The 60,948-nt window shown below is 42.9% G+C and overlaps 1 protein-coding gene across 1 annotated transcript; it reads left to right on the forward strand.

The window, feature by feature from the left end:
- Positions 1–31,548: 31,548 nt before the first annotated feature.
- On the forward strand, positions 31,549–60,436 carry fyna (FYN proto-oncogene, Src family tyrosine kinase a). Its single transcript, XM_036541741.1, has 13 exons — positions 31,549–31,679; positions 44,313–44,380; positions 48,645–48,900; positions 49,660–49,756; positions 51,220–51,318; positions 53,950–54,053; positions 54,673–54,822; positions 55,895–56,059; positions 57,751–57,930; positions 58,570–58,646; positions 58,862–59,015; positions 59,566–59,697; positions 59,966–60,436. Exons 3-13 carry the CDS (start codon positions 48,654–48,656, stop codon positions 60,172–60,174), a joined length of 1,614 nt encoding a protein of 537 aa, XP_036397634.1. The 5' UTR covers positions 31,549–31,679; positions 44,313–44,380; positions 48,645–48,653; the 3' UTR covers positions 60,175–60,436.
- The last annotated feature ends 512 nt before the right edge of the window (positions 60,437–60,948 follow it).

Here is a 60,948-nt window from a genome sequence, read left to right on the forward strand (position 1 = left end):
AGTCTAGTGAGCTGTTTGAAAAATGATGCCATGGTTTGAGCAAATACTTGTTTCTGATCGTTTGAACAGATGGGGTTTACTGTCTCATGAATACCTTGCTGAAAAGTAGGTCCTCCAAATGTGCCTCGTCACATTCCAGAACGTGGCACTCTGCTCTGTTGACATCTGTTTTTGTTGTTTTACACCTACAGCTGCAACTAGCTGGATTATCAGTTGGAAAGTGAGGTTTTTTTTTCCAGTCAGTTATAAAATTCATTCTTTCATTACTTCATCACATTAGCTTATCAGATCCTCTTACTGAGTGTGACTTTAATATAGCTTACCCTTTCTACATGTTGTGTATTTATACAGCTGCATATTTGCAGAGGCTATTTAGGTGGAGCACCTTTCTCAATGGTACAACAACAGTGCCCAGCGATGCGGAATCAAACCAGCAATCTGGTGGTTATGAGCCCTGGTCCGTACCCCCATATACATTCTGCTGCCCATCATTGAGCGCAGGGAAACACAGGGAGGCAAAGTCATAAAAATCAAAATCGGAGCTTAGATAGTGATGGCAGAGTGAGGCTTCATATACCCCTATTCCACTATAGTGCCATGGCGTACCCAGAGTGTGTGTGAACTAGGAAAAGCACCACTGTGTAGGCGTGCGAGCATCTCCATCATAAGACCTGGGACTCAGGACCTGGGAGGAGTTAGTGCTTACAAAAAAAAAAAAAAATTATATGGAAATGCCCTCTTTCAGTACCTCACCAGAAAACAAGCAAGAGCGTGCAAACATGGAGGGCTTGGAAGCCTTTCCTTATATTCACACTTTGCAGAAACAAAAAAACATGACTGCTTCTGCACATTTGCTTTATGGAATTATCACAGAGTTGCATAGAGAAATTGGGAAATAGTCTACTGCGCATTCAGCTTCCACTCACAAAAAGTAAATGTTATTTGTTGTAGTGTGGAAAGGAAATTAGAGAAGTCATCTTTTGGAAGCAGGAATATGGACCCCCCTAATTCCCTACAATTTACAAAGTTAGGAAGTAACTTTGTAAGGAAGTAGCTACAGTTTCTTCAACAAATGTCTGAATGCAGGGTTTGGTTTCTTTCAGTAGTTACACATCTCCATATTGGAGGGAGAAACTGGAGGCTACAATGTCCATCTGAAGACTGCAGGTGATGGACCTGCTTCACCACCTCTGCCCACACAGTCTCAACCTCAGTATAACGATACCACACCAAGCTACTGAATCAGCACTTGCAGAACAATAATAGTCATCCCTTGGGGTTTTTCAGATCAGAACAGTTGTCTTAAGTACATGCTGAGCCCTATGACCCACGTTCAAAACCGGCCATGCCATCAGCTAACAGTGATTGGGAGTCCACAGAGATGGTACAAACTGGCTTTGTGGCCAGTTCTGGCTTTCTGCCAGGGATAGGGGTGGGTAGGTTGGCTAGGATGTCCTCGTCTCAGTTATCTCAGACACCATGTGTGCCTGTGAGTTGTTTGGATAATGTCAGTGGAGCAGCACCTATCCTCATATTGGCGCCCACCTCACTGTACTTCTCTGGTGGCTGGCCATTGGATGTCAGAGGATTGCATTCCTCTTGACTCAGTGCTCCACCATGACTGTAGAGGTTGCTGTTGGGGGAAGAGCCTAATATAAACTTGGCAATTCTTCTGCAACATGGTTGCATAAAAGCATAAAAAAATTGGTATTCAGCTCTTAAATTGCATCTGGGCCTCTGGTCTTTCCATTCCACAGGGAGTGGAGAGAAAATAAGAAGCAAGTGAGTCGACTGCAAACGAAAACAGCTTCAAACCCATGTCTTTCCAGTGCTGCTTCTGAGTGTGAAAGTCCCTATGGGTGTGGAGCTTTGGGTCTTTTGAGAGTGTTTCTCAGCCGTTTGTCCCTGGGATTTGTGCCAGCTGTTATGCAGCATCTGAATACTAGTTAGCATCAGATTCTGCTTCAGCATTACACCAAATGCATGCATCAGCTTTCCCCATCTCTTCTCTCTTCAGAGTAAAAGGCTGCTGGGAAAAGTGTGAGGGTTTGCCAGCCACCACTGTGTGACCCCTGCATGGACACCTACATATCTGTCCTGCATGACCTTCGCCTCTGGGAGGTGACCACATTCTCAGCAGCTGAAGGGGGTGATGGGTGGTTTTTGAGGGTCAGGGCTTCAGGAAATAGAATTTTGAAGAGGAGGGGTGAGATGTCAGGTTGGTATCATCCCCTCAGAGTGTAGAAAGGCAGGCTCGATACAGGCCAAAAGCATTTGCTGTTGTATTGTCACCAAAGGGTCTACCCCCCACCTGTATCCCCCCCCACCCCACCCCACCCCACCACCTGTTTGGTGGGCAAAGCTGCATTGCACCTTAAATTGGGGGAGAGGTTACAGGTCTTGTTTGTGATTCCACAGTTTCATATTTTGCACGTATATATGACGCACTTGTTTTGCGCACAAAATTCATTAATTGTTGATTTAAACCACTGATGCTCTATCCCCATCATTATAGTAAATCACGGTTATTGCTCTTCACCTCAATCCTGTCTTTGTCGGTGTTTCAGACACCAAGAAAGTCATACAGCATTTACATTGCCAATATCCATACAGTACCTCCCTTCAGTTTTGCTCAAACATTTATCTAGGGTCACAGCTGCATACTGAACTCACAGCCAAAAACTCAACGTCTTCAAATTGCAAACACATGCAGTTTGAACCTCTACATTTCAAACAAAATTGTGTCAAGATCCATATCCCAAGTCCTCTGATTTGTTGAGTGGCTGAAGGCATACTATTTGTCTTCCAGAGTGAAAGGACTAATTCAAAGATATACACTCTTTTTAGTGATTTTTGTAATTGAACCTAATTATTAACGTCTTTAAGTCAGATTTCTACACTGCCTAAATACAGCCACTGTAACCTCAATAATGTGGCCTGATAAGTCATATTAATGGATTATATGGGTTCCCAAACTGGGACTTGGAGGCCCTCAGGGGCCCCCGTCCCATTTCACGAGGGTCACGAGAGAACATCCCAAATTATTTTTCTGTGAAAAAATAGGTATGAATAACAAAGCTAAGAAGGTTCAGGAATCTTCTAGCATCCTTTTACTTTTTTCACCACTCACACTGGTCTGCTGCACGTTATTTGTTTGACGATACCTTAAATGAACAAATGTATTGCACCAGCCTGCAACTGTGGCTCTAAAGGAACTAGAAGTCAGGTGTCTGACTGATGTTCCATTGTGTGATGTCATACACTGTAATGTACTGCTGAATATTTCCGTAAATGTGGAACATTGATATCTTTTCAATGTTACGTGCAAGTGCAAGTCACACTGTAGCTTCAGTAAACAAATGTGCACTCTTAACATTTCAGTAAGCTTTACTGCAAAAATATTTATAAAGCATTTTGCAAATATTTACAAAAATTTCTTAATACAGTACAACTGAATGATATCATGCACGTTTCACTTCAGCAAAATACATCATCTTTGTTAATGATATTCTTGATTGCCAAGGATACAAAACTGTAAAATTGGCCAAATTGGCAATGAAGATAAATGTCAAATGAATCAAAACCATGATCTCTGTAACACTGGATCTCAATATTTGTTGTGGATCTGACATAAAACAGACGATAAGGAACACATGGGCCCCCGACCGGAGCACGTGTGGGGTACCGTAGTCTGATGTGTCCGCCGTTTGTCAAAGCTTCCTGATTAATGGTGCGTTTCCACAATTTCTGCTCCTCGTATCAATTACAGCGGCCGGCTTTCGTTGCTTGTGCGTCACAGCCTGATTTATGGGCAAAAAGGAAACAATACGAACGATTTGCTTAATTGCCCTGACCGCTGATCTATGTGTGTGTTGGTTTCTTTCAATTTTTCAGGACTGAAACAGCAGTGGCTTGTCAGGGATCATTGATCACAGGGCCAGATGGCGACCCTGTACTGGATTAACATTTTTGGTCCATTATATTGTTATACCACTTTAAAGAACAGTAAGGCATTGAATTCCTTAAAATGGCAAATTGTTTTCTGTTTACTGTAAGGCCTAGTCTTTCTGTAGTTGATCTCCTCCTCTGATATTAATTCCTTGCAATTTCCCAGTTTTTTATATTCCTTGTCTTGCTGAATGAAATGCTGAATGAAAGTTTTGGGTAAATTATATATTCAGAAAGATCCATTACTGATTTTTGGGTACCACCACAAAACCATAGTAATATATTAAACTTTTCTAAGTACACCCTAAGGATTGGACTGGAAATTTGATGGATGAAATATTTGACCAGAATATTAGTAATCAATCACCTGGATCAGTAATGTGTTCTATTGATCAAAAATCAACCATGGTTACTGATCAATTATTTGTATGAACACTATAGTCTAATAGATCAACCAAAAATGAGGAAAATTTCAGAGGTGTATTCTTTCTCCTCAATATTCTTGAAAGAAAGCCCAAAAAACCTAGAAAATAAAAGGTAATTCATTGGTACTGCTCATTTTCCTGCTTGAAAGTGTTAGTGAATGCATACCTCTTTGCAGGTTCATGGTATTTGTAAAAAAAAATGGGGCTTGAATTATTTGAATACTCTATCTTGAGAACCATAGGATATCAAAATATTAAACAAATCTAAATGCACAACCCAATCTTTAGTGCTTTAGTCCACATGAACCTCTGCCATGACTGAGGTTCTTCCATGGCCTTATCTGTACGTAAGCACAGAATTACACAGTTTCACTCACACATTAATACCATAACCCATTCCATTTTCCACTTTTTAATATTTGATTGTCCCTCCATACACAAAGGAGAGGCATTTATGGGTCCCCAAAGTGGGATTTTTTTTTTGTGTTGCTTAGGAATTAGGATGAAATGCTCAGACAGCGAACCACCCTCGCCGTGTTATTAAATTTTGATAAATAATACATAGCACAGACATAAAGACTGCCAAGTTGTATACACTTACTGAGCCCAAAGGGACGCATGAGACCCAGTAAGAGACTTTTATGGATTAATGCACATGTCATAAACTATAGTAGAATGGGGGTCATTAGAAGCTGAACCAAACTGGTATCAAAGAAATACTGATAGCAGTTCTGTTTCTCAACTGGCACTTAAAACACAGCAAGGGTATTTCTGTGATAAAAATAAGGGCCCTCAGGAGTATTTGGCTTGACTTTTGAAGCATTTGGTTGGATGCTAAATCAGTCGTGTTAGAGCCATTGGCTTGACATGTTCTTGGTATGTCCAACTAAATGCCTTTCCCTGGTGTTCCTTATCAAAGATTTATTGACTTTTTTCAGAGCATCAAATTCAAATAGTTACAATCGAATAGCAAAAGGAAATTTGCGGTATCAGTAGAAATGGAAAATGAACTACCAGCAGCTCTATATGTATTTTACGATAGCTATCAGGAGGACCTGTGACTCAGTGAACCTGATTTAAAGCATGTTCTCAGAGAAATCTCTGTGGAAGATGTTTGATTCACCCGTCAATAAAAGCAACATCAACCTGGAAGACAGGAAAGCTGCTTAAGGCCTGAGGAACAGGAACAGCCACTGACTACAGCCATGGAAGGACACGCCCTTTCCACCCCAGGGGACATTTCTCAGCAGTGCGGTCTGGCAACCCACCCACCTTCGCCACACCTCTTCCTTGTTGCCGCCCCGCCCCCCCCCAACACGGTGCAGACCCAGGCGCCCTCTGCACAGGAGAATCCCACTGACCTAGATTCCGCTCTCCCAGTTTACCGCAGGCTTGCACGCCCGGGCGCCATTCCCTCCGCTGCCAGCCAGGAATCCGCAGGGTGCAGCCCTGACCCACATCTCCATGGCAACCGCTCCGCCATGCCCCAGTGATGCGCCGGCCGCGGGGGCCGCGGGTGTTGCCATGAAACAGAGAGCTGCGGCGAACGGTGCGCCGATCCCCTCTCACGCTTTTGCCCCCCCCCCCAACACTCTCTCTGTTTGTCTCTCTCTCTCTTCCTCCATTTTGTCTGCGAAGAACTGAAAGCCAGTTTGCCTTGCCTCTGCCAGTGGTAAGCTTTGGTCTGGCTGATCCCTGACCTCTGATCTCTTCAGCTGTGGACATTCAGAGTGGATAATGACTGTGAGTGGGCCTTCTGTCCAGACATTTCATTTCCCTTTTCAGACAGACAAAACCCCTCCTAAACTTTGTACCTCATGCCCTCCCAAACAACATGTGCTTAATCCCTAATGCTGGCCAAGATTGCCACTGCCCCCCCCCCCCCTCCCATCCAATAATTTTGTGTTTGCTGAATCACTTTCAATAAGACAGACATATGTGACACATTGCTTACATTAACAGTGAGTAAAGTAATAACACATTAAAAAATAATGAGGAGGAGGATGACTTATCTCTGCCTTTTATCTTATCTCTGAATTATCATTATACCACATGGAATGGGCCAAGCAAATTCCCAAGGTGGGGGATAATAAAGCTTATGATTTAATGAATGTGGCTTATGGGGAATCGCCCTTTCCTGCTCTACCACACAAACAGCTGCCGAAACCTCATTCTAACCCCCAGATTTTTGTGTTCCTGTCAGTTACAACCTCCATGACAACTTTTGTGGTTTTCCATCTGGGATTTGAACCAATAACCATCTGATCTAATGCCCCAGTGTTTAACCCCTATCCCTGCTTTGCTGGGTCTGTACAGAGTGCCTTGGTAAGGAGCATTCAATGTAAGGCTATTTTCACCCTGGTTCATTCATTATTTCTATGCCCTGCTGCATTTCACAGAAATTGTCATCAAGACATCGCGAAGACATCATGTGGAGCACACTCTCTCTGAAGAGTTGAACGAGTATACCACTGGTCTATGACTGTACCGTATAATAGCATTTCAGTCATCATTGCTTGTCTTCGTGTGACAAACTTGTTAAGATGAGTTAATTACTGAGATGCTTCTCTGTCCAGGTAAGCCAACAATCAACTAGCATAGCGCAGAGCTCTGAGGCAGGACAAAAGCCATTGCTCCTCATGTTCCCTTTACTGCTTTGTGGCACAGAAAAACTACACAGTTGCTCAAGCAATAGTTACTTTTCCACTGCAAATGCACCTGTTTTCACTTATTTTGTTATCGCTGAACTCCCTGAACTGTGTTCTTTTTTGAAGAAAATCAGGAATGCTTGTATTTAATTGTTTGTCAGAGATAAGAATGAATGTTGATTGAATCCAGGCCTCAGTGTTTTTGAGACTCGCTCCATTCACCGATTTGTGATTGATTTTGAGAATTGGCCCCCTTCGCCCCATAATCACATATACATATTAATCACTTCATATTGCATTATTTTTCATTCTTTTTTTTATTTGTGTTGGGATCAAACCCCCCTTTTCAAATTGCATTGGTTTTGCAGAAAGCCTTTAGTATTGGCAAAGTACAGCATAGCACAGCATTCAAGGCTTACCCCATTAGCAGGAATTTCTGGATAATTATCCTTCGCAAATGGTGAGAGTCACCTGCATAAAGTACATTTCAGAGATCAGCCGCACAGATTTACTACTACATCAGCTAATTCGCACCACAGAAATAGAGAGAAGGTCTAATGACACACCCATCTCTTATCACTATGGATAACATGCACCAAGACGTAACCGTAGACATCAGCCTCCCAGACTCCAACTCTTAGCATGCCATGTAGATCTGTATGCCAAGTAACCACTTCTGCGCTGTTGTTTGTAACTTTGAACAAGGCATTCAGCCTGATTTGCCTCGGTGAGTTTCCAGCTGTTAAAAATGTAACAATATGTAAAGCAAGAGCAATGTCTGCTACCCCAGGTGTCAGTAATGAGTGTTACACTGAGAAAATAAATGATACAATGTAACGCAGCGTTGACCCGTTCGCAGTCACAGACATTCTACATCTCTCAACCCGGGTTTTGGCGTACGCCGTGAACCCGCGGTCAGAGCATGCCGAATCGGTATCCACCTTTAAGTTGCTTTTACTTCCCACTGCATTCCAGAAATCCCCACAGAAAACACACACATCCTGTGGCAGGGTGGATGGACCGGCTCAGCGGAGAGAAAGTCAGGATTCGTGGGCCGGCCGGTAAAGCGCGGAGTAGAGGAAACAGCTGCTGTCCCAGCCTCATGTTCCCCCCTCCGTCCTTCCATCTGAGAATATTTCTGCTGCAGCCTGAGGAACGGCTCTGTTGTTGTGCACCTTTGAGCAGCGTACTTAACCTGAACTCATCCAGTAAAATATCCAAACGGCTAATGTGTGAAACCGTAGGCCCTTCAAGTCTAAGCTGCCTTCATTAAGTAAATACATACTAATGCATACAAAATAACAGTGATAATAATAATAATAATAATAACATGGGGCTGGACAGAATACAGTAGGACGCAGCTAGTGTCTGTTTTCCACAGTACAAGTTCCACAGTGCAGCACAGCAGAGCAAATGGTGATTGGAGGATAGGCACATCTCCACTTGTTACATTACATTATTGGCATTTAGCAGATGCTCTTGTCCAGATCTTCTCCATATCTCCCATTTTTCATACAGCTGGATATTTACTGAGGCAATTCTGGGTTAAGCACCTTGCCCAAGGGTACAGCAGTAGTGCCCCAGCGGGGAATCTAAACGGCAACCTTTCGGTTACAAGTCCTGCTCCTTACCACTGTGCTACACTGCCGCCCCTTAAGACTTATTAGATTAGCCTTGTGTTATCCAGGTGCCTCACTGGAGGATGCTAAAGCAGCTGGTTGAGGGGACCCTGCATGATGAAACCCACCCAAATCCTGGCCTTTTCGAGGAAGTGTTTGATTCATTTCCATGGGACATTCCTCTGCATGAACGTCCCTGATCTAAGGACAGCTTTTACTCTCAGGGGTGATTTTTCTCACTCTCATCTGCCCTCTAGGTCATTGTTTCCACTTCCTGTCTTTGTGTGACGGACACGTGTGACTGGCGTTGAACTAATGTTCTAGTTAATTTGCGCATTTGCAAGCGTGAACCATTGTTTTCTGGGAAATGGAGCTGGAAGCATTTCTCAGATACATTTAGGAGAACTGAAACATCACTCTGAGACTCCACAACATCTGAGATAGCATTAGCAGGTCATTTATAGTATGTAGCGGGTCTACTCAATCACTGCTGTATTTCTGCAAGAAATTTTTAATCAGAGCAAGTATTGCACACTGGCCTTATCCAGCACCTCCTTCCCCATGTGGTGACAATATTTTAAAAACCCTCAGAAGGGCTTTGTCATGTCATTGCGATTTTGTCACTATCTGAGCGTAATTTTTTAGCCGGGTGTGTGCTGCATCGAAGAGAGGGGAGAACAGCACACATGTGAGAAATAACTTACACAAAGGAAGAATACTCAGCAGGACCTTGCAGAATTTTCTGAGCCGATCCATGAACAGTGTCTCTTTTTCCAATCAGGAGTGGGACAGTGTCTCACAAATGCCAGGAAGACGCTGATCGCGAGACGGCAACGCAGGAAGCTTTGCAGAAGTGCAGAAAGGGACGATGCCGCAGACACGCTCGTCCGTCTCGGCTCTTGGGGCGGGGGGCGTGGAGACACAGATGTGAGGTGACCTCATGCAGGCAGAATTCAAAACCTTGCTGAAATACAGTATGTCTTGGCAGCGGACTGTGTGACCTTTGACATCCTCCTCCTCTGTGTCTCATTCATTCTACTGACTTTGGACTAGGTCCCAGACTGCCTTTCTTTGTTTGAAAGAGCAGATATAAAGTTTGTTTAAAACCTGATGTCTTGCCAAATTTCACCTGGCGAGAGTGCTGCGGTATTCACAGGTAATGGCGCTGTATGTGAGTTATTTCACGTTTCAGAGTGAACAAAAACAGGAAATACGTGATACAAAAACAACTGAGTTCAAAGCCAAATTTAAAGCCACTTTTACTGTTCATTGCTTAGTGGACACTCACCTCATCGCTTACCTCAGACTGCACTTGGGGCTATCCAACACAGATCTCCCCTAACTAGAAGCACAGCTGTTTTTAGCTACAATTATGTAATTTTCATTAATATTGGAGTTAACCTTAAAGATTTGTCTTTCGATTTAGTGAGATTTTCCTTTGTTGCCTATACGTGGTTATATTATGCAGGTTGTATTGTACTGACAGTATTATATTCCTTGTTTTTATCCTGCACTGTAATTTTGAATGCTCTGTAAGTTGTCCCACTGGAGGGCATTTCTGATTATTAATCCAATAAATGATGAAGAGCAGCCAGCCGAGCAACTCGTGAGGGCTTCCTCCACTGAGGAACCCAAGCCCACATGGAATGAACAGGTTGGAAAAGTCCTCCCTGTTTCCACCTTGTTAACCGTAGCCACGGAGAGAGGAAATGTTAATATTCAGATTTACAGTCCCTCTCCAGCGTTCCTGATTCGAATCGCATTTTTCCAGGTTCACAGCAGCTGCAGCTCTTTCAGGCTAGGCTGGCTTGCAGCTTATCATTTACATTTACATTTATTTATTTAGCAGACGCTTTTATCCAAAGCGACTTACAAAAGTGCATACAGCAAGTGTAGCGACAGTACGGGGACAGGATGTGTACAGTTCCACAATGAGACAGTTCTCAGCTGAGAGTAGCGTCTGTTTGAGGACACAGTACTATTAGATTTGTACAATTACAGCCTATAGGGCAACTAATACGATGCACTTTCAAACGGCGGACTTCGACAACTTCAAACGGCGAAATGAGCGTCAGGGTAAAGGCGGCAACAAGAGACAAATTTAAAAGCACAATTTAAAAAGCACAGCAATTTACGACAGCACTGATAGGCGTGGGGGGGCAGCAATTGTGTGCTGGGTCAGTCCAGGTAGAGTCTGAAGAGGTGCGTCTTCAGGCCCCGTCTGAAGGACTGGGGTGAAGAAGCTGTCCGTAGCGAGACCGGGAGTTCGTTCCACCACTGGCGTGCGATGTAGGTGAAATGCCGATGTCTGGCAGAACGAGCACCTCCTGCCTTGACCATGCAAGGAGCGAGGCGTCCAGTTGCTGCTGAGCGCAGGGGTCAGGCTGGTGTGTAGGGCTGGATGAGTTCTTGGAGGTAGGCAGGGGCTGTCCTGTTAACTGCAGAGAAGGCGAGGGTCAGGGTCTTGAATCTGATCCTGGCAGCGACAGGAAGCCAGTGGAGGGATTTCAGCAGGGAAGTAACATGGGAGAATTTGGGGAGGTTGAAGATCAGTCAGGCAGCTGCATTCTGGATGAGCTGGAGAGGCTGGGTGGTGCATGCTGGGAGGCCTGCAAGGAGAGCGTTGCAGTAGTCCAGTCGAGGGAGAACTGTGGATCAGAGTAGAGGCACATACATACCCTTAAATTTTATATGCAACATACTTCATGTTTCCATGAGGGGTACCAGAGACTGTTCTGGAAAAACACTGCGAGAAACTGAATGGAAACAGGTGTAGTTTGCATTTAAAGTGTCGACTTCCTGCAATTCAACTCACTGAGATAGGCTAGAGACAACATCACAGAATGCAAGCACACTTGTGCATGAGAAGTTAAACACATTGATAATACAATGCAGCACATTAATGACAATTCGCATCCCACCATACCAATTTTCTGTTACGCGAATAATCTGTATTATGTATGACACAGGTCTCCTTTGTGTCAAAGAGGAAGCATGCAACTTTACAACATCTATCACTGGATTCCTCTGATTCCACAGTACTTTGCAAGCTGACATTTCCCATTGTTAGCATTTTCTTTCAGTAAAAATCTGTTGTCGCATTCATTAGTCGTTAAGTAACAAGTACTCTTTTCATGGGCAAGCTGAGATAGGATAGATCGTCGAAAGTCTTTGAAACTAAGCACTTTTGATTTACTAGACTTTAATTACTGCAACATTTTAACCAATTCAAGTCCCTCTCCAAGCTCCCTTTTTGCAATATCGTTATCGATTCAGTGTGTGTCACTTCCATTTTTTTCTGTTGCTAGGATACTTACGCTCAAGGTCACCAAATGCGAAGAAAAAAATGAGGCGGGCATTGTTTATAATTCTGAGCAATATTCCTCCAGTTCTAGAGCCTCTTGGGTGTGTATAACCGGAATAGTTATTATACATACAACTATGTTCTGCTAGCACAGGAAGGACAGGACATACAAGGATTTGTTGTAATGACATGGTTGTTATCTTTCTACTTGGAGATTTCACTTGTTTTGTAGCAAAACACAATACTGTATGCAGTCTTATCAATGATATTTTTGAATTTCCCATAATGCTCACCTTGTAGACATTGTGCACAAAGTCATAAAGCTACCATGTGCAACTCCTGCCACACCACAAACATCGTACTGTATGTCATACATAGAGGTGTGTTTCACCCCTGATACTCACGGTTAGAGGTAACGGACATGAAATGCACATTGAATTGAGTCTGGCAGAGGCGAGATGTAAGTGGCTTTCTGACATTTGTTTATTCACAAGCTCTGTAAGTCCTTGTAAAATATGAACAAACACACAATTATGTGTAGAAAAAGTATTTCTGGCACATTTTGGTCCCTGTTACACCAGGATTTATTAAACGAGGTTTAAAAGCAAAGGCAAATACTGACCGAATATCAGTGTTCAGCAGGGGGAGAGCCATATATGACCTGTGGAATACTGATCTGAGGTCAGTAGAATGTGAAGGAGTAGTTTAGGCGGTTGTCAGACGGATGTCATAGAGCAGGGCAGGGCTTTCCTTTGAGGAGAGTGCATTGCTCGGCCCTTCCTCAAGGGGTCACCCTAGCCCTTGGTGCACTGCCAGCATGCTTCCTTCTGCTGAGCCACACATGTTCTCCTAGGGGAAATTAAGACCAGACACATCTGAGTGTGGAAGAACTTGCCAGTGGGGGTGAGGTCAGAGATTTATTGTAGGCACTGCTTTGGCCCCCTTGAGGGAACCCCCTCCCCAATCACACCCCCAGTATCCCCCTCAGGAGATGAGACACACAGGCTGGGAGAGTCGGGGTGGGGCAAGGATACCACAAACTGTAAGTGAGCAGATACGTTCAAAAGCACAGGACTACAGTCAAGCCACAAAGCAGGGTTTTAAGAAGGCTGGTAAAATGGAAGACTTCATCACCCATCATCCATACCATGTGTACCCATGAAGATGGGATTTGTCATTAAGACATTGTGTAACAGTCAAATGATATTTACTATCACTGATGCTGTCAGTGTATATTTAGCTTTTATTTTGACTATATTAACCTACACTTGGGGAGCGTAGCTAAGAAAATAATTTTCATAATTATTCAGTAGAAATCCGCTGATATGATCTAAGATTTAATCCTGTTCGTGGCACATATAATCTTGTATGAGGGACATTTTTGTGAATGTAAATATTAAAACATGCTAAATTTATATCAGTAGATGGGCAGTTTGCACAACTCAACTTTGTATATATTATAAGTACACATTTTCTGTTTGAAAAGAAAGACGTTTATTGTAATGGGAGAAGTGCCTTGCTGAAGGGAGCAGGCACAGTTGCCCAGACAGGGATTGGAAACCAAACTTTGAAGTGTCTTTCCTACACCACACTGCAGCCCTGGCAACACCTTTAGATTAGTGTGGACAGTGACCAAATGGCGATCTGAACTACCGCGTGCCTCTTAGCTCCTTGAAGATCTGCGGTCTCTGAAGCATGGCATAAATGAATGTTCCAATTAAGTCTGATTAGACTAATTAGTGTCACCCTGCTCTCTGACCACTCAGCGTGATCCCAGCCCAACCGTTCACATTTGCATAAATCTCATCTGCCGCGGGCACTCGTCATAATTATTTGTCTGGCCTTAGATGAGTTACGTTGATGAACACTGTTCAGTTAAGATGATCAAGTTATCGCCAAGCCCCACTAACCCTTCCACACTTTATGTTTTTTTTTTTCTTCAAGCGCAATTAAAAGGTTTTAATTATCTCATTTTAATTATGTGATGGTATCCCCCACCATCTTCATTGCACTCGGGTGCCAGACCTGATGTGGTTAGAAATTAATAGCAACAGGTCCTTTGGTGTGTTTCATTGAAGCTAGATGGCTGTGTCCAGACAGCAGGACTTCGCTTCAATGGGACTGAAACGACCTCCAGCTGGCTTTGAGAAATGAGAAAATTAGCGTTTCTCCAAGCCTTAGCGGGGTGTGTTCAGAATTGTTAGATAATGCGGGCGAGTGCCAAAGCAATCAAAGCGAGCAGGAACTGAACTGAACATGTTACTTATTTCAAAGCTTTGTGTTCATCAGTGTACCAGTCGAGTGACAGGTTGTTTGCATGGGATTTCTTTTTGTGACGATGTGTGTGTGTGTGTGTGTGTGTGTGTGTGTGTGTGTATGTGTGCGTGTGTGTACATGCATGTGTGTGTGTTTCTGTTGTATTTCTGTTTTGGATGTGTTTATTCTTCATTTTTTTAATTTATTTCTCTCTCTTTCAACTTTGAATTTAGGTAAGACTAACTGGAATGACCACACAGGTATACTGCATTACAAAAGCAATATACACTAGACTACTAAAACTGAAACTCCTAAACTAAAGTCCTAAAAATGAATGCTAAAACATGAAAGCAATGTGTATAAAAGAACAGTAAGACATATAAATGCTTCGTATCTGCTGTCTCTCTCGCTTTCACAGCTGGGAGCAGTTCCTCATCCACTCCGATCAGCTGGCCCCAGTTTGGCCACATTCCACTGCCCCGCTGAATCCGCCAGTAATTCATCATCCAGCCCAAACATCATTATTCAGAGGGAATCCGCTTCATAAATATCCCAAATCTGATCCATCCACAGCCAAACAAGAGCCGGGTGTGTCAGGATTCCTTGGAATCAAACTCTTCTAAAAAATATGCATGGAGATGCAAAGGGGGGACATCTGTAGGCATAAAATTTCAGCAGAGGAAGATTGGTTTTAAATCATGCAGGGGAAAGAACACAGACTACACGGCACCATGGATACCATAGTTAAGATTTAGTTTTTCATTCATCATCTTGAGATGTCTACATTCAAGATTTAGCTGATGATGTTTAAGGAGAATATTAAAAATGCTCATTTTTGTTGCTTTCCAAATATTGTGGCTATTCACTGTGCTTCCTTTGGTCAACAGCCAACACAAATACAAATTTTGGGACAGTCACATGATCAAATTAGCTCATCCGACCAATCACAATGCCATACTATTAAACAAGAACATTTTTCTCTCCCCATATAAATTTGAGCTGTCCTTCACTCTGGATGTGGAGGTTGACAGTAAATATATAAATCCCCAAACATGAATAATGGGAAACACGCCCAAGGATGCATCTGGTTCTATTTGGACCATAGAAGCCAGATGCAGACACAGGGGCTTTCGTCTCCATTGGTCCGATAATCTGCTATTCTGGATTCCTGGCTAATCATATTGGGCTCACAGCTAAACAAAAATGACCAAAATATGTGTTGGAAATACCATTCTATCATCAGATCCAGAGACAATTGGAACAATCATATTATTTGTATCCAGAAGTTGATAGATTTAATTTTGTTTCTTTTTTCTTTCTTCTTTTTACCAAGGTTTAAAAAAACAATAAGTATTTTATGTGTTTGTTATACCAGATTGCCTGTTAATGCTGGCAACATGCACAGTTTAAGTTGATATGTCATACTGATATACGGCGCACAATCTTGCATTAATCTCATGTAGTGATGTCAGTGCTGAGATTGTTAAAATTGTGTGATCTTGTATAACTTTCCATTGGGCTGGTGGTTTATGATTCTCCTGGGGTGTATGATTCTCCCCCCCCTCCCCCAGCCCCACACCCAGCTGCTCCAGCCCCCCCAACCCCCGGCTGTAGGTGTCCCGCACTGTAAACCCCAACCCCCAACCCCCCCACACCCCTCCCCCACCCCCTCGCCCCACAGGAAGTCCATTCCCTCAGCCCCAACATTCCTCTAACAGATGTTTGACAGAGCAAATGTTTTCACAGCTGGGAGACTAGAAAAGAAATACATTCATATAATATAATATAATGTAATGTTATTTAATATTGATATCATAACAAAATATCTCAGGATACCTCTAACTGAAAGCTGTGTGAAGCTTTACATTGAATTTACCGCTCTTTCGTTGTTCCCATGAACATCCTACAGTTAGGCTTTCCTTTTCCATACTTCCCTGCACACTTTCCTGCAAATGTTGTGCCACATCACAATCATAATATAAAACACCAGCCTCAATATCAAAGGCTTCAGAATGAACTCATTTTCTATGATGTAGCAATAGCTGTAACGGTTTGATCAGGAAGGTATCACACCAAGATTAGAGGCCAATGAGGGGGCTTTTAATATAAAGATACGTATAAAAAGTTTAGTGTTTTCGTTTTAAATGGTATGCTTTTGTGTGCTATTTCTTTTGGAAATCTGCTCATGCAGGGAGCTGTTTTGCTGTTTTTGTTTTCCTGTGAGGAAGAATAAGATGGCATCTGGTAAAGATCTCATCCCAGTCTTTTGCCTTGTCACTTGGTTACTGTTACCATGGAGACAGAGGCCCGGAGGCTGCGGAGATGCTGCGTGAACGTCTTCTTCGAGAAAGGGGGTGGGGGGGGGGGTGGTGGGGGTGGGGGGGGGGTGGTGGGGGTGGGGGGACGCAACTTAAAAATTCGATTTGACACAAAATCCTCACAGGAGGTCAAAATTAAGATGAAAAACAAAAATGTCATAGTTTCACACAGTCGTTCCTTCCTGCCGCCAGTTCGATCAGCCACGGTAAAAAAGAGGCTCAGTCAGGATTCTCTCTCTGACAGACATCGCCCATTCAGAGAGCTGCTTTTCAACAGCTCCGTCTACCCACATGGCTGCCATGGCAACTGCGGGCTGCCTAGCACTGTGGTCCCCAACCTGAACCAGCCAGGTCCCCCATAATAGATTATTAATAATTAGATTTATTAATCAGACCACAGCTCTGATGCGAACAGTCATGTAGCAACATTCTTGTTCCCATGCCTTCTCTAAACGAATGTAATTAGTTGAATACATATGACGTAGATGCAGTTGATGCGGCCACACATATCTCAGGATGTGTTATTAGGATGTGAACAGGAGAATGAGTGAAAGGAGGCTACATTAAGATGGCACAATGCCTTAGACCACAGTTAAAATACTCTGTCCAGGTTTTGGTCACCACACCATATAGATGCTGTGTAAAAAGTGCAGAGAAGGGCAATAAGAGTCATCCCAGGTTTTCAATGGGTGACTTACAAAGTGAGCCTGAAAGTACTTAATTTGTTTCAGTTCATTAAAAGGAGGCTCAAAGGGGATTTGGTTAAGGCCTTTATTTAAAAAAAAAATCTTAGTTTAATCAATCTTTGATTAATAAGGTGGAATGTGCACGCTGCTTAAAGTGGCACACAGGGAATGCAAAGGTCAATTTCACTCTGAGACTAGAAGCATTTGTTCAAACCCAGTTAGAAATGCATGGAGTAGCTGCAAGAAACTGAAACAAAAGACTCTTGGATCTTTCAAGATTGAACTTTACATAGTGGCAGTCACTCTACATGAGACATTATAAGTTATCGTCTTACCTGTAGTCTAGTGTAGTGTTTCAAGGGTTTCACCTATGCCCCCGTTCACTGCTGGCAAAGACAGAAGTAACTTCTGTAGTCAAATTTGTCAGTTCCTTGAATGGCTTGTTGTCATCATCATACTCAAAATGTGTCTATCAGAAAGCCATTGTCATAATCCACCTCTTTCCTTGCCAAACAGTGTGGCTGGATACCGTTCTTACTGTCTTTGACATGATTTGGACAATTACTGAACCAACAACCTTCTGGGAACACACGCTGTGTAGTAAGCATAGGTAAGGGACAGGTATGTTCTTTGAACATCACCACCCACTGATGTGGTCTGGTCTTTTTTCCTGAGATATCATTCTCTAATTTGGTTCAACAGACTTTCTGGCAGCTCTTCATTGGCAAACAGGTTCAAGATGCCTCCTGCTTTATGCTACACAAAACCATGACCTGCTTTTTCTCACGGTCAGATGAATGGATGAATGGTATATGGTAATTAGTGGTATAAACCCTGTAATTACCCCGCTAATATAATCTAATTGACTCTCTAATCTATTATAATTACCTTTTGCGCAGGATCAGAGGGATCTGGTTGCAGATCTTGGGGGTATGTTTGGAAGAAGGAAGGTCTCAATAGAAACATCATAACTGGAAGAAAAAGAACAGAGAAGGACAAAAGATGAAGGGAACATCTGGAGAAAACTATATGGAAAAAAAAACAGGGAGACTGACACATTATACGTCTACACACCCCTATCCAGGGCCATTTATATCTTTGCATATCATCCTTTTATAAGGTGGATTTTTACTGTAGAAATTTAAAGAAAAGACCTTGTCACAAGGGTACAACAAGCTGTGTTGGATTTGAATCTGTAACCCCCAAATAATCAGGCCAGTTCTCCAACCACATTGCAAAATCCGACATTGTTGGTCACGGCCCAAATCTGAGATTTGTGAATAACTGTAACCACCAAATTCTTGAAAGGAACATGGTACCTAATTGGTATCAGGTTTCAGGCGGGGCAGTCTTGTGTCAGTGGAGGGCAGGGAAATTCACATCCAGCTAAAGGGCTTGCCCACCTGGAGTGGCAAGGTTCCCTATAATGTTTTTGAGGTCAGTACAGCCCCCGTAACTTAAACAAGGGCCACCTCCCCACCTCTGAAAAGAAAGTGACTCTCGTTCCACAAAACCTGCTGCAGTTTCTTGCACTGTTGCTCTTCATATTGCCATGGAAACCTTGCCAAAGGCTGCCTTTTTGAGTACCCATGCTTTCATATGAAGGAAATTCATTGAAACAGAGGCATAAAGGGGGGTGGGGGTGGGGAGGCGGACTTTCCTCTATGTCTTTGATGACTTCAGAAATGCGACTGATGATTGGTATTAAAGGGAGATTTTAATTCGGCGTCCAAATGTGGTCGTACAAAAAAAAAAAAAAACATTTACTGACAAAAGACTTTAGAATGATGCTTTATCCGTTCAGTGGTTCTATAACTGGGAGAGCTAATGCTTAGCAATAAATTTGCATGTTATTCATGTGAGGCGAACAATTCACTTAAAATCCAATTACCTAAATTTGCCAGCCATCGTGAATCATCTCTTTTCAGGGCTCTGAATCAGGCTAAATATAACATCATTATTATGCCTGTGATCCGCAATTACTCAGGTACACGCATTTATATATATATACGGTACATCTTTAAGAATCATCAGCTTTTTATGTTATTCAAATATTTTTGGACTTAAATATGTCTGAGCATGTGTCTTAGTTTACTCTTAGCCGGGAGAACATGCTTCATTGCATGTACACCTTGGAACTTGTGGCAGGACAGGATAATGACACCTGAAATAGTTCTGACATAGTTACCATTTTTAAGCACCACATACACAAATCTGAACTGTAGTACTTTCTGTAGCATGTTATAATTCTTTGGGAATCTGCTGTAAAATGTCAGCAGATGTCAGAAAGACACAAGTGCTTAATCAATAATATCACCATTGGCAAATGCCAAAAAGTCCCCTGACAAAGTGTTTTGTAAATTACGGTTGTGGGCGATTATCTGGTAGTTGTGCTCCCTGACTAGATTTCAACCAATCCTATCCTACCACATTAAGAGGAAGGACAGAAGTGGGCTGGCTGCGGGGGTAGAGACATGAAAAAAAATCGGCTGTAATTTTGGTGTATTTATATGCTGTGCCAGTAGCAGAGCAACAGGTCCCCATGGCAACAGGGTCCTTGTGTTTCTTAAGCGGCACGTGACCTTCATTAACAAGGATATTGGCAGGCTTTTATTAAGGATAAAGATAACTGCGAAGGGAAGGTGACCCGTGTACGAGCATACGATGGTGAACAGTCCAGTCCTCTGCAGTCATCCATTTTAAGGGAGAGCTCCCGAGGGAGCAATGGCATTTGTCGTGTCAACGTTTCAGTAATGGGCCTTAATGGGCAAACATTATCGCGCTGCCCAAGATGAGAGAGCAACCTGGGGGTTAGAGGGAAGACCACAGACACACACCGCCTGTCTTCAGGGCTTGGGTGCGAGACGAAGCCAGCTGAAGACGGTGGCATTTTTCACACTTTTAAGTAACAGCCTGTTTTGTTTTGGTGGAAATTGGCTACAGGAAGAAGTCAATAAGGCAGAGACTGCCTGGCGCTTTTTTTTTTTTCACATCACAGGGAACGGACTGTGGACACTGTAATGAATCCACAGCAGATCAGTGACCGGCACTGCTACCTAGAGGGTCTGCCAGGGAACTACACCATGGTGGGAACATGGGCCAGACATGTTCTGTTTGTGTCCATTGTTGAGGGGTAAAACAGACCTGCTGGGCAGAAAGTCTGGCAATGCAAGCTGGCATGGCTTTTTGACTGTTCTGTCTTTTTTAAGGTCACAGAAAGATCTGGTCAGTTTCATTTATTTGATGTTCACACAGATTAAAGAGGAATTTTAGCTTATATGCAGGGTAAAAACCAAGACGCCACAACATCATATTTTATTAAAGAGCTTCCAGAGAGGTTTTTAAAACATCAGTAGGTTCCCTAAATTGATTTTCTGAGAGGGTCAATAAAAATGTTAAAATTGTACATTTGGAAAATATGCTATATTGAACCTATCAATCACACTCTGAATCAATATCCCCGACATTGATTCATGAAGAAATTATTCTAACAAAATAAGTTCCATGGGATTTATTATCTCATCAAACCACACTTGATGTTTTTTGGCCTGTGATTTTTTTTAAGTGTTCAGGGGAAAATGCATGTTCTAAACTGTAAAAAAACTTTTTTGATCTTAATTATTATAAGTAAGAAGTAAAGCAAACTGCCAACACTCTGTCATGTGCATTTTTAGTGTTGGAAGCGTTAGGGCTTGATTTGCAGGCTTACTCTGCCATCAGTGCCCTGTGTGCAATGGGCCCTAACAGAGCATGAAAGTTTAATGTCACCCCATGTGCTCGTAAGCCATTTTCCATGTTTCCCATTTTATTGACAGCTCATATAGAGCACATAGCAATTCCTAAAATTCAAAGCATGAATCCTCAGTTTTACTGAGCTAAGGACTGCACATTCAAAATGTAAAGAATGAAACTCACATACATGCGCCTGCTCCGCACTAATCTGACAGACCCGCGTAGGGTTGAAACTTTAACGACCGGAACTGATATATGTTTATGACATAAACCAGATGAGCGTGGAGCAGCAGATCGTGAGCCAGTTTCATTCTTTGTGGTCTGTTTTACAGAGCCATTTCAGTTTCAATTTAGCTCACGTGTGTTATGTTCATACTGTATGCTGTAGGGAATTACAAGTTCTTAAAATTTGACTTTAATATCCCACATATTGTCACAACAAGAAGTTCTCTGTCTAAGGCTTGGATTAGCCTATTTCTGAAATGGTAACAACATATTCAAATTGGAAAGTGTATTTGGACATTTGGATAAATATCCTAATAAAACACATATTTTGATAGCTGGAATTATGTCTTTATCATGGTTGAAGCACATTTCATGGGGAATATCATTTTTAAAACATATTCAGATTTGTATACAGCTTCTTTTCAGTCGTAGCCATTCAGTCCATCTGCCTTTTTGTTCCCTTGGCAGTTATTACGAACAGAACAGCTCTTAAGCATTTACGTAACCATTAAAGAACACATTTTGCTTGAATTATGGTAATTGTACTTGAATATTTTCATGTCCCGATAAGACTCCTTTTGTAAGGCATGGGTTCCCACAAAAGGCACATTTTCATCCTCCTGAATTAAAAACATGGCTAATGGATTGTGTCATGCTTCAACCACTTAGCACCCCCTAGTGGTGCACTATCACAGTCTCCTCACTGATCAGCTACTCTCCGTCGCAGGTTCAGGACTGTGGGTGTGTAGCTTATTCTAGTCAGGTTTAGAAAGTTTTTCGGCCAGTCAGGTTGATTACATTACATTATTGGCATCTAGCAAACACTCTTATCCAGAGCGACTTACATAGGTAAAAATTTTTACATGTTGTCCATTTATACAGCTGGATATTTATTGAGGCAATTCCAAGTGAAGTACTTTGCCCAAGAGTACAGCTGCGGTGGGGAATCAAACCAGCAACCTTTCAGTTATGAGCCCCTGCTCCTTACCACTATGCTACACTGATACCCCTAAAGGATAATGAGGGCACCTAATGAGGGGGTGGAACTCCGGGGTGCACAAAAATGTTTATGGTCCACACAGGCATCATCATCATTGTCATCACTATCAACGTCACCATCATCATTAACCTTATCATTATCATCCTCATTATCACCATCCTTATACCCAGGACTGTCATCATCATCTTCATTATCATCACCATAAAATAACACACTGTAAAACACCAGTACTTAAAGCACTGCCTCGGCACTATAGAGCAGGGAGTTGACAGAGAGAGGGAGAGTCACTCATAGTCACAGTCTCAACTCTTCTTCTTATCCAAAGGAGAGCAACCTTAAAACATAATAAAATAAGAACGTTTTCATGACCAGGGAATTCAGCCCATTGAAGAGCCTCGTTTTGCCCCTTTCTATAATACTAATGATATCTCAATTTGCATGCCCCATCTCTTCTAGAAAATAATAAAAAACAGCACTTCTGCATTTAAGAGATTATTCATTGACAATAGGGATCCCAAGTGGCTGAGACAGCCAAGGCATTCGTCCAAAGAGCTGGCTGAGTTCTACAGCCCATGTTCAATTCCACCAGTGGGGTAGGGACACATTGGCGGGCCAGGACAGGCCCACGGGTTGTTCAGATAATGGCAGACTATACATCTTTGGGACCTATTTTTAGAAGGTGTGCATGTTGGTCAGAGGATTGCATTAACCTTCCCCATACTAATGTCCAATTTGCAATTACAAAACGCCAGATGAAAAACAACAGAAAATGAAAACATATAAATAAAAAAAAAATGCTAACAATATAAGAATCATAATAGAAATAGTAAAATGTGTAATTTTAGGAGAGAGAATTTTGAGACCCTCATATGAAACACTATATAAATGGATTAAGGTGACCACGTATCTACATTAGTATTCTGCCCACTCGGGTAGCAACAGTGCAGACTCACCCACAGTCTGGGAGTTACAGAAAGGGTAGAATTGCATGTTCTGGCCAGTGTGGGCTGTGTAGCTGCATGTTCACCCTCCACCTCCAGCACCAGTCAAAAGTTTGGACACACCTACTTATAAAAGGGCTTTTTTTATTTTTACTATTTTGCCACATTTTAAAATAATAATAAAGACATAAAAAATAAAAAACATCAGAGCTATGAAATAATACAAATGGAATTATGCAGTAACCAAAAAAGTATTAAACAAATCAAAATAATCTTATATTTTAGATTCTTTGAAGTAGCCAAAAAACATGTTTAAAATTAAAATTTCTTTTTTTTTGGAAAGAAATTCATGCATAGGCGGCAACTACTTTATTTATATTTGTTTAAGAAACACATTTCAAGCATTTAAGCATAAGCCTTTAGATCAAAATGTCTTTGAATGCATGTTTCGCATTATCTTAATCAGGTGTGTCCAAACTTTTGACTGGTACTGTATGTCCTACATACACCCGTGAATGATGTGAGGAGCAACTGGGCACAGTTCTGTGACACGAGACCTCAGCCACAGGGGATCAGAGCCAACGACTGTCCTCGGACATTTCAGCTCGGCCATGTTGTTCTTAGGGCCGGTGAGCGGCTACGCCCAGCGGAGCCCTGTAACAGATGGGCTGCCTTTCCTGCCAAGAGGCCCAGTTGGGATCTAATATGGATACGTGTGACTCTATCCATAACGCACCAGAGCGCACGCCTTTTGGCAGTCAGAAGCTCTCAGACAAAAGGAGCAATTTATCGAGTGACATGAGCTGTCTTACAAGTCACATACACTGCATATTTCCTTTTGTTTCTGGGGATCCAAAACGCCTTGACACCAGGAAGATGAAGACTTTTCATTAGCCCTCTAAGTGTTTGGACATTAATAAGTCAATCAAATACTTTTATTCATTTGTTTGTTTGTTTGAGTAGGGATACAGAGAGTAAAGGGTCTCGGCCTGGTTGTTGAGTCTTTGTTCAAATTCTGTTATACACGGTGCACACGTGTGAAGTTTTCAATTGTTATTCTTCTGTCTGTTGGGACTTTTACAGGACCTTGTGGTGTGAAACTTTGAAACTAAACACCAACACTAACAAAATCTGTGCAACAGTGTTTTTGGAATGAATTTTGCATATATGACTTTTCTGCTGCTAACATTTTCCTGTAATCCACCCAGATATTTGTTATCATCACATAATTTAGATGGAGACAAACACAGGAAACAGACTGATGGATCCAGAAACCTCTTAAATTAGGAAACTTGGACCCAATGTCCACGTGGATCCTGTCCAGATGGCCCCTGACTACACCCAACAGCTACAGAGTCAGACAGCCTGGACAGCTCTCTGTTAGCTCTGTAAATCATGATTAACATCTAAGATTGGATCACAGCTAAAGCCCTGCAACCCGACCCAAACCCAGTGGGACCCGATGAAACATGGCTGGTTCAGGCCAGCTGGGGCCTCTAATTGTGTGTTCTGGTTCTGTTTGGTCTCAGCAATTCTGGATGTTAAGGTTTGAATTCACTGCTTAAAATCTGGACTAAAATCTTATTTTGAATGAATGACATATTCGCAAAGGGAATTAACATTTTTTATGGCTACTGACCAGACCAGACCAGACCTTGGATATATGATTAATTTATTTACATGCTTATTTACACAGAAATAACTTATTTTCGCTTAAGCAACCTCCCAAAAATGCTTGTTTGTTTTGATGAATTGTTCAGTTGAATTTTTCCATTTTTATTTGTTTGCTCATACAGACTTTATTCACCATATAGTGCACTGTTTCCCCAACAAGGAAATTGTGTTTATTTGCTAAACTGCTGAACATTATATACTGTGCCATTTATTTATTTCTTGCAAGAATCTTTGTTCACTGAATGCACTGTGTTTTGCCAAAAAGAAGAGGTTTTGGTAAGATATATGTAAGATTCTGAATGTGATTTTGATTTCATTTCATTATTACCAGTAGTGGGTTGGTAACGATTATGAAAATGTTATTCTATACTTTTTGATAATTTATATATCGCTTTTACTAGAACCGGCTTCGATTAGGGTATTAAAGTGTACAGGTCAGGTTGGCTTTGGGTTTCAGTTTCAGGTGCTTGCATGCCTTCAATCACAGCACACATAAATGAGAAGATCACTCCCTTACCAAAGATGTAGGTGGTCTAAAAAACATCAACACAGAAAGGACCACATAGGGGCAGCAGTGTGGAGCAAGAGTTAAAGAATGGACCTATAATCTCGACTTGCATTGCAACCAGAACGTTGAGGGTTTGAATCCCAAGGAAGAAATTGCTGCGGCATGCCTAACAAGATACATTAATCTCCACTACTTCAGTATGAGTAGCCATGTAGCTGTGGAGAAGAGTGTCTGCTAAGGAATTAGATGAAATTCAACCCATGTTGTTGGCCATCTTGACAATAAATCATTAGTTCAGCTCATCATGAATATTCTAAGTGAGATGGGAAAACGGCCACCTTCACAGAGAACTTACAGTATTCTTCAGGAGTTGTTAACAAGCATTTGATTAAGGTAAATGTTTCATGAATCCATGCACCAATCCCACAATCCCCTGGACAGACACTGCCCCCCAGGCTAGAACAGCACAGCACTCCTCTATAAGCAGAATTTCAATCTGAAAAATAACATCTGTCTGTTTGATGTAAAGCTGCTAAATGTTTCTTGGCCTGAGCGTTTACGCCTGTGTCGCCTTTTGCATGCAGTGACTGGAGAAGAACCAAACCCTCTGGATTTGGAACCGTTCCACCTTCTGATGTCTTCGCCAGTCTTCTGACAGAGCTGTCTGCCCACATACTGAAAGAACCTGTCGAGAAAATGCCTCATGTACACATCTCTGGTTTGGCAGGTCTACATACTACATACATTCCAAAAGTATGTTAGTGCCACACATGCAGTTTTAACTGTATGTTAATGACAGTTTAACACACATTTGAATGGCCCCTGTGGTCCTTCAATAATAATACAACAACAATAACAATAACTGTGATAATGATTACATTTATATTTTGTCACCTGGCAGATACTTTCATCCACAGCAACTTGTGAAACAAGAATAAATGAATTCATCTCATTCAATGAATTCATCTCATAAAGTCACAAAGTCAACTGCACATATAGGGCATAACAGACTGTATCTGAAATTCATCTGACAATCCTGCCATAGCCATTGCCATCCAGAGCACAACAGTAACAATGACAATAATTGTAATTGTTACCATGGACCCTTCATATGTAAATAATCATACAAAAATCAGCTGCAAATACTGATCAAAAACTGGGACAAAATGATTCTTATTCTAATGCTGTTTGAGAATTCCGCTTGTAACAATCAATCAATCTGCTTATAAGAATTAATTAGGATTCACTTACAACATGTAAATCGACACTCAATGGAGCACAATGGTGCAAAATTAATTACAGAAACCCATTAAATTTGAATACAGTCGTTTACTTATCTCCCATTAATTGCCAAAGCATGTGTAATGTAAAATATTGTGAGAACAATGTGTTGTGCAGTTTTGATAAGGCCCTGGATGCCAATCAGCATGACAGAAAGACATATGATAAGAAGAACACTTTGCAGAGATTAAAGGGTCCTTTCTTGAGTCTTACAGTCATATTAAGATTAGTGAAAGAAACACAGCTGGGAAACTGGGAATTCCACAGCCTGCACTATCACTCTGTGAAGAACTAAGAAGGCATCACATCATGAAAACGAAGATGAACGCAACGAAGATGAACGATGAATGATGAAAGCAAGGCACAACAGCGCCAAGGAGCATGGAAAGACTCAGAAAAAATTAATGAGTCAAACTATGATGTTGTGTTTGGATAATTTAGCTGTGGACATTGTCTGAGCTCAAGCATTGACACCACAGGTCAAGCCAGCAATTCGCATAGTGATATCCCAATAATTAACCTGAGTCATGTTATTCATTTAATTAAAATAAAGGCTTGTTTAAAGACATTGCTTCAAATAGGATGTTTTTAATTAGAAGAAAGGTGTGCTTTAAGATATAAACTTACAAAAATTAAATTGCCCTAGATGTAGGGGATTATTCCTAATAGTTAATATCAGTCAGTATTATTATCACAATAATAATAATAACAGGTATTGTCATTTAACTGTTTTTAGCATTATATATCACCAGTTTTAAGAGCTTTCTTTAGAAACTACGTTTCATTCCCTTCCAATTAACTGCTCTCTGTGGCCATCTAGTGGTGATGTCGCCTATTTATCCTAGTAAGCCTGGATTGTCCACTGAATAAAGAAGGTCAACATTCTACCAGGTGGACACCTTTATTCATTAGCTGAATGTGAGAAGCTTGATGATTTGAAACACAGTGAATTCTTCATCTTTCATCTTCAATGAAAACAAATTATGTTACTTATATTTAAATGGTTACCTTTTTTATTTGTAAGAGCCAAATAGGAAACTTAAAACAAGTTAAACTAAACTAACATGTGGTCGAAAACAACATGGTTGCTGGTCCTACCTACTTTGCTAAGAAGTATGAGGAATCATTGCTTCATGTTTTCCAAACAGGCAAATTCTGTATTGAAAAATGGCCTGCTTTTTCCCCTTCATCTTTTTCATTGTATGTTTCCCATTTCCTCTAATTTCCCCCATATTGTGGCTTTGGGCCACTTTCCCCAGTTACTAATATTTGAACATATTCAAATAAGATAACAACACATGTATTTAAAAACTCTTTAGTGAAAATCTCATTTAGGAATATACAAAATTAAACAAGTAAAATGAATCGATTCTCTCTACTCCAAAACATTATGCATAATACTGAACAGTAATTAACTAACCTGTTGGGGAAGTATAATTACTCTCTCCTAAGCACAAACTGAGTACAGTATTTTATGAGGTGGAGGTGTGACCCTCCTTTTCGGCTACTATTTTCTTCCATCTTTAAGATATCAGCTGTTCAAAAAAGCACATCAGGGTTTTTTTTTTTTGTTGCATGGGCATTGAGCAACAAATAAGCAGAAAGCACATGACAGCTAATTAATTCATGATTTCTGCATATACTACTTGTTGCGGTGTTTCTGTGGGCAGCACCAAATGCGATTTTTCTTTTTCCCTGCATTTTCAGAACTGATGAGTAAGTTCCAGGTTGGGTCAAAACATGAATGCATACATTTTAAATAAGCCTTGGAGTAATGTAATAAGTGGGCAAGTTGTTCTTTGCTAATTTGAAATTAAACTCCTTTGGCATCCAGTATGCTAAATACTTGCAGTATATACTACTGTCTCTAATCTATTTTTTATTCAAGCCATTGTTCATCACAAAAACCACAAATCTTAGAAGGAAGCTCTCTCTAAAATATTTATATTTGTGATTTTCCTTCACCAGGCAGTGAAAGCCTGTTCTCCCTGGTATTTTTTTCTTTTTCCCTTAGTTTTTCCCTAAGGAAACTATATCACAGTTGTGACCTATTTTGAGGAAATTTGGTATGAATGTGGGGGCTGGTCTAAGTATGCATGTATGTTTGTGGGAACTGGCACTCAGAATCAACACCCAGAATGGCAGCCAAGTCATTACTGGACTTGCACTAACTGCCTACAAACTGGGGCTTAGTGGTCTCGTTTGGTATCAAAGGAAATTGATGGAGAATTTCAGCAAAACTCCGGGTTTTCCTTACAACATCAACTATTCATGGAGGGATCACCATCCATACCAGAACGAGTCTAATATTTATTTAACCCAGTCATTAAGTACAGAATTAATTATATCCATATAACCTTACCAGCAGAGAACAGACATGTACACCTAATGGGTCAATGTTAAGACAAGCTTTTTTGTTGGATGTGCATTATTTTCATTTGATTTTCACTGAGGTTCATATAAATTAGTGACACCAAATCAATCCACTTCTTGCCCTCTCATCATGGCTTTCCTTCCAGCTGGACTTCTTCAGTGCAGTCTGGGCAACCTGCTGGGGTTTTGTCTGTCATCCTGGCCCCTGCCACTATAAGCCCATTCACAAAAGGTCTGGCTTTGTCCCACACAAAGCAGGTGTGACAAAAACATCTTCAACAGTTGCCGTACTGCTCATGTTTTATACTGCCATCAGTTGGTGTGTTTGGGGAACTGCAGCTTTATGAATCGGTTCACGAGGACAGTTTTAATCGTACCATGCATAGTGTGGTAATGTTAATCATTGAAAACTGCAGATTTTGGTCTCTGTTTGTTTCCTTTCTGGAACCAACTAGTGTACTATAGGCATCAAACAATGCAAGATGACTGTGATGCAGTAGCTATTCTCTCTGACTCTTTTACATGTCATTTTACCCACACGGACCTCACACACCTCATCAAGAGGATAATGTGTGTGATAAGCCTTCCACAGGCTCATTCCTCAGTGAGGTTACAGGCTAAACAACCCTGTAACCGCAGTAAAGTCTGTGCTTATTAATAGAAGGGCACTGCTTTAGTGGCACAAAATGCTCCCCTAGACATGCAGCAAGTATTCAGAAATGATCAACAAATGTATACTTCTGACACATCTCTGGAACCAGAAACTACTGTACCTATTTCCCAAAGTGCCACAGAGACACCTGGACATTGTTCCCAGCTCCCATCCACTAAGGCTCCAGGATGAAGGTAACATAACCTATTGCACACATATAGCAACATGTTCTGCAAGCACTCTAACATAATCTGACCAAATACATATTGGCACAGTATTGCCTTCAGTAAGGAGCTATGTTTTCATTTGCTCCAGCATGACTTCAGGTGGAAAGCACATCATCCAAGCTGTATTGCACAAGTGGATCAGAAGGAATTATGACTAGGTGCTACAACAGTATGGATGGGGATCACAGTTACTGTTCACTTACTCCTTTGCTGCACAACAGGACAGACAACATTGTTGTAGCTGCACACATGCGTTATTGACATACTAACATACAATTGTGTTGATTTCTCACATGTTGGGTTGAAATGTTAGTGTTTTAAGTCCGACCCATAACAAGCTAGCGGCTCGCAGCAACAGTGAATTTACTTACTAAGGAAGGCACTGCGCTTCCAATTGCAGCTTAGACACTCTTAAAAATCAGAGCATTGATGCCAGTCATGACGATGACATTTTATGAGTTATCCGTTTGGAAGAAAAGCCTATACGGTCTCTCGTAATCCGACAGCATGTGTGTGCCATTAAATTGCTATTTAGTTGACACTGAGGAAAGCTCATCTGTTAGAACCTTGAATCTTATCTGTTTATTTCAATTAACATGATATGCAATATATCTCGTGAACCTGTTTCCTTCATATTCATTGGTAATATGTTATTCAATGACCCCGGACGGTCTCCTCGCAAAATTTATTGCGACAAATAGTTAACGTTGTACTTTTTCAGTTAACAACACTCTAGCAAGACATTGTTAATGAATACAAACATCTTGTGGCATCAAGTAATCCAGCAACACCATGGAGACTAAGTACATATAATATCAGCTTCACATGCCCGAGTTATTGTAAGATTTAATTATTCACAAACGAAGAAATGACGTGTATTGCTACACCTTTACAGCAACCGTGTCTCCCGGCGCAAGCATATGGAAACAAGAAAGGATTCTCTGCGGATGTTTCATGGAATAGCATCTACCTGGAATAGACATCTGCTCTTCTTGAACAGGCGTGAATATTAATATTGCATGGACAAACAACAAGTACGGGCAGCTAAAATGTAATGGACAAATGCGATGGAGTTCGTATAGTTCAATAGAATACTCACTTAGAAGCCTTGTTACAACAATTCGTTAATATATACTAGCTTCTGCATTTACTGTATTTTTGGACAACAGCCGGCGCCATCAACGCAACATAGGTGGAGGAGGTGGGGATGGATGAGAAATACAGTGATGTTATGTTCTCAGGCGACATGTTTTGGTCACATTTTGACTATTGGATTTCCACTTTCTCTGAGAGAACGAGTCATTAATGTGCAGCTGGCATAAATAAGGATGAATTCGGCTGCACACATGAGACATTAATTGCGCTTTGAATGCTCGTGGCCGGACGCAAACATCCAGCATCCCTTTGATAAAGAGTCGTACGCGGTCAAAACCTCAATTCAGCCGTTCATTTCTATCAGAGAAGTACTCGTAATTATCGCACAGGTGTACACATGTTGATGTAAAAACAACTAATACCGTTATAATATCACGTTACTACATCAGAGACACCACCTAACCTGTTTACAAATCATCTCTGCCCGTAATCTGTGCCAGAGATGCAGTTGGTCCATTGGATCAGAGGAAATCAGTTTTGTCGCTGATTGGCTGCGGGCATTGTCTGTTACACCTCTGGTCCCGTTGCTTTCGTAGTGGATCCGCAGCGGCTACGCCATCATCTGTTACGCTTAGCGGCAGGGGCGAGATAGGAGTAGGGACAGTATTGATACACAGTATCTCTAAAATATATCCTAAAAGAGGAATAATATTGATGCAGAGGTATTGACCGTTGAATACGCAATGTATTAGAGGCCTTCGATTAAGGTAAGGAGATTTTTTTGCACTACTGCATTGGTGCAGCTGCATCTCTCATTTTTTAAGTCAAGTCAATTAGCTAGCTAGCTACTGTACCTATCTTGCTAATTTGATTTTAGGATATGTGCAACTTAATAAGTGTTAGTACGTATTTAATTGAAACGCTGTTGGCTGTTTTCCCCATATAACAATAACAGATTCGCGGGCAGACGTTTGCCTTGAAAAGGAGATGAAGTAAGAGCTAGCTCGCTAGCCAGCTAGCTATCCCGAGGACATTGGGGTGATGCATGTTTTCCACGGCTGTGATTGGAAAACGCTCCTTTATTGCAGTGGGAGCATGGTGTACTGTGGAGCACAGTTCAAACAATTGACGATTGACCGCTCGTGAGATCCTCAAAGGCATCATGGAAGTGCTGTATTTATTCCGTCGGAGACGAATCAATGTGCTTCGTCGGCAAATGCAGCAATCCGCGAATGCCCAACTCCCCGTGGCTACCCCCCCCCCATCCCATCCCATTAAAAGCAAAAGCCATTAATGATTTTGCTTACCTCTGTAGCCCCCGTAATGGATTTAATTATTTTAGGAAAGTCACTTTTTCTAATAAGTTTTCGGCAGATCTACTGATTACCATGTGTTTCAGGTTTGTGTTCACAAACAGGAGCAACCTTTTGGCACGATGGATTGTTGGTTCTATCTATTGATGCAGGTTGCAAGTCCGCTGCAGGTTAATGATGGAAGTTGGTTTTGATAAGACATCCCACTGCCGCCGGGGTTTTGATACGGCGCAGTAATTTGTATATGGCGTTTTATTTGCGTTAGAAAAAGCCACACGAGCTTTGAATGAGACAGTAGGCTACTGCTCACTGTAATCTGTGGTACAGCAAAACATCGTAAAGACTGTGTGTTCAAATTGTAGGGCCATTTCCACAACATAATGATTGAAAACTAGGCCTATATGTTGACTTGAATGGTTTTTAAAAAGTACATTGAATGATTTATTTATTGGAAGAAATGTGTGATTTATTTTTCAATGATAATACGTTTCTGGACGCCATATGTGCCAATCTGTAGCCTTAAGGTTTTCCAGTACTGCTGTAATGTGACCCAGTTAGCCCTCCCAAGGGAACATATTTTAAAGATTGTGGTATTTGACCACCACCATTGAAATACATTTCAGATGAGTTTTAATTGCTTTTCGATGTCACTTTTGTGTCCTGCAAAGTCAGAGTCATTTCTGTGATCTCAGAATGTGCGTCCATTTTTAATGTTTCTCTGGAGTTAATACCTGTTTTTCAAGTACATACAGGTAGGTGTTCTCTGCGGTGAGAAAAAAAAAAAACAATATTTAGCAGCAATAGATAAGTCTCTGTCTTCAGTATGTGATTCCATAAAATATGTACCCTCTTTTACATGTTAGAATAATCTCAGTTAGAGAGTGTTCCTTTTTTGTGTCACACATCTGCTTTTATTTCTTGAATATTTTACCTGGATGAATGATATTGAATTTAAACATGTCAAATTGCCTTCAATAAAGTTATTGTTTGGAACAAAAACAACACTAAAGCAGTAGAATTTGAAATTGAGAGTGTTACTTTGGCAATACAGTCTGCACGCATATATTTGTATTGTGCTTGAGTTTAACATTTTCAGAGGAGTGGTTCACTGAGAATTGGCTACACACCTGAGCAACGTTTCATCACAGAGAGCATTCCCATTCCCACTCAGTGGCTCCTCTTGAATGGTGCAACTGGTGTCTCCCTGTTTGTACAGGAAGAGGTTAGTACATGCTCAGAAATACATCACTTCAGTGATGCAGCTATTCAAAAAAAAAAAAAAAAAAAAACAGGCAGCATGTTATTTCAAGAGATATTAATAACGCCAACATTTGTCACAAAGACAGCTCAGTCATGACGCGATGTTGTTATTAAGCTTACATGTTGACTCGTGATGTTCTGAACGAGCCTTGGCTAATACGTTTGCACGCTGAATCAGTTGCAAATGCATTTCTGTGCATTAAAGCAGACAGTGCTTTTTGGAATACCAACACATGTCTGAACATGACTCTGTTAAAGGACAGCGAGGTCAGGAATAGAATTGGATCCCTTCCTTTAGCTGAAGAGAATGACCCACACTTTGTTTTATTGATAAAAAAAAACTCAACACATGAAAGAGGAGATTGTAGCAGCTACCTGGGCTTTCACATCTCTCTTCTCCTAAAATCTAGTTAGCGAGGTGTTACCACTGCATCAGAGTAGCCATTATGAAGGCTGACCAGCATTATGGATCACATATATGCTGTGGAAGCAATGGCATTTTTTCCCTTTATTATAGAAGTTAGGGGGGAAAGGCAGCTGGCCACATGCATGCTAGAGTACTCTGTGTCTTTATTTCCAGTGTCATAGTTTCCACTGGTTTAAACCAGTGCCCAATATTGGCAGAACGGTTGGAAAGAGCCATTTTCAACAGCTTGCTTACTGTATTCACTTACAGTCAGAGGGCAGCTACTGCAGGCCTGCTCTCTAAAGTAGCACAGCTGTGATTTAAAACACATCTGACGGGAACTTGAAACTTACGTGAAATTTTTCTGGTAAGAAAAGTCAATAAGAATTTTAATATGTACCACAGGGAAAGTGTTTGGTTGGACATACCTAACACACACCAATGTAAATGGCTTTTATAGGGCAGCTTTATAAGCACTCTGACACTTTCTCTGGCTTGTATTTTCCAACAGAGCAGCCCAAAGAGCCTTTTAAGATCCTCTTTTACAGTGTTTAATAGTATTTTGGTTCATAATCATCTGTGTTTTTGTGTGGACAGGGAAATGTTACTGTCGCTGTGTTGGTTGTTACTGAACTGAGGGTAAATACCTAGTGTGAAAAATCATGGTTTGGCTGTTTGTCGCCAGCTTGAGTCTAGAGAAGAGTGACTGTGTCGTGGGCATTAACCATGATTACCTCATAGGCCTATATCTGCTTGGATCTTCATGTTTATTTCCAAGTAATTAAGATGAAACACGGGGAGAGTGTTTGGTTGGACATGCCAAGCCCTCACCAGGCCGGAAGCTCTTGCAGAGTCTCTTTAGAAATGTCATTGTGTTGTCCAACCAAACACTTTCCCAAGGTTTGTTTTGCCCATAGGGCCATCCGAGGTACCTTTTAAACAAAGCGCGGTTAACCAGCTGCAAGCAGACGTGGTGCAAAGCACTGCCCAATGCAGATGTTATCGGGCCATGGTCAGATTAATTATGCGGTTCGACTGTAGGTTCCCTGACCTTTTCACTCAGCGGACACCGTGTACATTTGAAATCCCCCCATAATGCCTCTCTTAGTGTAATTAATCTATCGAGAGAACGAAATGTGACAAGTCTTTGAATGGAGATGTACTGCATCATTAAATAAAACGCTTTTCACAGATGAGTGAGTGGTTAATGCTTAGCCCAGCGTGAATCGAAAGAGAGAGGAAACGTGCGGTATGGTGGTATTCCGCTGACGTGTGGAACCCAGAGCTAATCTGATTCCTTTTAGACATACGTCTCGTGGAGCAAAGTGGGCTTTTTAATGCCACTGAAAATAGGTGGAAATCTCACACTGCTACAGAGTGAATAGAAGAAATCTGTAAAAGGAATGCCATTGCAAAATCAATGTCGTTGAAGGCACTGTATGTATGCTGCCATGCTACATTCAGGAGATAACTGATGTTACATGGGCAAGAAGATCATATTAGAACTGTGTCATTGTATGAAAAAGGGAAAAAAAAACTGTCTGAAATAACTTCTTGTTTGATTTTTAAGGAGTGGTTTCTGTAGTGCATTAAACAGATACACACAAATATTATCTATGATTGACAAACCCAAGACAGGAAGACCCAAACAGGCTATCTAGGAGAGATGAGCAACCCCTGAAGATAATATCCTGAAGAACCAGTAAGAAGACAAGCACTGAACTGCTAACAAAACTAGCACAGGGCTCAGGTCTCATTGTCCATCTGTCTACAGTACTAAGTTCACTCTTTAAATCAGGATCACAGATATAAAACTCTTAATAAGCAAGGGGAGAACGCTTGAAGGCTAAGATGTACAATCCAAAATTTTAATTGTTTTCAGCAAGGTATACTAATATAAATGAGCTAAGACCTTTTCACAGCGGTGTACCTTCAAAGAATACCTTTCAGACTAAGTTTTTCATATCACAAGAGGACAGGTAGTTTCACACAGGTTTGTAGATGATCATTTTTCTGTGACTACATGAGGAGCCTTTGTGTTTCAGTACAATAGGGATATAATTTTCATTTCAGATCTAATAATTTTCCTCATTGTATAGTTATTCTCCCCATAAGGCCCCAGCGAGCCTATATTTAAAGTTCTATAAATATATGGGTACCACTCCAGCTCCAATGCCACATGTTCTCTCCTCTGCCAAACCACTGAAGAAGCAAAAAAAGGCAGGTTAGTATTTTCTAACTTTTCTCCACGCAGCCAGCCAAACCTTCTCAGATCTGTCTGCAAGATTTCAGCACAGCAACAACTAGTGTAGACAGAGGTTATTACCTGTAGGGAGAATTGGGAGAAAAAGGGAGCAGAACTCATATCATGTCCAAAACCTGGTTGTGTGTTGACCTTTTTGTACAGAATTATGCTTATTTGAGTCTTTGCAAAAAATGCAATTTGCAATTTGACTCCTGGATGTCTGCATTATGTAAATGAATGAAGTTTGGAATATTCAAAAATAGGACTATGGAAATCATCATGCCAGATTAACATGCCCTGTATGTTGGACAGCCTCTTTTTCGAAGGGTTTTAGTGCATTGGTAATCCTATTGAATTATACAGGTCGAATCCAGGTCGATGGTCTGGAATGATGCAGAAAACATCACTTTACCTTGTCAAATGAATTAGAATCCCGGGATTAAATCCAAATATTAACCCAATCCCTGAATGACAAATAGCAGTAGATGTTCTGTTGCCAGAGAGTAATTTGTTTCATCCAATAAAAAAAAAACAACAACATGGAACTGGTCATTCTTTTTAACCTTGAAGATGGCAGTTCAATTGAAATATCAGTAGCAGATTCTAACCCTTGGAGATGATGAAGTCAGTCTGAATGCAGTTCATAAGCAGTCATATGCATTCCTGCAGGTTTGTTTGCCTTATTCTATTCAGTCAGAATTCTTTGGTTCCAATATTTCAGCTGGATCAAAGACATAGTCATGCATTTTAAGAAGAGCCTAGGGTTGTACCATGGGCAACCAAATCCCAGGGAAAGAGTCAGGTTGAGTGTGCCAAGCATTTATAAATCCACCTTCTAAAGGCTGATGACACAGAGTTTGCTTGGCCAGCTATGTCCAGTTAATCACTTCCTGTGATCTAATTTTCAGATACCTTATTTAAAATAATTTTAAACAAAGCCCCCATTTGATATTCATATGAGATGGTTTTTAGTAATGAAACCACATATACTGCCTCCAGAGGATTGCCCTTCAAAGTGAACACTTTAAGGCACAGGCTGTCATGCAAGAGTGCAAGAGTTAGCTAAAAAAAAAAAGGTATTTACTCTTGAGTTAAAACTTTCCCTCTTTATGAATTTCTGTTTAGAATGTTGTTCTTTTTCCTTCTTGCCAACTGAAAACCGTAGACGGCCAGCAAAGATGGTTTAAACACACACGATTGCGTGCTCTGCAGCTCTGACGCATCGTGCGCAGTTTGTTGTCTCTTTTCTTCAGCAGAGCTGAGAGGATGTCCTGTAATTTATTAATGAATTGTTTCCCTGCTGTGAAGTTCGGCACAAGTCAAGTGTTAATGCGTTCAGCCATAACAAAGAGTGTGTGGCCGTATGGTATTGCATCAGAGGAGCTCATACATATTTAATATCACAAATTTGTTTACTGTATTTAATACCGTGCATATCTGTTTCCTCAGTACTATGCTATTCTACCGTGAAAAAAATCCACTCTCTTTCCATGCTTTGCCGTGAGTGGTGAAGATGCTGCAAACCACAGGAAATACTTAGTTTTCCCATTTCATTTGGCTGTGGTCTTTAAATTCGCCTCTTTTCATTAACTCTTTGCTGTCGTGCACCACAGCTAGCCAAAATGTTGAAGGATAGCTTGTGCTTCTGCATGGGCTGTTGATTTTGCATTGTCACTTGCTGCAAGTGCTCATGGGAGGTCTGGTTATTTGTCTTTTGGCTCAGTGCAGTGCATTTTATTTATTTTAAGCTGCTGTGATTGATAATTTAGTAGTTAATAACTTTCACTCATTAAATTCAAGTCAGAAAATTCTGTGTCCTAATCCACTGGTCAAGGTCAATGAATTTGTCGTAGGCCTTAAGGTAAGCTTCAAAACATGAGCAATGTTGGGTTGCCAGGAGGGGGAGCTGTTGCAAGCAGTTACATCCCGTCATTTCATGATGGTATTGATCACTCTTTCACCAGGGTCTCTTAACAGCATCAAAATCGAAATGTAATGTCATAGAAAATTGTTCATTTGTTCATGTCTTGTGTAGACTAAATGTGTTAGATTGGGAGGAAGTGGTTCAGTCTGCAGTTGGAAGTGGTAGATGTTGATAAACCCCAGCCTCTCCCCCCAGCTCCACCCAGTCTGATCAGGGGGTGGGAGGTGGGGAGCCTGCATGCGGTGTCTGTGTGGGACGGTTTTCTTCTCAAAGCCGACATGAATTCTGCCAGTTAGGTTGTGTCTCAGCTCGGGCATTGATGTCCGCCCACCCTTGGTCAAACCCGCCGACTCCCACTGATGACCACAGGATAAAGCAGAAATCAGCAGGCATCTACTGCTAGAAAGTTTGCAATTGGGTATTGGTGTGAAATGTGCTGTTATCTGCCAGGTGAGAAGGGAAAGTTGTGGAAACTGCTTTGAGGAGTCGGTTTTCAGTCAGTCAGATTCCTATGGGATGCACCAGTGGAGTATTAGCTTAGGAACTCGACCAGACTGCTGCGTGTTAAAATCTCAGCTGAGGCACTGCTGTTGTACCCTTGAGCAAGTTGCTTCTCCTCAGTTCCATCAGCTGTATATTTGAGTAGCAGAACCTATAAGAAGAAAATTTTACTCATTTTGAGTCACCCTGGGCTGAGGTTCCATCACATGAGTAATGAATTATCGTCAGCAGCAGCACATCCATAAAAAGCCAAATGATGCTGGGCAGGTCAGTCTCTTCTTGGTTACAAACTGAGCAGAAACTTCAGGGAGTAAGGAGAAGGAAGAAGGGGTCAGAAACATGTAACAACAGGGGTCAGACATGTAACCTCCACCCCAAAAAACCTACAGCCAAAACATCTTGCCCCCCAACTCTCATTTTAATAAAAGGGTCTGCTGACAAACAGGAAGCACGGCTTACCCAGCACTGTGTTCAAGAGCAAGGTCTGCTGGGAGGTCACTGACAGCGGCATTCAATTATGACTCAATTATGACCGACTGGATAGTCAGCTCCTGCATTCCTTCCTTCCTCTGTCTAGGAAGTTCCAGTTTGGTAACGGGATGTTCCGGGATGTTGCTGTATGGGGGCTCTGTTTTAGACCAAGTCCCTTCAGGAAAGAATGAGACGGCAAATAAGAATGCTTACAGGTTCAGCAGTGGCAGAGGTAGAAATTTCAGTGTGGTATACACCAAGACGACTATCTCGTCCATGTATAAAGAATCTGTGACAGCGGAATAAAGTCAGGAAAGTGTGGGGTGGTGACCGGTTAAGTGTTTGTTTATTATTCATCTTTGTGTGTATGTACTTCACTGGCAGGTGCACTTATTCAAAGTTAATCACAGAGCACCAGAATACACAACTATGATACAAAATACAGCCCAGAAAATGGGTAACTAAGTCTAAAGTACAACAAATAATATTGGTTTAAAAAGACAAGCTGCTGTAGCACTTAAATACTCTCCAGCCCTCCATAGCATGGGCGGTTAAAAATGCAGGACACTATAGGACATGCAATTTACATACAAGGTACAATCTCCCAAGAACAGTTAGTTGGCTTCTAAACCTACATGACAAATTGATTGCCATCTGCAATGTCATCATGTAAGTATACATGCAAAAAAAAAAAAAAAAAACAGTTGCTTTTGCTTGAAGAGGACGGCCTACATATTTTTGTCCCTGCTTCCAGCTGCTCCCCAAAGACTCACTTGGCCCCTCAACAAACCTGTAATTAAAGAAATTCTTTCTCCCAAAATATCATGTAGGGCATTTACTATGTAGTCATGAAAGATGCACAAACATATTTAATGGGCAAGTGTCAACGGTGAGTCTGATGGATGGAAAGGATTTTAATGGCAAATGCAAAGCATAAAACTTGGGAGATTTCATCATCATCTCTGATTGGCTCAGTGTTGGTTCATCACGTCATCACATCCAATCAAAACCAAACAGCGTGGCAGCCTCAGGCTGGTGAACATCTGATCCCTTACAATCAGGCCTGAGCACACTGGCAACGATCTCACTTGCTTTGTGTCTTATGACCAGTGAGACGATAAAGGTAAGTCGTCTCTTGTGCCTTTTGGATGAAGATTATAACTGACTCAAGAACTGTATGGAAATGGCCTTGTCTGACCCTGCACCCGCAGACTCCAGGCTTACACTGATGGATATAACTGCTTTGGATATGACAGTGATTGGCTCTCACTGTGCTGAGCCTTGATTTTTGGTGTTATTTCCACAGACCTACCATTATGACCAGATTTTCAGCTCCTGCTCTCCCTCCGTCCTCCGTCCAGGAGGTTCCAGTTGGTAACAGGAGGTTCAGATCCTGTGTACATTGCTATATTTACTGTGGGATGTTCCGTTTTAGACCACGGCCCTTCAAGAATGTCCGCAAGGAGCCAGCAAATGTGAACACTCGGTGCAACTTCAGCAATCGCAGCGATAGAATTTTCAATGTGCAGTGCACCAGGTTTACTGTCTGGCTGTAGTATGTTGCATTACCACATCATTACATTACATCATTACTTATTACATTATTCATCTGCTTGCAACCCGCCCTTGTCTAGGGCCTGCTTCCACTTTGCGTATTACCTGCTTACAGCATCCTTTTAGCTGGAGAGGTCCTGCAATAATTCGGATTAAGAGCCTTCCTCAGCAGTGCTCCCTCCAAGATTCAAACCCCTGGTCCATTTCCCTTACCACAGCGTCACCCCGGCGTCTCGTGTGACAGATTTTCCGTGGTTCTTACCTGTGACTATGGGTGTGTGAGAGACAATAGGAGTACATGTGAAGGATGTGCAGTGGACTGATTTCATCAGTTTTATTGGCCTATGGTTTGGCTCTCTGGGTTCTTCCCTGACCTAAATATGAATGCAGCTAACATTTTTTCTAAATGATTTTCAAGAAGCACTCATAATGTTTGAAACCTTGTTGTGCCTTTCTGTTCGGCCAAAACGTCTTTCACATTAATGCTGAGAGCAACCAAAGCATTAGCAGGCAATGGAAATTGCTTAAGAGCTACACATCGTACGCAACAGTAATGAAATCTCCTTCTTACATTACCCCTGCCTACATGTAACAGTTGGGAGATTATACTACTTTATACTTCTTTGTAACACTTTACAGTACTAATATGTTTAGATATGCAGATATTTGAGGGAGTGGATTATATATGGATTTGACACAGTGATGGCAGGCTATCAAAAATTACTGGGCATTTGAAACTGCGACTTAAAAAGGTGGAAGTTGTTTTAGCTTGTGTCTTTTTTCATGTTTATGTTTTAGTTTGAAGGCTGAGATATGCTGGCAGTGGAACACCAGAAGTGGGAGGTAAATAAGTTCTTTTGGAAAATGTTCGGTTGCCATGGCGCTACACCAAATCCATATCTTACGGTGGAATTAAAGGGAGCAAGACAGCTGGGAGAATTTGTCCTGATCTAGCAATCAGCCGATGTGGAATTGCACAGCTACTGCATATCAGATTGGATTAGAAGATTGCCGATTTGAGCTAACATCCATAAGATTCTGTCTATTAAGGGATTCAGCTTTGGAAACATAGACAGTCTTGTAAATAAAGATTTTTGTAATTTTGTTCCCCCGTAATTCAGTGTGACAGCCAGAAACCGAACAGCTAAAACTCTGTCCTTTCTAGGAACAATGGCGCCACTGTGAATCAGTGAGTCAAAGGCCCACTGATTTATGGTGCAGTGAAGAAGAAGCCTATTTGTAAGCAGCAGACTTCATGCCTAATTAATGTGCATCAGAGACAGAACTTATGGAGACCTTTCCTTTTTGGTCTTAATGGACTGTTCTTGTGTTAAAAGTCTTGCTTTACTGTTTCACGCATTCGAACAGAACTGAGCCATTCGCACTACCTGTTCTTGCCTGACATATTTAGAGAAATACTGTGAGCAACAATACATACACTGTTTATTTTCATCTCAGTACATAGCACTAGGATCTTGACGTTTGTTTCAGAGTCCCCTTGAATATTTCAGTGAATAACTGAAAACAAAACCCAGGAAAAGTGACTGGACTTCCAGTACCATGCACACACCAGGGTGGTCCTTACAAGGCTGATGTACACTTAAACAATTGGACCGTCAAAGGAAATGCTTTCCCTGCATTTGACTCACTGTAAAGAGTTCCCCTGTCAGTCTCCTGCTGTGCTTTAAGAAGTGCCCTAACATAAATGGCCAGGCCTCAAATCAGCATTTAAAGTGCATAAGGTGGTTGGAGGACTGCACTCTCTATGTGGAGGTTATAGGGTTGGATTTGTGTTAATTGACACTGATGCTGTTTGCACAGAATATCTGACCTCCACTAAAAACAAAGGTAGGTAAAGGATAACCTGTATAATAGTACAAGATTTGGGGTAGATTTTTATGTCTCCTGAGGCCTTCTGCAAGCTTGTGCCAACTTCCAGGGTTCTGGGAAGCAACAGGACGCCATTGGCCCTGTAGTGGCAAAGACTCTACGAAGGCTTGGTAATTACTTCAGCGACCTCCTGTGACCTCCCAGTAAATTTCTAGTTTGGAAAAATTACATCCGTAATATGAAGAGTCACCCGGGATGAGGTGATCCACTGATCTGAATGAATTAGATGAAGCAGACATGTTCTTTGCGCTTCGAGCAGCCTGACCCAGTGTGATAGGTAGGCTTCAACTGCCAGCATAACATTATGCCTTTGCACAGTAATTATTACCTGGATTTGGTGTCCAGCACCTTTTAAATACTTGCAGCTTGCAGTTTGCCCCTCGGCACAGTGAGAATTCACATGTGCTCTCAGGATGCAAGACAGACACTTTCTGAATGAATGTAGCGCTTACAAACTTGAAATTGAAATATTTGTCACAAAAATATTATAAGCCTCCAACAATTAAATTGAGGGTGTTTCATTTCAGGTTATCATCAGTTAAAATACAGGCTGCCTGCACAAGTAGAGGTTCCTATTCAAATGGACTCGAGAAAGAGAAAGGCTATATTGTCTTGAATCGGAGGAAAGGGAGATGACGAGAAAAGAATATAGCCAGCTGCCAAAAGGAAGTAGAGGGAGAGATGGAGTGAAAATAGTTTATAGCTTGCTGCCCAAAGGAAGTGGTGAAGGGGAGAATGAGAAGGAGGAACAGAGACATGGATAAAGACAAGGATACTGTCAAGAGAGGGATGGCGAAAAAGGAATGATTGAGAGTCGCAGTGAGCAGGAGGAATATGTCTTGGCAATGGATTGTGTGTTTTTTTTTTTTTTTGTGCTAATGTCTTTGTCAACGTCACTGCTTTAGTTAAGAAAACGGCTGAATTCTTCCACTGTATACAACACTCTGCAATCACAAGCTAAGATTTTAGAACAGAATAATTCAAATAAATTTCAACTAGTTTATTATAAAAAGAAACAAAAATTGTTCAAAAAAGGTGATTACCAGTAATAAAATTTAACCTACCATTAAGAAACAAAACGTGAACATTCAATGCTATAACTTTTTTGTGCTTGTACGCACATCGTTAATACTCAAAACATGTGTTCCATGAAATAAGACATGTATTGGACATACACTTAGCATTAGCAAACTGGCTAGAGATCACAACTGTGTCTCTATCTTCTAGAGGAAATAAACCTAATGCAATTTAATTGTTCTATATGGTTAGAATACAAGGGCTATGCTTTTTTTAAAGGGTAACCGAAAAAAGTAATCACTGGCAGTCTAGTCCCAGCCCTATATTAAATGTTAGCATGAAAGAGTTTCTGTAGTCTCCAGGAAAATACTGATGTCAGGACTTGCACCCCCTTCTTTTTTCTTTTTTGCTATGCTTTTTGTCACTTTCAACAGTGGAACATCTGCCAAAGTGCAGAGCCAATCTAATATTTCAAATTTTCTCAGTGCAGAAAATAATTCTGAAAAAGAAGGATGACTATCAGAAATCCTGTGCCTCTTGTGCTTACAGGAGATGAACACAGTCTCTTACCGGCATGTAATTTGATGTAGGCCAGTCAATTATAGTGCAGCCCAGCATATAGTCTGGTTCACTTTGCAGTTTGTTGTGCTTGAAGGTATGGGGTACGGAAATTTAGATCACACTTTAGCAGACAAAAGCGTGTGAAGTGACGTATTTACTCTTACTGGCATATTAGCCCGACATTGTGGATATTCATGTTTAATTGAAAACAATGATGAATAATTGAATTTTTTTCTCTCTCTCTCTCTCACTCTGCAGGGCTTCTGTTTTTGCTGCCTACAAAGCAATGTGGAACAAATAAAGGTGCTGAGACGCTGAACCTAGAGGTAGGCACCCTCACTTTAAACCAGAGGGCCTTTCCTACGACCCGCCAGCAAACATGAACTGCACTTTTCACTTTTCACATTCTGTTTTTATTCACTTATCATCGAAAGCCTAATTATTTTCATTTCTCTTCATTTTATGTATATAACTGTCATCGTAGCAGACAGCATCCAGTGGTAACATTAGATACTTACTTCTGATAGTAGGCTTACGATTGATAAAGTGTTACCTTTTTATGTAGAACAGATGTATTTTTTGTTCTAGCATTATCATTTATTATTTGTGATTCAGCACAACTCCTTTTCATCACCAGCACAGCAATGGAGAGAATTCTGTGGAACAGAGGCATAGCCTAAAACAGGCAGGTCTTTAAAAGATAGTTGATTTTTTTTGGTTTGAGTAGATTTTAGTTGCTTTTTCTAACATTCTTGGCGTAGCGAGGTGGGCTGATGTGTCGGTCTCGGGGGAGTTCGACTTTGGGAGCGTGTCTTCCTTTGGGGGAGGAGAGGGCGTACGCTCGGCTTCTTTAGTGGCAGGCAGCGGTCCCGCACATCCGCCCTGATCCTGCGCTCAACGCGCCGATGAGTCACTTATTAAAACATTTACTCAACATCAGCAAACTGGAGCACCAACGCACACAAGCTGCTGAGAGACTCAGGGAAACATCAGAATGCAACGTGCAGAGGTCTCTCCTCAGCTGCCCTTCCTCAGCTAGGAATGAGACCATGTTCCTGTAACCTCGTACGTTAGGTGGCACTGGGGGGATGGGGGGGTTGGAGCAGGTGCGTTTAGTTTATAGGTGTGTTGTGTCTTCTTCCTTTGAATAAACAGTTAAAATGGAATGCAAGCACATCATGGAGGTGAGGAGGGTTTCAGGGTCTCGGGAATGTGCTGAGCATCGCCTTGGCCTCTCTCCAAAGACACACCCCTTCTCAGCCCCAGTTGCTTCCAGCCAGAGGCAGGCCACACCCCCCTCAGTAAGCAGGCACCCTTGTGCACATTTCTATGAAGACTCTATCCGGATCAGAGCACGATTCTCTAGGAATGCTTCCAGAAGGCAACCACATCAGGATGCTTCTGTCCTGTGGGTTATGTTGTTATCCATTTAGGGGTGGGGTCTCAGAGACTGTAATTGCCCTGAACTACTTGGGTAATCTATTGAGCTGCGTACACTGAGTGCTTAACCTCAACCCCCCCACCGTGGATGTGTAATGCAGTGTGGCACATATGCACAGATGGACCCTGGTGGCCATATTGCCCCCGTTCTCATGTCTGGCCCTGGAATTTCACAGAATGTACTGATGTGTTCAGCTGAAGACAGGTGTCCCTGGGTGAGAGGTGGGAAAGGCTTAGGCTCTCTACCTGTCACAGTAAGGCGCGGTGCACTGATGAAGGCCAGCCCAGTGACCCTCGCGCACATGCATCTTTTTTCTTTTGCTTTTTTAGAAGCTCTGCCCCATATATCGGAATATCTTCACGAATGTGTTTGCGCTGTGAATAATTAACTGTCTGTGTGCACGTATGCCGCCCAGGGGAGCGTTTTTGACGTCTTCCTCTCATCACAGTTCTTGTTTTGGGGGGGAGAAAGCTGAACAGAGCGTCATCTCTGCTTTGAAGCGCTGCGTTGAGCGTGGAGTTGAAACTGGATGTCTCTCGGCTTTTTGTCTCCTCTACCGTGCGGCCCGTGGGGTTTGTCGGGATTCTATGCCTCTGTAGTTTCTGTTGTGTGTCTGCTTCAGAGGAGAATTCTGCCTGCTCTTCATTTCCGGAAAAATCCTCCCACCCTTAATTACTGCTTCCAGAAGCTCACTGAAGCCATTCACAAATAGCAGACTTCGAGCCTAGTCTTGCAGTTTCAGTTGAATATTATGGTGAGACTGCAGTATTGCGCGGTGGGAAGGGAACTGTGCTTGTAAAGATAACATTGCTGGTTATAACCCCAGGGTAGGACACTGCTGTTGTACCATTTAGATACCTAACCAGAATCTTAACCTGATTGGCTTCAGCCAGTTGCCAGAGACGAGCAAAACAGAGTAAAATTCTTATTCCTGCCGAGTAGCTAATTATGAGGTCAGAGAAGGGAAAATGGCGGTTGTTTTTTCTGTACAGTGGCGTCTGGTGCACTCAGGAATAAGGGGTTATCGTCCTTCCTGCCACATTCTTGTATGTATGTCATGGATGCGTGAGGCGTGCAACAGCAGAACCAGCGATTACAGTCAGAAGACTAGCGTTTTACAGTTCTGATGGAACTGAAATGAGTGACAATATGACCTGTGCCATTATATATTTGTTGAGCTTGCAGGAAGCTGAGACAGTCACGCCTCTCAAAGTTCAGTGTGGATCAACTGCCATCGAGGACTCTGTAGGTGGGACGAGTCACCCAGTTAGCGTAAAGATCAGTGAATTTGTGCAGGACTGTGGTATGTCGCCCCCTGCCAGGCACAACTTGCGATTCCGCCACGCCACCCAGATGGTACAGTGGTAATTTGAATTACGATCCCTCTTTCCTACGGCACAACAGAAGTTTCATTGTGTGCTCTTTGCATGGGGTAAATCCATCTATTGTGTTCCACTGTGGATTTAAAGTGCACCCAGAATGAGTCTGAACACTAATCCTCAATTTGCCTCACAAATAGCGTTTATCTTGTAGCCAGTAAGTGTTTGAAAGTGAACCCCAGGTAGAGCTTTAGTGGGATACACTGGCAGCGAAAGGCTAGGAAAGGAAATGTAATTAGTAATGTAATTAAACTGATTGATAAAATCTCTGTGCTCCCAAATACTTTCACCGGGTTTGTTTTTACAAAATCCCAGCTTTAAAGCCAATAACTTGCCATTAACTTTGTTTGTTCTCTTCTGCATTAAATAAGGAAGCTTTTGATTGCACATTTCTTGTCTTCCATCTGCAACAGTGTGCCGTTTTCTTTGATGTACGTGACTCAGCCAATCCTGTTTGAGTCGAACGCCTAGTTGAGTACATATCCATGTATACACCTAATTGTTGTGTGTTTTCCTGTCCGAGCGTGAGGTAGGAAGACTGGGAGGCGGTCGGTCATGAGAGATTCGGGCGCCTTATCCTGGCAGCTTGGGCAGCCATTGTCTGAGGTGCACAAGGTCGCCCGAAAGCCGTGGCTCGGATTATCAGAGAAAGGGGTTTCCTATTTTTCGAGCCGCTGATGAATTGGGGGTGGGAGGGGGCAGGGGTCTTCCAGGGTGAAATTCCGTTGCGGTCTCCGACGGCGGTGCTTCCTGCCCTCCTCGTGGCAGTGCCAGGAAGTGGGCGAGGAAAAGGGTCAGTTTTGAGAATATCGGAAACGTCCGTCTCTGAGGTCCACCCACAGCTCGCCCCCCAGACATACTCAATCACCCTGTCCTCCAGCACTACCTGCTGCCTGTTCATTTCAGACCGTTTGCTTCCACGGATGTGTTGCAAAACAGAAAGCAAGATGGCAGTATTTTTCCTGTACAGTTTCCCAGAATTCTTTTCCACATTTACACACGTTTACATGACATACAGTTCAGCAGGGAGGCATCCTGTTTGTATAGATAAATGACACCAAAAGAAGATCTTGTTGCTGTATTTCAGCAGTCAAAATTTGACTTGACCACACAGTGAATATAAAGGTTACATTTTTAATCTTGGGATTACTCATTTTTTGTTGCAAATGGGTGCACATATTCATCAACTGTGTTAAAGCTGTAATGAAATGGACAGCTGAACAGTCTGACCGATTTTGTCATGATGAGGGGATTGAATAGAGTCGGTATGAGTGGCCATTGGCACTGTTCCTTTAAGACGCCGGGTATGTGCACGCTGAATCCGTACTGTGTCTAGCCTAAAGGATCACGTAAGACTGGAATCACATATTTACATGATTTGCTGTTATGCAGGCGCACATATCCAGGGTAACTTACAGAGCTCACATTTTATGCCTGATTTGTACAACTGGGTGTTTAATGCTCAAGAGTGCTACAGCAGGGCCCCACCAAGGAGTTGAACTTGCAGACTTCTGGTTACAAACTTGCTTGCTATATTAAGAGGACTGATGCGGGAGGGTGGGGTCATTTTAAAATAATCAGTCCTTCCTTGCTTCTTTAATTGTTATAATCAGGTAATTTGCTCATTTTAGAACATACTTTGGTCAGAGGGAGTGTTTTGCAAATAAGTTTGGGATTTACATGTGTGCATTTCTGTCTCTTTTTCTTTTTCTCTCCCTCGCTGCCTCCCTGGCTCTCCCTCTCTCTCCCTCTCACTCTCTCTCTCTTCAGATATAGATAATGGGCTGTGTGCAATGTAAGGACAAAGAGTCTGCAAAGCTCACAGACGACAGAGACACCAGCATCACCCAGAGCTCAGGGTACCGCTATGGGTCCGACCCCACCCCCCAGCACTACCCCAGCTTTGGGGTCACCACCATCCCCAACTTCAACAACTTCCACGCGCCGGGCACCCAGGGGGTGACGGTCTTCGGGGGCGTCAACTCCTCATCCCACACGGGTACCCTGCGCTCCCGCGGTGGAACGGGTAAGGGGTCGTGACCTATGACCCGCACTCTGACACGCCGTCCGATCGGCATGCAGGACACACGGCCCGCGTTTGCCGGCAGGCGCAAGGTCCTTGCTTTGCTCGGGAAGTCAGGGCGCTGGGGAGAGGAAATCTCCCCTGCCATTTCATTGTGTTGTTTAAAGGAAGTCCTTGATCACACACACATTTCCACGAATACAGTGTTTACCTTGGGCTCCAAACCCTGGCTGTCGCCACTGGTGGACAGCTCAAAAAGAAACTAGGGCTTTCCTCTGGAAAATAACTTGCTGCTCTTACTTAGCGTGTGGATTGAATTGGAGCTATAAAATATAATAGAATCTTTTTAAATGACCTCCAGGCAAAGTGTTAATTTGGACAGGTGCACAGATAGTCAGTGAATAGATATTCTATGAAAACTCTGCCTTGGTGACGTTTTCTGATTTGCTGGCTCATTGTGAATATTTTCATGAGGGGGCATGGCCAAACATAGTGCATCCATAACTAGCAAGGCAATGCCAACAGCATGAGAGCCGGCCATCCCATACCATGTGGAGAGCATAAAGAACACAGAGCTAAACATCTCTGCAATAAGTAGAATATGTTTGATTTACAACCGATTGCCAGTGAATGTCCAGCCCAGCATCTTCCCCTGGGTTTCTGTATCCTCCTGGAGCCACTTTAGCTGCCCCTGAGAGGAGGGTTTATTTTGGCAGTCTGTTCCTGGCTGCTGACTCACGGCTCCGTTCCCGCTTCCTGCAGGCGTGACGCTCTTTGTGGCTCTCTACGACTACGAAGCCAGGACGGAGGATGACCTCAGCTTCAGGAAAGGGGAGAAATTCCAGATCCTCAACAGCACGTACGTACACGGCCACGCCCGTGTTTTAACCTCGATCCTCTACCCAGCCATTCTCCTTGCTTCGAAGCGCAGTGTTGACACCTTGCTCGTTTTTCAAGCCCCTATTTGGAGAAGGAGGCAAATCTCCAATTCTGGAACAGCACCGCTGCCTGGTTCCCAGCTCTGAGTGGACACTTATGTGAAAGCTTTATTTTGGATAGATCCGAGAGGTGTTCCCTGGCCAACGAGGTCCGTCCACACCTGTCCCTGGATTAACTGAGCTCCATCCCTCAGTGGAATGAATGTGTGGAGACATGGCAGCGCCCCCTGGTGGAAAGGCACCACAGGCCTTGTTTTCCATCCCACCATTGTTTGCATGACTTTAAGTCAAGATTTCTTCATTAAGAAATCTGTTTAGTCTCACTGCAGTCAGCTGTGCCTGTGAAGATTGAACAGCAAAAAACAGTACTTGTAAAGAGTTCGAACTAAAAATGTAAATACATTCATATTTAATTCATACAATTGTACTTGTTAAGGCCATAACCTGATCATAATGATAGTGCTTTTGATTTATTTAACATTGCAGTTTGTGTCTTTTATTCTTACAAAAGCCAGCATCTCTGGTGTATTCCATGTGACACAAGCTTTGGAGCAAGTGGAGTGGGTAAATGAAGCTCCTAGTATGTGTGTGCATGTAATGATCTTAAAAAAGTGTGTGAGCATAGAGTGTTGTAATAATAATCCAGCGGGCGGTTTTTGTGTGCAGGGGGCTTAGGCCTGCTGTGTGTTCTGTGTTGACAGAAATTGATATGAGAGTGCTGTGCTTCACAGGCCAGAGTCAAGGGGGGATTTAGATTATGTTTTTGTTTGTTTCATCATTCAGTGCTCTTAAGAGGTGCATCTCATTAGATTTGCTGAAAGAACATGGATTGACTCTCTCTCTCTGTCTTTCGCTCTCTCCCTCCTCTTTCTCTCTGTCTGTTGCCATCTGTCTTCCTCTCGCTCTTTCCTCTCTGTATGTTATCCTCTCTTCCCCCTTTCTCACTTTCCTTTCTCTCACCACATCCCCCATCTTCTGTTTCTCCTCACCATACTCTTGCTTTCTCTCTCTATATCGCTCTTCCTTCTTTCACACACCCCTTTTATTTTTTATCTCTCTCTCTCATTTTCCCATCCTATTTGCCTCTCCCTCCATCCCTTCCTTTATCTCCCCACCTCTCACTCTACTTCTCTATTTCTCTTTCTCCCTCTATCTCCCCCCTCCTTTTGTCTTCCCCATTCCCTCTCTCTCTCTCTCCTTCCCCCCTCCCTTCCTGTTTTTCCCTCTATCTTTTCCTCCCTCCCCCTCTCTCTCCTCCCCCCTCTCTCTCTCCCTGTTTTTCCCTCTATCTATCCCTCCCTTCCCCCTCTCTCTCTCTCTCTCCCTCTCCCTCTCTCCCTCCCTGTTTTCCCCTCTGTCTCCCTCTCTCCCTCTCTCCCTCCAGTGAAGGGGATTGGTGGGAGGCCCGCTCCCTCACTACGGGTGGCACTGGCTACATTCCCAGCAACTACGTGGCTCCAGTCGATTCCATACAGGCAGAGGAGTAAGTACCACACACAGAGGCACAGCCACACTTATTACTCACTTAAAGGGCTCCCCGGAGTCTTCTGGGGAAGAGTAAACTCAGGGGGAGCATTTGGTTGGCCAACTAAGTACTCCCCTTGGGGTTCATTTACAAATAATAATTACCTTTTTTCAGACTTTGCTTAAAAGACCTTGATTAAATTTGTTGAAAGGCCTAGTTATTTGTTCACCACACCTTAAATGAGTACAAAGTAACCCACTCTTTGGTGCCCTTAAAATGTGGGGGCAGAATACCACTCTGGAATCTGGCTGTGAAATATGAATGTTGGTCAGACCAATTGAAATCTGCCCACGCTGTTCTGATGTCATTTTTTTTTTCTTCCCCCCAAAAAGTCTCTGGGTGAGGTCAGCGTCCCCTCTGTTTTCTCCAGATCGGTGCATGGATTACATTACTCTTGGTGTGCTTGCCAGACGTCCTCGCCCATGGCAACTTTCATCAGTTACATAGTGCAGTTCTACATGTTACCCGTTTACACTGCTGGATACCAAAGCAATTTATTATGAGTACCTAGCTCAAGGATACAACAGCAGAGTGAAGGTTATAACATCTGCGTCTCACCTGGGATTGCCCCAGTTCCACAGTGCCTGTAGTTAATGGGTTCCACACCTGGTAAAACAAATGAAATTGCAGAGATCAGTGTGTGCTGTTTAGCCTGCGCAGTGAACGAGTGAGAGTTTGAGAGCTTGGCAAAATGCCTTGATTTCTCCATTGAAAAAATGGGAGGGGTGTGGTTGAGAGTGGTTCTTCCTAGTTTGGGGGGGGGGGGTCACATGATGCTGGCACACATCTCTCTCCCACCCGCCTGCCTAGACTGATATGAATGATGTCATTGCTTTGCTGATACACAGCAAGGTGGGGTATCACTTCCGTCTTCCTGAAGAAGGCTGAAATTAGCTGGAGGTCAGGGACTAGTTTAGATCCAATTCAGAGACCCAGGGATTCTGACTCAAAAAGTTATTTCACAGCTCCAGGACTTCTCAGCAATCTAGGCTTTATTTTCTAGGCTGGTGGAAGCAGATTGAAACCAAAAATAGTAACGTACTATACTCCGAGAGTCTGTCAAGGTCAACATATACAGTGTATTAAGCCAAAAATTAAATTACAGTTGGCGTGCTGGATACACTTGTGGATAGATAACAGAATGGATACACTGCTTTTGTGCTGGAAGTCGCTCTGGATAAGCGATCTGCTAAATGAATGTAATGAAATGTAATGTAAAAATACTAGCCACACATTGTTTTATACATACTCTGTATGAAGAAACATGGTGTGGTTAAGGAATGGGACTTGGAATCAGGCTGTTGGTTCAGATAATCCCCAGTGTAACTGGCTAAACGATTCCCTCCTGCTTCACTTGGAACAATGAATGCTGAGTGTACTGTTGTAAAACGTTAGACATGCATCACCCAGTTTGTACACACTGGTGATGGTTGGGGTGAGTCATCCTTCCCCCCAACCCCTTTCATGATGAAGCACTCTGAAGTCCTTGAAAGGCCCCACATAAATGCAGTTCATCATCATCATCATCATCATCATCATCATCATTATCATAATCATCGTCATTGTCGTCATCAAAGTCTTGCCACCGGGCCCTTCATTGAGGCACTTATGATGAATTGCTTCAGCAAATAACTAGCCATGTAAGTCACTGTAGTTAAAGACTGCTGAGATAATGCATAAAGACATAATGCATAAATAACATACAGAGGAGTCATTTTACAGGATCGTTGACACCTTCTGATCTCTGACTACAATGCAGGCATAGATCCACAAATCAGAATCAACTTAAAACTCTTCAGGCAAACCGACTGTTGCCTGTATTTCTGTGTGAGTGCAGTGTGGCCTGTACCATCAGGCATGGTCCTATCCTATCTGTGTTTTTCTTTTTCATCTAGTCCTTTTTTTCCCCAGTGCCTGCTGAGGAAGAAGCACCACCTCATTTGGGACCTTGACAGCACAGATTTTTTCCCCTTTTCCATTTTCTCCCCAATTTGGAATGGCCAATGCCCCGAATTCTGGAATGTCCAGTTAGTCATCATCATCGATGTTCAGTCCCATTGCACAACCCCCAGTGCCAATCCGGGAGAGCACGGACAAGCACATGCCCTCCTCCAAGACATGTGATGTCAGCTGCTGTTTCCCTTCGCACTGCGGTCCACAAGCTAAGCTAGCACAGAGATGAGTCGGAGGAAGACATTTCACATGCAGCTTTGTCATATGGACCACAGGCACCCGATCGGCCAGCAGTCTACACTCAGAACGAGTGCTTTTACCGACTGAGCCACTCAGGAGCTGGGACAGCTTTTTAATATATCGTTCAGATCATTAAGTTGATGATTTCCACATTGACAATTCTGTTTCCACCAGTATTGAAGCTAGAATTGTTTAAATTTGCTAGCTTGTTTTGAACATTCCTGAAGCGGCGTGGTCTAAAGTAGTACATCCGTAGTCAGCATAACAACACAGACAATAACAGAAACCTCCTTTTACCAACTGGAACCTGCTAGATGGAGGACGGGAGGAAAACTGGAGGTGTATATCTGATGAAAGTAGAACATCTGCACTGACGGTCTGGTCCTGCCTCCACAGCTGGTACTTCGGCAAGCTGGGCAGGAAGGACGCCGAGAGGCTGCTGCACTGCAGCGTAAACCCCCGCGGCACATTCCTCATCCGGGAGAGCGAGACCACCAAAGGTAACCGCGGAGATGGGACCCTCCCGTGACCTCACCAGCAACGCCCGCCAAGACAGGCAGGGAGGGCCAGGCAACAGCACCTCCATCATCCTTTGGGTGATAAAACCCAGGGAAAGCATATCGGCTGAATGTGCCACGTGTGCATGGATATGCGTTTGTCTTTCGATTCTCTGCACACTTGGGACATCCAGCAACACACTTTCCCTGCAGTTTATTTTCATATGCTTTCCAGTTGCAACACACATATGTATTGGAAGGTAATTCTGAGGTAAAGAAAGAGAAAATGCCTCTAAGTTCAGCTCTGTTTTGCTGAAATATGCCCATCTAAATCGTTTTCAAGAGAAGGCACTGCCTCACCAGTCTGAAAGACTAATTGGGAATAACTCCTGTCTTATGTTCATTGAATGTAAAAATTCTTAATTTGGCACAATGTGTCATCCCTTAGCTTGATCTATGGACTGTGACAGAGTAGGGCTGTATATTTGAATAGCCTTAAAAGCACGAGGATTTGGCTGTCAGTGTGTCTCTACACACTGCACGGAGGACACGCCCCTTCCATTCTGAGACACCTTCTCGCCCTTGTGCCTGATGTCCCCCTCTCTGTGATCCCTTCCCCCAGGGGCCTTCTCCTTGTCCATACGCGACTGGGATGACGTCAAAGGGGACCATGTGAAGCACTACAAAATCCGAAAGCTGGACAGTGGCGGGTATTACATAACCACCAGAGCCCAGTTCGAGACTCTGCAACAGCTGGTGCAGCATTACTCAGGTAAGGGACAAACCACGTGGATTATCCCAATAATGCCAGCCAGCACCTGTATTAAATTCTGTCAGTAATTTCCATTTATTGCAAAGGTCAAGGTACTTATAAGTAAGCTTTTGAAGTGTGCTGCTGTTATGATGATTATTATTCATTCTTTAATATCACTGTTCATGCCGAGCATTTACATAGAATTTACAAGCCTGAACAGAAGCAGGACTGCTCTCTACTTCCTGTTTCCTGCATCCATGTAGCAGCTTTCTGCAGCTTTGCTGATACACAGGAATCTGTTTTTTTAGAAGAGGACCTTAACATTATTTCAAGAAGTTGGGCAGTACCCATTATTTTTTGGTGTCTGTTAACACCTCTTAAAACACAAATGAGTGGAATTCTTGGATGCCGAGGTCCTGTATTTGAGGAAATCCTTTATCCTGTTTTTGCCCCTGTCCCAGGAAATCAGAGCAGTGCGGAGGCGTAATAAACATGCCTCTGTTTTTTTTTTTTGGTCCTCCAAACATAGCTCTTCCGGGTAATGTTCAACTGAAGGGCGAGGGAAAGACCATGTATGCAGATTAGATGAACAGTTAAACGTGTAGAGACTAATGCGTGAATTCATATTCCAGGCCGCAGGGGTGTTGACAGCAGGCGACTGCATCATTGACCTTGGGGTCAGTGCTGTATTGACCTAAGGTCATTGCTGGGGGTGCAAACATAGTGTAACCTAATATAACATAACCTAGGTTTGCTGAGGACATACACGTAGCCTCCCTGCCCTTCTCTTACCAACTCTTTCCTGTTTCTGTCTCCCTATCTTCATCCTTCGTCTTTCATTTCTCTCCCCCAACTTGCTCCTTCTCATGTCTCTCCTACTTGTCACTCTCTCCCTCTCCTGTTCTCCCTCTCCCTGCCCCTTTTCTCTCTCTCCAATGCTCTCTGTCTCTGCATTTCTGTCCTCCTCTCCCCATCGTTCATATTATCCCTTCCCCATCTCCCTCTCTTTCTCCCCCCCTTCTCTCTCCATCACCCTGCCCCCCTCTGTCTTTGTCCTTACCCCTCTAACCCCCCCCGTGCACGCCCGCAGAGCGAGCAGCTGGGCTGTGCTGTCGCCTGGTGGTCCCCTGCCACAAGGGCATGCCCCGCCTCGCCGACCTGTCCGTCAAAACCAAAGACGTGTGGGAGATCCCGCGGGAGTCTCTGCAGCTCATCAAGCGCCTAGGGAACGGCCAGTTCGGAGAGGTCTGGATGGGTAAGTGCCTACCTGCTGCGCTGCAACGACACCTACTGACCGGATGAAGGCCTTGTCCTGAAACGGCAGTGACATAACCAGGGTAATCTTGGGGGCATTTCGTCATTTCAAGGTGATACACTTATTGCAAACGTAGTTGGTCAGGAGTATAGACCAGCCGTGCTCTTCAGAAAGTGATGATATCCCAGCTATCCCGGCACGATTGTCATGTTTAAATGGAATACATTGTTGGAGTGTTTATAAAGATTGATTAGGGGAGCTGACTGTAATGTGGCTGAGGGAGAAAGGTACTCTGGGTAACTCTGTCTGACTCCCGAGCACCCCCCCCCCCCACACACACACACACACATACACACACACACAAAAATCAGTTTTTGCCAAGAGCAGTGACGCACAGCCAGCAGCCTCTCCATTACCTCCCATCCTCATGTGGGATTACGTAACCGGAGGGCCACATCTCGACAGACCGCAGATGTGTGGCTGGCCGTTAAGAGCTTAGAAATTTACTGCCGAGCCCCACCTACAGAAACCCCCCAAAAAATGCAGGGAAGTGGCGGCGTTCGCGGGATGTGAGGAGCAGCAGGAATGCTGCAGACAGGGTTTGCTCACTTTTTGGCGGAGGTTTGAGGTGTGACATCTCGCGCTCTGGGTTGTCGCGGAGTCTCACACCTCGCTAGGGAGCAATGAAGTTAACGAACGTCAGAGCAGGTGCTCCACAAATCCAGTAATCGTTATAGTGTGCGGAGAGGTCAGTCTAATCGTCCCTCTCCACTGTCAGCCCGTCCAGGTGATGTAAGGTCAGTGGAGCCATGCAGCTGTCAGCTCAGAACTGGTGCCTGTGAGTGAGCACCGAGTTTTTGTGGAAATTAACGGGTCCCCATGAGTAAATCGCAACAGTTCCCATTCCTTACTGCAGAGGGTTTAACGGGGAGTGCCTTGCAGAGTTGCACACTGAGTAACCATACCACAGTCCAGGAAGAGGCAGTAATCGTTCCTCTGGCAGGGACCCAGAGAGGAGCATTATCATTCCTGTTGATTTTGCTAATCCTCCAATGGAATTATCCACCCTGTCGCTGGCAGGTTGTGCCTTTTTTCCTTATTAACTTTTTCAGGCCCGGCCTGGTCGAACAAGTTCTCTTACCCTCGGTTTTATTGCTTTTAGTTACAGGGTTCTTGTCCTTAAGTCAGAGTTGATGTTTATGATATAAAGACAAAAAAACTGAAGCACTTCCTTAGAATTCAGGATGATTACTGATTACTCCTTCACTGGACCCTATTGCTGCATTGGCGTCATTTCTCTGGAAAATGACCTCAAGGTCTCCCTACAGTATTCTAGTGGTATTTCACAACTCAGTACATGTTAGTTGAAGGGCTTCTTGGAACAATTTATTGAGCATTAGAGGATAAAATCCAGGCAATGTGTTTAGCTGGACATGAGAAACACCATGGCCCCTACAAGGCTGAACCATTCAAGTTTCGTGCATCCATTCAAACCTTTTGGTTTAGCCTGAGTTTAATTTCACATCACATTACATTTTTTTCAGAGACAAATCCAACTTTCCAGACACCTTGAAAATAAATTCAGAATGGGTTTTTAGTCCAGTGGGGAAAGTTATGTAAGCCGGATTCTTCCAAATGTTTGGACAGGCGTGGAGTCGCTGACTTTTTGTCCCGCTTTGCACCGATGACAGGGACGTGGAACGGCACGACGAAGGTGGCGGTGAAGACGCTGAAGCCGGGCACCATGTCGCCCGAGTCTTTCCTGGAGGAGGCGCAGATCATGAAGAAGCTCCGGCACGACAAGCTGGTGCAGCTGTACGCTGTGGTGTCCGAGGAGCCCATCTACATCGTCACGGAGTACATGAGCAAAGGTCAGGGGTTGCGACCTTGTGTCACCGAGCAACCGGGGCCACCAGAGAGGTGCACCCAACACCAAAATGAATCAGTCTCAGAAGGGTTCTTTTACTTCCCTTTTAGTGAAGTAACTTCTGTGAGCCATTTCGATTAACTGAGTAACAAATTTGAGCATGTACTATATTAAAAAAATTCCAGTAACTGCACAGCTTGTGGTGTTGTCCTAGAATGTTAAAAATGTATCACATTCTTGCATGTGTCACTCAGAGTTGAGGGCAAGCCTCCACAGCTGTTTTTAACTGGGTTTTGAATTGATGGTGAAGCCTGTTAGAGTAACAGAAAACAGTGATGTAATGACATTGCGTCAGTTGGAAACAGATCAGATTTGAACAAAATCCTGATGCGCAAGACAATATCAAACCAGCATCCATTGAATCTTGAATAATAAAAAAAATACCCAGAATATTTTGCGGGTCCAACGAAAATAAATAACTAAGCGGTCAATACAGGCCTAATTAAAACAAGCTAACGTTCTAGGTATGTGTTTGTAGTGAATTTGTTGTAGTCAATGAGCTTTAGCTGAAGAGCAGTTTATCTGAATGCTAGACTCCTGAAGGAGATGTTGGATGAGGTTGCTGTGTCTGTGTCCTTCACAGGAAGTCTGCTGGATTTCCTAAAGGACGGAGAGGGACGGGCTCTAAAGCTGCCCAACCTGGTCGACATGGCCGCACAGGTGGGCTGTGTTAGCACTGTTGCTTTGAGTTCTCCTCCATCTGAGCTCCTTTCTGTTCAACCTGCCTTTTCTTAATTTCCCCTCCATTTGAGTTTCCCTCCTGCGTTTCTTCTCTTCTTGAGTTCCTCTCCGTTTGACTTCCGTTCTGTTAGAGTTCCGGTCCTTGTGTTCGCCATAGATGAGGTCCCTTTATTTGAGTTCTCTTCTGCTTCCAGGTGGCTGCGGGCATGGCGTACATCGAGAGAATGAACTACATTCACAGGGACCTACGATCCGCCAACATCCTCGTGGGTGACAACCTGGTGTGTAAGATCGCCGACTTTGGCCTGGCCAGGCTTATTGAGGACAACGAGTACACAGCCCGACAAGGTAAGTGGAGGGGAGTTCACTTCTCAGATGAATTGGGGGAATTTTTTTGTGGTGTCCTCCATGCTGGCAATCCACCCTTAGAATTGTGTGAGATCAGCAGAGGAAACGGTCCAGGCCTTGCATCTTTGCACAGCACTGGTCTGGGTTTGGCCAGGTTATGTCATAAATGTTTCCATAGCTACCCCCCAGGGAGTTCCGAGCTCCAAATGTATGACTCCCCCAATCGCTCTGCATCTGTTCGCAGAATGACTTCATCGTGATGCCTGTGACTTCACAAAAAAATTCTCAGAGCATGAGCTAAGCAGGACCCTCTGTGTTGCTCGTCACTGCAACCGACTTTGAATATGGAGAACCAAGAGTTTAAAATTTACCTTTCCTAATGTATATCAGCGACAAGGAACACTCAGAAAGGAGTACACATGTAACCAATGAGTTGTGCTGTGCAGGACTAGTGTCACTTTTTGTAGGGCAATCCTCTGGGTTTTAAAAGACCCCGCCCTCACCATCACTGTCCCCAACCCTGTCACTGACCTGGCCCACCTCGTTTCAGGCGCAAAGTTCCCCATCAAGTGGACAGCACCAGAGGCAGCACTCTATGGAAAGTTCACCATCAAGTCAGACGTGTGGTCCTTTGGGATCCTGCTCACAGAGCTGGTGACCAAGGGGCGGGTACCGTATCCAGGTGAGGAGCAAATTTGTGGGTTCTTGGGGGGGCTGGGGTTTGACAAGTGCAGGGGGCTGTATTACCCAGTGGTTATCTGGCTACAACATGGAAGCATATTTATGCTCTTGTTTGCTTGTAATGTATTTGGGCACTTATCTGCTTTACTGTCTTTTCCTATCTTAGTTTATCTTACCTCATTCTGTGTATGTGTGTTTCCTGTGTATGTGTGTTTCATCTGGCTTGTGTCATCTTTGCATTTGTGTGTGTCTGTGTGTCTGTGTGTCAGGAATGAATAACCGAGAGGTGCTGGAGCAGGTGGAGCGGGGCTATAGGATGCCCTGCCCGCAGGACTGCCCCAGCTCCCTGCACGAGCTCATGGTGCAGTGCTGGAAGAAGGACCCCGAGGAGCGGCCCACCTTCGAGTACCTGCAGGCCTTCCTGGAGGACTACTTCACCGCCACCGAGCCACAGTACCAGCCCGGGGACAACCTCTAAAGCCCCAACAGCAGGGGGCACCATTCAGACCCCCCAATGCCAACACAGACTACAATGCACAGGGCTGTTACCATAGCAGCAAACAGACTGCCCATCGGATGTGTACGGACTATCACCACTCGCCCTTAGCGGCTAACATGTGCGCGGCCGGAAAACAAGGAGAACAGACTTGCCATACATTTAAATCAGTGGCCGTTACGGGGTTAATTATCTTCATGAGTGAAAGGGAAAGAAAAGAGAAAGGGAAGGGAAAGAGAGGGAAAAGGGGAATGGACGGGCGGGCGGGTGGTCAGAAGTGGGGGGGGGGGGGGTCGAATCCAATCATGATGATGTGATTATGAATTATGCCTGTATTTAGTGTAAATATGAATTGCTCGTTTACTTCTCCCTTGTCTTAATTGCCTGTTTCTTTTTGGTGTTTATATATATATATATATATATATAATATATATATATATATATATATTACATTAGGATTTTTCCCCAAGGACGGTAATGGTGGCAAAGTCTATAATAAATGCACCAGAATAAGTCACAAGGTTTTTAATGCAGCTTTTTATGTTCTTTTCAGGGAACCTGATGAATTTTACTAGAGCATTCATGCTTTTTTAATTTGAAATTGTGCGTATGTGTATATACGTGTACTGGACATCAAAAGAAACTTATCACTGTGTTTATGCATGCATATTTTAGAATAAAAAAAAACTGAATGGATTTTTTTTCAATTTTGATTAAATGTTTTTGGCAGCAGTTCCATTAACTAATTGTTCATGA

This window comes from Megalops cyprinoides, chromosome 12 (genome assembly GCF_013368585.1).
Source record: "Megalops cyprinoides isolate fMegCyp1 chromosome 12, fMegCyp1.pri, whole genome shotgun sequence".
Lineage (NCBI taxonomy): Eukaryota > Metazoa > Chordata > Actinopteri > Elopiformes > Megalopidae > Megalops > Megalops cyprinoides.

Coding starts and splice junctions, on each gene's coding strand:
- fyna (XM_036541741.1), top strand. CDS start 48,654: ATGGGCTGTGTGCAATGTAAGGACAAAGAGTCTGCAAAGCTCACAGAC. Junction 57,931..58,569: donor CACGGAGTACATGAGCAAAG/GTCAGGGGTTGC, acceptor TGTCCTTCACAG/GAAGTCTGCTGGATTTCCTA. Junction 59,016..59,565: donor CGAGTACACAGCCCGACAAG/GTAAGTGGAGGG, acceptor ACCTCGTTTCAG/GCGCAAAGTTCCCCATCAAG.